A 72089-nucleotide genomic window follows, 5' to 3' on the forward strand; every position below is an offset into this window, starting at 1 on the left:
CAAACATGTGTTGTTCAAGATACTCTCTCTGATAAATATGTTTTTGAACTATCATCCCTAAAACATAACCAAAAAACTCCCTTGTGTCACAGTTGTAGTCAGAGAAATATAAAATTTTGCATCTACATAGATAAAATCAAAATGGTGACAACCTTTAAAGAGATTGAATTCTTTTTTTAGAAGTTTCCTTTATTTTGTTTTTTATTTTTTTAATTTTTTATGGCTGCACCCACGGCATATGGAAGTTCCCAGGCTAGGGGTCGAACTGGCGCTCAAGCTGCCAGCCCATGCCCCAGCAAAGTGAGATCCAAACCACGTCTGCAACCTACATGGAAGCTTGTGGCAATACCAAATCCTTAACCCACTGAGCAAGGCCTGGGATTGAACCTGCATCATCATGGACACTGGTCAGGTTCATTTTCACTGAGCCACAATGGGAACTCCAAGAGATTTAATTAATTCACCATTTAAATCTTACAAGTTAACCTAAAAAAACTCAAATGCAAATGAGTCACTCAACTGTTCATTTTGCGTAGTGCCAATACCTGAATACTGACTATTTTGAACAAAACCATGACTGTTTGGATTAGTACTGTTTGATGGTCCTGACTCATTTATCATACTGTTATCTGCACAATTAAAGTCAGATCCCTCAAATGCCTCTGACTGGGAAACAAAAGCAGTAGTACTGGAGCTGGTGACTGTTGACATACTGGAAGAGGACATCTGATGGAGCTGTCTCAAGTCTCTTGGGTCTAACACTGAATTACAGGAAGGGTTTTCAAGATTCACGCTCACAAGTCTCGGATTATCGGTCTCCCTCATGCTGTCGTTACTGGGCGTTATCATGTTCACAGGACAATGAGGCAGCATGCTGGCATCAGAAATACCATATAAGTCAGCTGGTGACACAGACGATGCTTCCATTCTGCCTATGTCATTTGTATTATTATAAATGCAAGCATTAGAAGTATTCAGATCATTCATAACAGGCATTTCCAGGAATGGCGTGATAACATGTGAATTAGAGGAAAGGGTCCCTGGTGAGAAACCACTCAGTGAATTTGTATTGACTGAGCGTGAGGTGGGGCGGGCCACTGACGACCAGCTTGAAGAAGGCTGAGGTACCATTGTGGGTATGGTTGAAGCAGGATGTGACAATGCACTTGAGATGGATGAGGAATAGTAGGATTCTGCTTGACTTGAAACTGGCCTGGATGTTTCAGTCAAAACTGCACCATGAGAAAACAAGTTTGATTCTGTGGGAGATGAAATGTATTTTTACAAAACTGAAATGAATGAAATTATTAAAAGTATTATTTCTAAATTAAAATTACATAAACACACTAAAAATTTTTCAAGGAAATTAATGTAACATTTCAAATAAAAATGGTAACTATTACAGGAGTCCAGAATTGACTTCTCTAATGCTTATTATTTCACAAATACCTATAAAATAATTTTGGTTATTTTGGCATAGAAAATTTCATTCCAGTTAATTGTGAAAATCTAATTTCCAAGGTCCTATAAAGGTATTTTGGGAGTTCCTGTCGTGGCGCATTGGAAACGAATCTGACTAGGAACCATGAGGTTGCAGGTTCGATCCCTGGCCTCTCTCAGTGCATTAAGGATCTGGCGCTGTCGTGAGCTGTGCTGTAGGTCACAGATGCGGCTCAGATCCTGTGTTGCTGCAGCTATGGTGTAGGCTGGCAGCTGTAGCTCCGATGAGACCCCTAGCCTGGAAACCTCCATATGCCACAAGTGTGGCCGTAAAAAGCAAAAAAAAAAAAAAAAAAAGGTATTTTTGAACTGTGAAAGATAAATATCAGAATTTCAGTTAATGGGTCTCCAAAGAGTCAAAGTCATTTCATATTCTCCAGTTTTAGGAGAAAAACTGAGGGATGGAGGAAACATTCATTATCGATGATTGAAAAATCCACATAAATTTCTAAGCTATAGTAAGATATAACTCACTCTAAGGCACTACAAAATTCCCAGACAGAAAAAAAATGAATTATCATTAACATTGTAAAACTATACTTTAATAAAACTTTAAATAAAAAATGGAGTCTGTATTTATTTACATGTTATATGACTGCTGTGCATATTAAACTAAGAAAAAGTACTGATTTAAGAATATAAAAAAGAAGAAAAGATTTCTAATTAACCCTAGCAGAATGATCTAAATCAGAAATTGGCAACCTGCTTTTGTGCAAAGGGCTGGATAGTAAATATTTTAGGCATGGTGGGCCATAGAGTCTCTGTGGAACTACTCAACTCTGCTGCTCTGGTATAAGAAAATCATCCATAGACGATATTCAATCAGATGGACTGTGTTATAGTAAAACCTTACAAATAAATAAAGATAGGCACCTGGCAAGATCTAAACCATTTCTTCCATGACACACTGTAATTAGTAAAATCCCAAACAATAAATCCCCCAAATTTAATTGTAGTTGCCAACAGGACACTTTCAGAAGCTGAGATCTATTCAATCAATATTCTGAGCATGAAAAAAAAATACATGAGTAGATAGACTATATCAAAGAGGTGGTTTTCATTCTTAAGAATGAAATTCCAATATCCTGTGCAAAGCACTGATCTCAAGAAATTCTGTATAGGGAATAAATACCTTTTTTGATGAATCTTCCTTCTCCCATTGTTCCTAGGGGATTAGGTCTAGGTCTTTCAGGAAAATTAACTCCTGCAATAAAATTTTTCCATTATTATAAATGCAGTTTGGGAGTTCCCGTCATGGCTCAGTGGTTAACGAACCTGATGAGTATCCATGAGGATGAGGGTTCGATCCTTGACCTTGCTTAGTGGGTTAAGGATCCCGCATTGCTGGGAGCTATGGTGTGGGTCGCAGCTGTGGCTCAGATGTGGCATTGCTGTGGCTGTGGTGTAGGCTGGTGGCTACAGCTCCAATTAGACCCTTAGCCTGGGAACTTCCTTATGCCGCTTGTGCAGCCCTAAAGAGCAAAAAAATTACAAATGCAGTTTGAAAAATAATAGTTATCAGTTAAAATATGAAAAACTACATAAAGAAAAAGAAACCCCAAAAAACAAACAAACAAAAACCCTCCTCAAACTTATTTAAATACAAATCAATCCAAAATGTTCTTACCACAATCCTGCCACAGTTTCTGGAAAAGAAGAGTTGTTTTTTGTTTCTTTGCTTTATTGCCATATGTATCTGGTTAGAAAGAAACCAGGAAAGCATGTGAATCATTATGGGATTATGCTTCCTCTCTTTTAATAAATATATAGATGTTTTAGTTCTATATAGAAAGTACGTTAAATAAATGTTCATAAAATGGGTTTATAAGTGTCACAAAGTATGTCCCAAGTCAGTAATAAAGGATTTTTTCTCTTAGTAAAAAAACAGTCTAGGGGTTCCCATCATGGCTCAGTGGTAATGAACGTGACTAGTATCTATGAGGACGAGGGTTCAGTCCCTGGGCCCTCTCAGTGGGTTAAGGATCTGGTATTGCTGTGGGCTGTGGTCTAGGTCACAGATGTGGCTGAGATCCTGTGTCGCTGCAGCTGTGGCACAGGCCAGCGGATACAGTTCCTAGCCTGGGAACTTCCATATGCTGGGGGTGCAGCCCTAAAAAGACCAAAAAAAAAAGTCTGTAATAGTCATTTAATTTTCTTGTAACACCTATGAGTCACCAGTGTCAATTAAGGCAGTAAGAGCAGATAAGGACCAAAATGGAGACCACTTTTTTTCTGGCCACACCTGTGGCATGTGGAAGTTCCCAGGCCAGGGATCTAACCTGATAACACTGGATCCTTGACCCAATGTGCCACCAGGGAATTCCAGAGACCACTTTCTGAGTGACAAGTTTGCCATCTATCCAGAGGACACAGTAAGGACCAAAATAGAATCTCAAATATAAAATAAATTTTGATAAACAGTTTAGATACTTTGAAATTATTCCAGGTTCCTTTTCTAAGAAAGAGGTTCACAGAGCAAAAAAAGAACAGTCAAAAATCAACCAAAAACTTTCAGGAAAAGAACCATAAATTATGAATAAGCATAACTGTATTCAAATATATCTTACAAGAAAATGTTATTAGTAGGACTAACTTTAAGAAATACATAAAACAGGAATTTCCGTCGTGCTCAGCGGAAATGAATCTGACTATCATCCATGAGGATGAGGGTTCGATCCCTGGCCTCAGTCAGTGGGTTAAGGATCTGGCGCTGCTGTGAGCTGTGGTGTAGGTCGCAGATGTGGCTTGGATCTGGAGTTGCTGTGGCTGCAGTGTAGGCTGGCAGCTACAGCTTCAATTTCACCCCTAGCCTGGGAACCTCCATATGCCATGGGTGCCACCCTGAAAAGACAAAGGGAAAAAAAAAAAAAAAAAGACAAGACATATATAAAACCTTAACATAAAAAAGCCATACCTTTTTCATCTGGCAGATATCTAAAATCCATAGATTCACTAACTTCCTGGTCAGAAGGTCTCCGTAACTGCATTTTTACTGTTACTGGTTCTATTATAGCTTTGCAATATGGTGGAGTCTTGAAAACGATGGCTACTTGGCGGTGTACATCGGCTTGTGAAAAGATACCTTTTGCCTCCCAATCATTCAACACAAACCGAACTTCTATGTCATCTAGGGAATATAAAAGCAAATAACAATGGGAAAACAAGGTAAAATCTATTAATCTAAAATATATTCCGAATTTAATGAAACAAAAAAGAAACAACAAAAAAAATACCTTTCTGTACTTTGTCACAGAGTAGAAATATTTCATCTCCTCCTCTGACACTTCCACAGTTCTTATTTACACGACAAATCCTTAATTCCGCAGTATTTGGAGCACCTACATATAAAGGTTTTTTTTTTTTTTAATGGGTTGCCATGTTAGTAGTATGTTTTATTCCTTTTTGATGGACAGTTTTAGGAAAAAAATTTATAGGATAGACAAATGCATTAGTGTATAAATAAAGGACACTAAATACCTTTATCATCCACATCTACTTCTTTCTTTTCCTAAGGGCATTGCCCAAACTACTTTAGAGCCTTATGACTTCATTTCTAGGCAATGACATGTCCTCTAATTAAATCTCTGTGCTTCCAGGAGTTCCCTTGTGGCCCAGTGTGTTAAGGGGCCAATGCTGTCACTGCTGTGGCATGGGTGTGATCCCTGACCCAGGAACTTCTGTATGCTATAGATGCAACCAAAAAAAAAAAAAAAATCTGCTTGCTTCTAAATCCTGATTCTTCCTATCCATCCTATACGCAGTCACCAGATTAATTTTTTAAAATTATGACCACAACCCTATGGAAATGCAACTCTCATGCTTCCTATAATCTGGTCAATATTTTTCCAAAAACTTTCTGGCATTCAAAGCGCTCCGTGATGAAGATACTCTGATCTACCTATACAGCCCTCTGTCCTGGACACTATCCTTCTAACATGCAAAACAGGTGAAGTTATACATCATTGGTGGGTGCATATATAAGAGTATACACACAGACACAAAGATAAAACATTTGAGGGCAATTTCATAATCTTTTAAAACTTTAAATATCCATATCCTTTGATTTAGCCTTCGCCAACATTTCTACTTCTGCAAATTGATGCTAGAGAGATTTGCACAAGATATGCACATATAGGATATTTATTGCAATACATTTTTTTTTTGTCTTTTGTTGTTGTTGTTATTGTTGTTGCTATTTCTTGGGCCGCTCCCGCGGCATATGGAGGTTCCCAGGCTAGGGGTTGAATCAGAGGTGTAGCCACCGGCCTACGCCAGAGCCACAGCAACGCGGGCTCCGAGCTGCGTCTGCAACCTACACCACAGCTCACGGCAACGCCGGATCGTTAACCCACTGAGCAAGGGCAGGGACCGAACCCGCAACCTCGTGGTTCCTAGTTGGATTCGTTAACCACTGCGCCACGACGGGAACTCCGCAATACAATTTTTTAAAGCAAAAAGAAGAAAGTGAGAAGGAAACAACCCAAATGTCTTGTAATAGGGTCATGATTTAGTAAAATTATGATACAGCCATATAAGGAAATATGTAGCTACTGAAAAGAATAAGATACCTCAAAGGAAAGGAAGTTCAAGATATGTTGCTAAGAGGAAAAAAAAAAAAGTAAAAAAAAATCAATGACGATTTTTCAAAAAGTTGCCAAAAACATACTGCTTGTATGATGATGATCACAAGGTATTTGCATATGCATGATGAAGAAAGTGGTAAAACATCTTGGAGGATGAGATTATAGGAGATTTACTCTCCTTGTTATCAAAATCAGTAATGTTTGAACTTCTCCTATAATGAATACATTATTTTTCTAATTACCAAAATACTTTAAAAATCATTTTTAAAAAGCTAAGGCTGCATATACAAAAAAATAAATTACTTACGGTTATCATAAATTGGATTAGAGACAACAGGAGGTAGAGCACTTGTCAAATTACCATGTTCATCAGGGAGGAAAACTTGAAAACATAATCTCACCACATTGAGGTCGCAGTCTTCAATATCAAGCAGCTGTTGTTCAGGAACTGAATAGTACATTAAAAAAAAAAAATACAGAATAGTCACACAGAACTAAAATCCTGCTAAGCCCCTCTCCCTGCCCAATACAGGCAATAACCCTGAGCAGCATCTGAATCTGTACTAATGAAAATAGAAAGGTACGCTATTGCCTTTTATCTTTTTCATTATGTGGTCACTACTAAACATAGTTAAGTTACAGCCATGGTCAGGAAGTCACCTGGAATTTAGTGCAGAATCTAAAATTGACATAAATCAAATTTTTACAAAATGGTTGCCAGTTACATACAACAGAGAGTAGGCATTCATTCATTAATTTAACAAATATGTATTTAGTTAACTCACATGTTAAAGACTCTGTAAATTATCTCAAAAATCTGCATAAAAATTACTCTATTTTCCAGATGAGGAACTGATTTTAAAGAAATTAAATTACTTGTCCAAAGTGTCATACCTAAGAAGTGTTATAGCAGGAATTCAAATTCAGGCCATTGAATTGAGAACCTTTGCTCTTAAAAATTTATTAGAAAATATTACATAAATTTTGCATAAAAATGACATATACAGGAAAATCTAAATAAAATTTAGATCAATATTTTAGGGATTAAATACTAACAGGGATACTAGGTGAGGTAAGGCAGATAGTTTCCTTAAGAAATTTTATGGGCAAACTAGGTTTACTTATTTAAAAAAAACCAAAAACCTATAGTAGGGAAATTTTACAGTTTTGAAAACTTTTTTAAAAAACATTTTTTTTTTTTTTTAATGTGTGGAAGTTGCCAGGCCAGGGATCTAACCCGTGCCACAGCAGTGACCCAGGCCACAGCAGTGATAACACTGGATCCTTAACCTGCTGAGCCACCAGAGAACTCCCTAAAAACATTCTTTATAACAGAATATAATATAATGACAGTTAGATAAATTGCTATTTAAAAGAAATCTAGGAGTGTCTGTCACGGCTCTGCAGAAACAAATCTGACTAGTATCCACGAGGACTCAGGTCCTATCCCTGGCCTTGCTCAGTGGGTTAAGGACCTGGCGTTGCCATGAGCTGTGGTCTAGGTCGCAGACGTGGCTTGGATCTGGCACTGCTGTGGCGTAGACAGGGCGGCTATAACTCTGATTTGACCCCCAGCCTGGGAACTTCCATATACCGCTGGTGCAGCCCTAAAAAGACAAAAAAAATAAAAAAGAAAGAAATAAACTAGTTTCAAAGGAAAATATTACTGGCTTTTCAAAAAATGTAATTCTTTCAATCAACCATAACTAACATAGCCATATTTTTAAAAACATGAAATACACACATTAAATTATATGAAAATTTTTATTTTTCAGAAAGTATTGAAATTTGAAATACTAAATTTAAAACAGATAAAACTTAAATTCTTTAGTTTTATATTTAGCAATAAGTAATAAAAAATAACAATATAATTTTGATTATTTTTATTTAAACTACACTCAGTAGCTATCACAACATAAAGAATTATCCCATTATCATCATTCTTAAGCCTAGCACTTGAAAGAGCCTACAAAAACATATTTGTACAAAAGGTCAACTGTCATGAAACAAACACCTGTACCACAGCAGAATCCTCTACTGGCACAAGGAGGTAGGCAATGAGAGATCTACCTCTTCAAAATCATTTTTTTAAACAGCAATATAAATTACTATAAATTTATATCATTTATAAATTTATAATTTATAACTACATAAATTTTATATAAATGTATATAAATTTCAAGACAGTCATGTTTCTCAATTCCAAAGATGAGTAATCAATACGCACAAAAATAAATTAGTTAAGTGCTCTGACAAGTTTAAAAACAGACCTATGTGAATGGATAAACGAATTGTGACAGATATACAATAAAAAAGAACTGTGGATATGAACACAAATGTGCATGTATATCAAAAATATTACGTGAGCAAAAGGAACCATACAGAAAATATATGCTTTATACTTTCATTTACATGAAATTCTAGAAAAGACTGATTGATGGCAACAGAAAGCAAACAGCTGCCTGAGGCCAGAGCAAGGAGAGGGAATTGACTGGAAAGTGGACCAAGGAAATTTTCTAAGTAGTAGTGGTGGTAGTGGAAATATTCCTTATCTGACTGCGGTCATGTTACATTTATCTGGGTGGATCCTACTATATAATCAAGTCTTTAAGAAAAATTTATTTAAAACCTTTTAAACAGCACATAAAAGAAGAATAAACTGGTTAATAAACCAGGAATGGGAATGGAGATATTTTTATAAATCGCAGTATCACAGAAACCCAGAGAGGTTAAGTTCAGAATAAGCAGCTTCTTTTTTCCAGATAGAGCTTGTCAATTTTGTGAGAAGTGGCTAAGAGGACGAGGACATGAACTCTCAAAAGACAAGAGACAAAAAACAAAGCAGTTCAGGGTCTGCCAAGGATGGGGGATCTGATAAATGCTCAGTGCTGTGGTTGGAGCTGTACCCTAGAAGTAAGGGTGAACTAGATGGAAAGATGCCAGACCTCATAAGGATGAAAGCCAAGCTTCAAATACCCTAAATTATTTACTAATAAATGATCTGGGACTGCTAGTGTAACTAGCCACCTACTACAAGAAAGTCTTCCAAAGGGAGGTAACACCCTCTACCTAAACAACCTTTCATATAGCATGACTGGTACTCTATTTTAAATAAGCAGGTATAGAGTAGACAAAGTAACTTTTTTTAAAAAAGGAAAAACAACAGACTATGGAAACAGACCACAAAGGCTCCAAATAATTAAGTTCCCAGATACATGATTTAAAATAACTATACTTAAGGAGTTAAAAGATAATATTGAGAGTTTAGTGGAATAATTGAAACTATTAGGAAAGGAACTAAACAAAATTCTAGAACTGAATAATACAATAAACTGAAATTTAAAATACCAAATTTATCAACTGTTTTAGGAAAATACTTTGTGTCTTGTCTTTCTATAGCCAAAGACTAAAATCTATTTACCAATTTTTTTATGGCATGTGCAAGTTCCTGGGCCAGGGGTTGAACCACTGCAGTGACAATGCCAGATCCTTAACCCACTGTACCACAGTGGGAACTCCCTATTTACCAATATTTTATACTGAAAGTTTTTGAAGTGTTGATTTATATTAAATCCATTTGAAATGTGATTTTTTTAATATGGCAAGAGGTAGGAAATTCAACTTAAATAACCATTTTTTCCAGCTTTATTTCCTCTCTTTCTCTTGATCTGACATGCTACCACTGTCATATACTTAACTCTCATGCTGTCTTAGATCCATTTCTGGGCTCTCAATTTTACTCCATTGATCAGTCTATTTATTGTTACCCCAACACTACTTAATTAGTACTTCTTCATAATAAACCCTAATATCTTGTAAGTATCTCGTCACAATAAATCTTAATATCGGATAAGGTCAGCTTTTCATCATTTTTCCTCTTCTATAAAGTATCCTTTTCCTGCTTAGCATCATCTATCATGTTTACCGAAAAATCTTGTGAGGAGTTTGTGTAGAATTTCACTGAATGTCAATTTAGGAAAACATGTTATCTTTATTTTTCAAATTATTTTTTATTCAAGTATGGTTGCTTTACAACGTTGTGTTAGTTTCAGGTATACAGCAAAGTGATTCAGTTATATATATATATATCTACTCTTTTTCAAATTATTTTCCCATATAGGCTTTCACATAATATTGAGTTGAACTTTACTGAACACATATACCTATCTATTTAGGTATTCTCTATTATCTCATAACAAAATAATTTTATCGTTTCCCCTAAAGAAATCTTGATAGTTTCTTAGATCTGTTGCTATGTATTTTATATTTTCTGACAATATTTCCTTTAATTATTTGCTATTGATGTACAGAAATACAATTGACTTTTGTGTGTCAATTTTTAAGTTTTCACTATAATAGCTTCCAATAATTAGTTTTATTTCCTCATTTTACATCAGGTCTCTGTGCACTGGCTACAGTCTCCACTACAATGCTGAATAGAAATGGCAAGAGTGCACATCTGTTTCTCATTCTTAATACTAATGAGTGCTAAAGATGTATCCTCCACTTAGGGTAATGCTTGCTGTAGGCTACTTAATATATACATATCGTTCTATATCACGAAATGCCGTATTTTATTGTGCAATGTGAGAAAATGATAGGTGCAGAATCTAGCCAGAAAACATGTGAGACAAACCTAATTCTCTTAAATTTCTCTTAAACTAGTTTAAAATTTCCCTTTATACTTGATCAAAAGGATTCACACAAGGTAACAATTATTCTCCTTAATCTATCTTTAGAAATAAATGTCACTTCTTAGCCCTAAGAACAATGTATATGTAGTAAAAATTTCATTTTTATCAAAAAGATATTGTCATGATTTATTTCTTTTGGAAGTAGAAATTAAAATTTTAAAATCAATTATAGCACCTACTAGCTCTGGGATGTGCGACTTTTCCAAAATTCTAATTACTGTCAAATATCACTGAAATTTAAAAAGTAATTAAGAGAGCAAAAATATACAGTATATGGGTTAACAATTTTAAGAGCTATGTCTCATTTAAGAAAAAAAGGTTTAGAAGTTCCCATTGTGGCACAGCAGGACCGAATCTCACTAGGAACCAGGAGGTTGTGGGTTTGATCCCTGGCCTCACTCAGTGGGTTAAGGATCCGGCGTTGCCGTGAGCTGTGGTGTAGTTTCCAGACGCGGCTCAGATCCCAAGTTGCTGTGGCTGTGGCATAGGCTGGCACCTGTAGCTCCGATTCGACCCCTAGCCTGGGAACCTCCATATACCGCGGGTGCGGCCCTCAAAAAACAAAAAACAAAAAACAAAAAACAAAAGAAAAAAGTTTAGTTATATTTATGTTACTTAAAATGCAAAATTATAATAAAAGCTAACATTTAAGCACTTGTGTACCAGGCAAAAGGTAAATGGTCACAGAGGTCTATAATTAATTTACTCATTCTTTTGGCATATTTATTGAGCTTCTAATATGTGCTACACATTAAAACAAATGCCAGATAGAGTTATGAAAAGGCAGTGCTGGCTCTTAGTGAGATTAAAGTCTGGATGAGAAACAGATACATCAACTAAAATTATATCATGTAACATGAAAAATGTTGTAATGGGAGTATGTTCAAAGAATACTGAAGGCACAAAAGAAGGGCCCCAAGTTCTGCAAAGGGTAATAAAGAAGGCTTTCTAAAACGACTGCAATGAAGTCATGCTTTTTTAAGCTTTAAGTTGTGAGGGAAGGCTCTTATTTTCTTTTTCTTTTTTCTTCCTTTCTTTTTTTTCTTTTTAGGGCCGAATCCAAGGCCTATGGAAGTTCCCAGGCTAGGGATTGAATCAGAGCTACAGCTGCTGGCATACACCACAGCTATAGCAATGTGAGATCCAAGCTGCATCTGTGAACTACACCACAGCTCACGGCAATGCCAGATCCTTAACCCAGTAATCAAGACCAGGGATTGAACCGCATCCTCATGGATCCTAGTCAGGTGTGTTAATCACTGAGCCACGAAGAGAACTCTGAAAGGCTCTTATTTTCTTGTATTAAATCAGACTTTAGAGAGAAGAACCTATTAGAGACTACTTGTCTTTTTAAACTGTATTGCCTTTTAGACCACCAACATAAAGTAATTCCCCCAAACTCAACTGCGAAACAGTCTTTATGCTCTCATAGCAACTCAATGCCCTCTGTACATGGAAAAATAGTAAAGTGACTAATAAAACAGAATTTCAAATTCCTTATAAAAATCTTATGAATTTTAATCACTGAATATTAGAATTCCTTATATATCACTAGACACATAGCTAGAAAATAATTTAAAAATTTCCCCTGCTTTTGAAGAGTCCCCGGTGAAGTCTAACTGCCATTTTTTTTGGTGCCAGCTAAATGGACACTGTTAAAATTTGATATTGGAGTCCTTAATTAAATTCCTCAATTTAGACTGTAGCATATATTAGGTGATTTGAACATGTATTTTACATGAAGCCTCAAGTTTAATACTAGACTGCTGTATGTCTATGCTTGCAAGAGACAGTTCCTGTTTTAAAGAACTAATGGCAAGAAATATAAGGACTTACCTTATAACGTACTAGATACGTGCAAAGTAAAAAAAAATTTTTTTTTTTTATGGCCACACCTGAGGCACATGGAAGTTTCTGGGCTAGGGGTCGAATTGGAGCTGCAGCTGTCAGCCTACACCACAGCAATGGCAACACCAGATCTGAGCCACATCTGAGACCTACGCTGCAGCTTTCGGCAATGCCAGATCCTTAACCCACTGAGTGAGGCCAGCGATTGAACCCGCATCCTCACAGACAGCATCCTCACAGACACTATGTTAGGTTCTTAACCCACTGAGCCACAACAGGAACTCCTAAAAATAACTTTTAATAGTCTTTATACTTTCATACATTTGACTTTAGAGAACACTGTCGTAACAAGATAAACAGATTCTAAAGACTAGAATTTGTAGATCTTACTCTGCTAAACATTTCCAATTCCACTGTTTCTAATATAAGTATATAACATATACTATATAATACAAAAACAAATTGAGCTAGTCCCTTTTAATTCTTTACCAGTAGAATTCTATGTTAAGTGATACATCTATTTAAAAAGTATTGGTTCAACTCTGACAAATATCTAAGTGGTAGAATTTATTAGTATTCTGAAAATAATATAAACAACGTAGAAAGAACAATTCTATAGTTGAGATCAGATTATTTTAATTAGTTTTTAGAGTTTAGAGGTTTGTTTTTTTTCCAGGGGAATTGATGTTATATGTTTTGCTTAGTATTAGAAATGCACATTTTAGGTTTTATTTCAATATTCTAGGAAAACAATAAAACATAATTATTCTACTATGAAAACCATATCAGAATAGAAAATGAGGCCTACTTTAACCATCCTATTTAAGTTTATAACCTGTCCCCTAACTACAGATTCCTGGCTCATTATTACATTGCTGTTTTTTTCCCTTGGCACTTTTCGTTGTCTAATAAATTATACACCAGTCTGGTTAACTGTTGGTCTCTTTCCACTAGAATACTAGCTCTTTAAAGGCAGGAATTTCTGTCTTTTCTCTCCACTGACTTATCCTGAGCACCTAGAACAACCTAGGACTACCGGTATAAAATAAGGTAAAAATCTGTCGAAGGAATGAATTCATACATATTTAAGATGGGTAAACTACTGTATACAGGTAGAAAACACATTACCTCAAGGTACTTAGTTGTGAAGATTGGTATATAACAGTAATACGAATACACTCTTTAGGTGTCAAAGTGAAATATAAACAAGTTCCATCAGAGACCATGTCTACAATAAACATGAAATTCATCTCAGGAAACAACTGCTGAAGAATTAAATTACCTAATAGTTGTCACACAGCTTTTAATGATCAATAGCTGAGTGAATGATATAATTAGGATACAACTTTGGGCTTGAGAGAACTGAAAAGGCTTTCAGGGCATTTCAGGTAGGAGAGGAACTTGAATATTTTCGGTAAACAAGTACAAACAAGGCATGATCATTCATTTGCTCATTTATTTTTTTTCAACAAATTTTAATTAAGCCTCTTCAATGTATGTGACACTGGTCCAGGTGCCAGAGATGCACAGAAGACAGTCTCTACTTTTCAGTCTTGCAATTTAGTGAGAGAGAAACATGTAAATAAATTTATACCAAACCACATTAGCGTATGTACAGAACTTGGGGAAAACAGATTAAATACTTCACTCTGAGATGGTCACAGAAAGCTTGAAAGAAGTGCTCCTTAAACTTGAGGGATGAGCAAAAAGAATTCACCAGGCAGACTAAGGCATTCCATGCAAGAAGCTACGTATATAAAGGCATAGTAGCAAGAAAAAATATGGCTAATAATTCAGAATGGCAACAAGTTCAGATGGCATGTGTGTTTGAGGGAGGAAGAACAGGAATTTGAGGCAGCAGATGATAGCTAGATATGGCGCTGGAATGGAAAATAAGGATCAGATTAGGAAGGGCTTTAAAAATGCCATGTTTGAGAAGCTGAATCTAGTAACTATATCAGAGTTTCTCAAAGTGTTGTCAATGGATCTGCTGCATTAGAAATATCTAGAGTAGACATTTTCAAATTGTAGTTTGGGACCTACTGTCATAAAATTAATTTGTGGGCTGCATAAAGCATTTTCTTTTTCTTTCTTTCTTTTTTTTTTTTGTCTTTTTGCCTTTTCTAGGGCCGCTCCTGTGGCATATGGAGTTCCCAGGCTAGGGGTCTAATCGGAGCTGTAGCCACCAGCCTACGCCAGAGCCACAGCAATGCGGGATCCGAGCCGCGTCTGCAACCTACACCACAGCTCACGGCAACGCCGGATCCTTAACCCACTGAGCAAGGCCAGGGACCAAACCCACAACCTCATGGTTCCTAGTCGGATTCGCTAATCACTGCGCCACGACGGGAACTCCAGCATTTTCTAAAAAAGAAAGGAAGGAAGGAAGAAAAAAGGAATAGAGTGGAGAGCGTATTGCACATACTAAGAGTTTAGGACCCACTGTCATAAAATTAATTGACTGGGTTGGACATGCATCTTCTTTAAAAAAAAAAAAAAAAAAAAAACAGAAAGGAATGGAATAGAGAGTATGTTACATGTTAAAAAAAACAAAACTAAATAAAACACAAATACTGCGAAAGGCCAACAGGAAGGATTGGTCTTTCCCCAGACCTGTATTCAACCAGGCAGCATGGCTGAGATAAGACCATGTGCCTGAGAGCCCCAGGCTACCTGTGTTCAAATCCTAGTGCCACCAAGTATTATTTCCTTAGGACAATTTCCAAAAGTGGAAAATTTCTGGATCAAGAGTAAGGTCATTTAAAACTTTTGATTCATTACTAAAGTAAAAGGCCAACTTTTTTTGGGGGGGGGGCAGTACCTGCAGCATATGGAAGTTCCCAGGCTAGGGTTGAATCACAGCTACAGCTGCCAGCCTACACCACAACCACAGCAATGCGGGATCCAAGCCGAGTCTGTGACCTACACCCAGCTGACGGCAATGCCATATCCTTAACCCACTAAGCAAGGCCAGGGATCGAACCTGCAACCTCATGGATCCTAGTCGAGTTTGTTAACTGCTGAGCCATGAACGGAACTCCCAGAAGGCCAACTTTTAATTAGACCATCAAGTCTAGATGTAATATGAAACAGGGATAAAGTGGTATAAAACAAGACTGTAAATAATAGCTACCACTTATTAAGAATTTTTTGTATGTCAAGGAGTAAATATTGAGCACTTTATGTACACTATCTTATTTAATCATCCAACAACACTGCTTTACAGAAGAGATAAACCAAAGCTTTGGTAACATAACTTTGCCAGTCATGTAGCATATACAAATGGCAGAGCTGAAATTCAAATCTACATCTCCTAACTCTGGTTCCAAGCATTAAAAAGGAGGAGGCAGGAGTAAGAAGGCAGATGGGCCATCTGTGGAAGTTCGGGGCTTTAGCGGTTTTCATTTTTACCAATCCAGAATGAGGCATGAGGTTAATAACATACACTCATACAGCACTTTGAATAGTTCCTAGTGCATAAGTGCTTTACATATTTTACTTCACTTAATTCTTATAACCTATGAAGTAGGTACTATTATTAGCTCTGTTTTATAAATAAGGAACTGAAGGCAGAGAAAATTTAAGGAAATTATCATATTAAGAGCTCAAAGTATCTATTCAATGGAGTTTCCCCCTCCCCACGGAGTTTTTTTAGTAAACTGAAAATAACTTAAATGTTTATTAATAGATGATTAGATAAACAAATTACAGTCTATCCAAACCATAGAGTACCATTAAAAAGTAAGCCAGAAATATAAGAACTAACATGGAAAGATGTTTAAGATATATTCCTGAGTGAAAAGAAAGGAGCAGTAGATTAGGAAGTAAAACATGTTTCCAATTGTATAAAGAAGCATGTATACATATGACACATGTATAAAGGAAATTCTAGAAAATTTTACATCAAATTTAAGAGTAGACTTTTATGGTAAGACTAAAGGAATAGAAAGGGACTTTTGCTTTTAGTATGATACTAAATATGAAAAATAAAGACCTAGTGAAAAGAGATGCAGATCTGATAATTCATAAAAACAGTACTTGTCTGCGAGCATATTAAACTATCACCATATCCCTTAAATTATCTTCATACATCCAGGAAAAACACAAACCAACAATGTAAGACTCTCTTACATATGACAAAGAAATCTATTCTTTGGAAATTGTATAACTGTTCAGTACTTGAATTATGCATATTTAAGAAGCTACAGATGACTTTACAACGGCGACTACTGTAGAACAGGATGTTAGCATATTGCTTGGGAGTCATTTTTCTATTCAAAAAATATAGCCCTCACCTATTCTGCAGCCACTGTGGCACAATTACCAAGTGCTACACCAGATAGTGCCTCCCCAACAAAATCCAATGAACAATAGATATTTAGCTGTGTACACAAATACACCACGAAAATATATCATATAGCTTCTACTATATATTTCACACTGGGATTAATTTAGGTTACACTGTTGAATATGCCCTTGAGATAAATGTACTCCAATACCTTATAACCACAGTGCCTACTCAACATTCAGAGAGGGGAGTGTATATTGTCTGTGGAGTGGTGAAAAGATGGCCACATTCACAAAGAATCAGAATATTTTTGAGACGGTTTTCTCATAAAAAAAATGACACTCTTCACTGATAGTAGAAAGCTCTGTCTGAATGAGAATTTTTTTAAAACTGAAACATTTTAAATACACTTCATTCCTCTGACACAAGACACGTATGTAAGTGAACAGAGAACTTAAGACAGCTTTTAAAACACAGGTTCAATGGCACATTGTCAATCAACTATACTTTAATTTAAATATGTAATAAAAAAAACCCCACAGGTTCAAGATACAAATAGAAATCACTTAATACAAATAAGTCAATACCCAAATAATAGAAACAATTGTATCAAACATACTTACCATTGAAAGGATTGATTCCTGCCCGTATTCTTGAAATAATAGCTTCTTTTACTTCTTTTTTTTTTACACATCGAATACCCAAATTTTGAAAACTAGAAAGAAAACACAACTTTCAAATTGCTGTACAGCTAAACACAAGGACACATAAATGAGGTTTTACTAAAGAATACTGCCTAAAACAAGCATAGATCCAACACTGAAGAGTCACTGTACTGTTAGATGGGGTATTAAAAGCATGAAATACATTTCCAATTGCTATGGTAAAGATGTGAGGATAAAAAATGGGGTTATATTTCTAAGGGAACTGTTAAAAGAAAATTAGCATATACTGTATCACTTTATTTATTTATTTGTCTTTTTGCATTTTCTAGGGCTGCTTCCTGTGGCATATGGAGGTTCCTAGGCTAGGGGTCAAATCGGAGCTGTAGCCACCAGCCTATGCCAGAGCCACAGCAACGTGCGATCCGAGCCGTGTCTACAACCTACACCACAGCTCACGGCAACACCGGATCCTTAACCCACTGAGCAAGGGCAGGGACCAAACCTGCAACCTCATGGTTCCTAGTTGGATTTGTTAACCACTGCGCCACAATGGGAACTCCAGCCAATACTGTATCACTTTTACATATAGTGTTTTTACAGTTATATCTTACTAACATGCCTAATCTAACATAGCAAAGCAGACAAAGATTAATAGGAAATAATAGGAAAGTGACACCAAAAAGCTAAAATTCACCTCCCAAATTCAAAATCAAATCAATAAAATCTGTACATTTGGTAATGTAAAGCAAAAGTTGTGAAAAAAAAATTGCCCACAGGCTGACACCTACAGGTATAGTTTTGCTGAACTCATAAAAGTATTGACTACACTTTTAAAAAATGTTCATAGACTACCAACATTTAAAAATCAGCTAACTGTATATAAACATCTGGACTTCCAGCTTCTCTTGGACATTTTAAAGGTCTGGCAACAATAAACTGGCACAGAAGCACCTGGCTGGAGCTGAGCACCTGCAGCCCTGTTTACACAGGGCTTTCCAGTTTACCAGTCGTTGCTAGTCCCCTTACACTTAAGTCTTTCCACTCCACGGACATCTGGCTTTTGACTTCACATGACTTCACTGCTAGTAGCACAGGCATATGTCTTAAGCCATACCACATGAAGTTATAATAATCATCATAAGAAAGCATCTAAATATATATTTTTTCATTAGAGAGATATTTAATACTAACAATAATATTTAACAACATTTTCAAAATGTCATTATGGAAAATTTCTCAACAGCTACAAATATTACTAATTTGCATCTATGCAGTATAGATGATGGTGGTGGGAACTCCCCTACCACCACCAGTCATACTTGTTCCCACATGGAAAAACCATGACATCATTAAAGTTGGGTGGGTGTGAATAAGGAAGCAAAACTTGATTATAATAACATTACTATTTGTTCAAACCTCACATGGCCCTTTGCAACAGGAGGCCGCTTGCCCTGTGTGCCCCTTCCATGCTTTGGTGTCTTATGTTTATGATCTTCATATTCACCACTCCTGATTTTGTTAGCACCTAAAATACCTTCAACATTTCCTCCTCCTGCCTCTAATAATTAAAAAATAGGAGAGTTCCTGTTGTGGTGCAGTGGTTAAGGAATCTGACTAGGAAGCATGAGGTTGCAGGTTCGATCCCTGGCCTTGCTCAGTGGGTTAAGGATCTGACGTTGCTGTGGCTGTGGTATAGGCCGGAGGCTACAGCTCTGATTAGACCGCTAGCCTGGGAACCTCCACGTGTCATGGGTTCTGCCCTAAGAAGACAAAAGACAAAAAAAAAAAAAATTAGACAAAGATCTCCCTTCTGGCCAGATGCAGCCCTAGAAAAGATGAGAAAAAAAAAAAAATCTTGAACACATAATCTTTTTTGAAATCCTGAAACCATAATTCTCTTTCTCAAAAGTATTCTATTCTTTTGAAAGATTTTTCAAGTGGTTCTCACTTTTTTTTTTGACAAAAGATTTTACCTTAAAGAACTCTTCGTTTTAATATATTTATACAATAATTGATCGCTTCACCTGAATAATCATATTTGACTGCGATTCATACACTGAAATTGTGACATGAGGAAACCAAGGATCACAGAGATTAGAGATTATGTGAATCAATTTTTCATTCATTCAGACTCACTCCACAAATTCTGGGGTTCCTACTATGCACGAACAGCTCTGGTAAGTAATGGGAATATACACTCCCTCTTCTTATGGAACTTACAGTCTAGAGCAGTGGTTGGCAAACTATAGCCCACAGACTAAATCTTGACCACCACCTGTTTTGTAAATAAAGTTTTACTGGAACACAAACTCTTTTGTTTGCATGTTGTCTATGGGTGCTTTCATGCCACAACAGCAGAGTTCACTGGTTGAAACAGAGACCACAGGGCCTACAAAGCCTAAAATATTTACTATCTGGACTTTTATAGAAAAAGTTTATGTTGCTCTCTAATTAAGGGATAACAGTTGTTAAGTAATCACACACAAAAATGCTAAACCAAAGCCCTGACAGGTGTTATAAAGGAGATACACATGATGTCACAGAAGCCTAGGATGGGAGAGCTGATCAACTATGTGACAGTTACAAAGGTCACTGAGAGAAGTGAAGAGATTCAAGACCTATTTAGGAGGTACGTGTTAGTGAATTCTATGTGTGCATGTCTGTGAGGGGGTTGTCAAGGATGACACCTATGTTTGGGACATTTATAGCAACCAGTAAAATAAGGTACATTGGAAGACCAATTTGGAGATGAAAGAGGTTATGATCAGGGTAACATCATGGTTTGGGGGGATATTCTATTTGAGGTGCTTTTGAGATATTTAAGTATGTCAAAAAAGGGGAGTTGCAGAGTACCCCTTGTGACTCAGCAGAAATGAATGTGACTAGCATCCATGGGGACACAGGTTCAATCCGGGCCTTGCTCAGTGGGTTAGGGATCTGGCACTGCCATGAGCTGTGGTGTAGGTCACAGATGTGGCTTGGATCCAGTGTTGCTGTGGCTCTGGCTTAGGCCAGCAGATACAGCTCTGATTTGATCCCTAGCCTGGGAACCTCCATATGGCACTGGTGAGGGCTTAAAAAAGACCAAAGTGGGGGGGGGGGGCAGTTCCCTTGGTGGCTTAGTGAGTTAAGGATCTGGAGTTGTCACTGCTGTGGCCTGGGTTTGATCCCTGGCCTGGGAACTTCTGCATGCTGTGGGTGCAAGATAAAAAAACAAAAAAAAAAACAAAAAAAAACAAAAAAATCAAACTTATTACCATTTCTCACTGAAAGGAACCACCAGAGATCCTTAAAACACACACACACAAAACAACTGATTTCAAGGCTGGGGCAAGAAAAGTACACTTCAGTCTTAAACACTGCTGTGTCAGAAAGTAAAGAACTGCTCAAAGAAAGAGGGGAAATGTCAAAAGGAGAGAGCAGGGAGTTCCCGTCGTGGCGCAGTGGTTAACGAATCCGACTGGGAACCATGAGGTTGCGGGTTCGGTCCCTGCCCTTGCTCAGTGGGTTAACGATCCGGCGTTGCCATGAGCTGTGGTGTAGGTTGCAGACGCAGCTCGGATCCTGCGTTGCTGTGGCTCTGGCGTAGGCTGGTGGCTACAGCTCCGATTCGACCCCTAGCCTGGGAACCTCCATATGCCTCGGGAGCGGCCCAAGAATTAGCAAAAAAAAAAAAAAAGACAAAAAAAAAGGAGAGAGCAAACAGTTTAAAGGTGCTTGCATTGGTCAAATTTGGGTCAATTTGAAAATCTAAATAATAATGCTAATAATGAAGTAGCATTCAATCACAATAAATTGAATATAAGAATCCATGAGTCTAGAACAGTACTTTTCTAATGAGGTAGGAGAAGATGGGAAAGTTTTTCTTTTACAACAAAATGCCAATTAATATCACCAATGGAAAAACACTGATAATCACACCTTCTGAAACATTATTTTGAGAATAACACAGCATCACCTCTGTAGATTTCTTGTCCAAAATTAAATTTCAGGTTAACATGAAAATATTATTTATGGTAACACATTGAACAACACTCTTCAAAACAAATAACCTGAACTCTTCAAAAATGTTAATGTCATGAAAGACCAAAAAAGGTTTGGGAAACTGTTCTAAATTAAAAGGAGACTAAATATTAGAGTGTGCGATCCTTAATGGGATCCTGGATGGCAGGAAGAGGCAGGACAGCTCCAACAGGCATTGCTGGACATAATTACAGTAGTCCAAAAATTTAAAAGTTTGAGAAGGAAGAGCCAGACAAGTAAGAAGTAAAACAGGAGAGTTTGTTTTCATAAAATCAGAAATCAAAGAATAAAAATGTTTCAAGAGAGGAGTAATATACAATGTAAAATGCTATTGGGAGGTCAAATAATATAAACAGGAATTATTTCTTGCCAAGTTTGTGTAACTAAATATTTTATGTTTTGTGTTGTAAGTAAAAGAAGAATGTTTTTAAAGAATATTTTCTATGGAGTTCCTGTCATGGCTCAGCGATTAATGAACCCAACTAGCATCCATGAGGACGCAGGTTCGATCCCTGGCCTCACTAAGTGGGTTAAGGATCCTGTGTTGCCATGAGCTATGGTGTAGATCATAGACGTGGCTCAAATCCCACGTTGCTGTGCCTCTGGCATAGACCACTGGCTTCAGCTCCAATTGGACCCCTAGCTTGGGAACCTCCATATGCCACAGGAGTGGCCCTAAAAAACAAACAAAAAGAATATTTTCTAAAGGTTACTAAAATATTTTCTAAATAGAATTTAAGGAGGCTACTAATTTTTTCCTGTTGAAATGTGTTTCATTTTTCCTCCAAGGCAATACAAGTTCATTATAAAAAATGAATTATAAAATAAACACCAGTTAAGAGAACATAAAACCTCACAATTCTTCTACCCAGGGACCAACTATTATCGACATCTTAGTGTTTATACTACCATGAATACGTACACTTTTTTCCCAGGCTAGGGATCAAATCTGAGCTGCAGCTGCTGCCCACAGCCACAGCAACTCAGGATTCAAGCCACATCTGTGACCTACACCACAGCTCTCGGCAACACCGGATCCTTAACCCACTGAGCGAGGCCAGGGACCTAACCTGTGTCCTCATGTATACTGGTTGGGTTCGTTTCTGCTGCGCCACAACGGGAACTCTTGCAATATTATTTTTAAGGCTAAATAGGAATACACCGTATGGATGTGCCAGTTTTATTTAACCAATCCCTTTCTGTTTATTATTTGGCTTTCCTCTTTTTGCCATTACAAAGCCTCAATGAACATCATTATAGCTACATGTCTGAACATGCTTAATTAGAAATTATTTCCTCAGGGAGTTCCTGCTGTGGCTCAGCAGAAACACACCGACTAGTATCCATGAGGATGTGGGTTCCATTCCTGACCTTGCTCGTCAGGTTAACGATCCAGCATTTTGCTGTGATCTGTGGTGTAGGTCTCAAATGTGGCTTGGATCTGGCATTGCTCTGGCTGTGGCATAGGCCAGCAGCTGCAGTTCTGATTCAACCCCTAGCTTGAGAACTTCCATATGCCACACCTGCGGCCCTATTAAAAAAGAAAGAAAGAAAGAAAAAAGAAGTAATTAGTTCCTCAGGAAAAATTCCTAGAAGCAGAATTGCTAGTTCAAGACACTTTATATTTTTCAGGCTTTTGCTGTGTAATTGTTAAAATGCCTACCAGAAAGATTTTATTAATTTACATTCTCACCAATAGGATGAACAGACCCATCCAGCAGTCTCACCAACACAAAGTGTTATACAATTTTTAAAATCCTAGAACTGTTTTAATTTTATAAGTGCTCTTTTCAAATAATAATTACAGTTTTCCGGTTGATTTTCTCATATCTGGCAATTTCTCTCTCTCTCTCTCTCTTTTTTTTTTTTTTTTTTTTTAGGGCCACACCTGCAGCAACCAGGCTAGGGGATGAATCGGAGCTGTAGCTGTCAGCCTATGCCACAGCCACAGCAATGCTAGATCCAAGCTGTGTCTGCAACCTATACCACATCTTGTACCAACATGAGATCCTTAACCCACTGAGCAAGGGATCAAACTTGCCTCCTCAAGGATACTAGCTGGATTCTTAACCCAATGAACCACAATGGGAACGCTGTATCTGGCAATTTTTAAGTTAACTATTACTGAAAAGACATAGCAAAAATTTATAAAAGAATGTCTTTCATGGAGTTCCTGTCATGGCTGAGCAAAACGAATCTGACTAGCATCCATGAGGATGCAGGTTCGATCCCTGGCCCTGTTCAGTAGGTTAAGGATCCGGCGTTGCCATGAGCTGTGGTGTAGGTTGTAGATGTGGCTCAGATCCTTTGTTGCTGTGGCTGTGGTGTAAGGCCAGCGACTACAGCTCCAATTCGACCCCTAGCCTGGGAACCTCCATATGCTGCAGGTGCAGCCTTAAAAAGACTAAAATAAATAAATAAATAAAAAAGAGTATCTTTAATAAATTGCTCAGACTAAGAAAGAAAACTGCAGCATAAAATAAGTTTATGTTTGCTTTTAGTAACAATAAAGAAGTATACCTGCTACCATCATGGGCCACATCTACTAAAAAAGGAGGAAAGGGTAGTTCTTATAAATGATAAGAAAATTTAAATGTATACTATAGTAAATAGAAGGACAATGAGGAATCAGTTTATTCCGCTAGAAAATAACAGATGTACATGGATAGGAAACAAGAGCATCCTATGTTTATCCTATTCCTGAAAATGTTTGTGACTGTGTACTTACCACAAAGGTCTGCGTTCTTGTCCAAATTCTGCTTCATAGTAGCCATCTCTGCAGTCTTTTCCTACTAAATCATGAGGATGTGGTTTATATGGGTCATTCTTTGTTACTAATGTAATTCTCACTTTTCCTTTTCCAAAATAGTTCTTAATCTGAAAAGGAGGGAAACCAGATATATGATCCATACATATATCTCATTAAGAACTGATCTACTAAATGAGGGTTCAATTTATATACATTAGTTAGCACTGGATAAATAAAAGTCCAAATGATTATCAAGTGCAGTTTGGAATAAACTTTGAGGAGAATACCAGTAGAGAAGAATTTACCACTCAGTTTCTTGGCATATTATTCTGTGTCCTAATTTTAATCGGTCATATCACCTTACTCTGCTTATTTTCCTTCTTTTGGGGGGGGGGTCTTTTTTAGGCCTGCATCCATGGCACATGAAGTTCCCAGGCTAGGGGGTCACATCATACCCATGGCCGCTGGCTTAGACCATAGCCACAGCAATGCCAGTCCGAGTCGTGTCTGCGACCTACACCACAGCTCAGGGCAATGCCGGATCCTTAACCCACTGAGCGAGGCCAGGGATTGAACCCGCAACCTCATGGTTCCTAGTCAGATTCGTTTCTGCTGCGTCACAACAGGAACTCCACTAGTCAGGTTCTTTATCTGCTGAGCTGCAATAGGAACTCCCTTATTTTCCTTTATTTTTTTTTATTTATTTATTTATTTATTTATTTATTTTGTCTTTTTGCTATTTCTTTGGGCCACTCCCGTGGCATATGGAGGTTCCCAGGCTAGGGGTCTCATTGAAGCTGTAGCCACCGGCCTATGCCAGAGCCACAGCAACGTGCGATCCGAGCTGTGTCTGCAACCTACACCACAGCTCACGGCAACGCCGGATCGTTAACCCACTGCGCAAGGGCAGGGATCGAACCTGCAACCTCATGGTTCCTAGTCGGATTCGTTAACCACTGCGCCACGACGGGAACTCCATTTTCCTTTTAAAACAAGTAAAATTATACCAAAATATTATCATGGAGCATGAGGAAATACTAAGATGTTGAGTCACTGAATGCAATGCTCTTATATTCACTGTCATACCATAAACATCCCTTGAATGTATATATTTAAGCCACAACGGAACACATTTAAGCCACCATTATGGTGAAGTGTGGTTTTTACTCAATACATGACATTTCATTTCACAAAAATATCTTTTTTTTTTTTTAATCAGAAAGTGTATCCCAAGTATTCACTGTACCATAGGCAACAAATTAGGCTGTTTTGCAAAATTAAGTTTTCACATAGTAAGTAGATCTATGACACTGAGAATGAAGAGTTAAACATGGGAAAGGAAGGAGGACTCTACACAATGTAGGGAGGAGTTTATCTTTATTCTGGAAGATGGAAAATTTGCAAGCACAAAGCAGGGAATATAAAAACCAGCAAACAAGGGAGCGAGGCAGCTGGGTAAGAATGGGTGGCTTCATAGATAAGTGGGCATTAAAATCTATAATTCTGAATTTAAACCTAATTTGAACAAGTAACCAGAAAGTATATATTGCCTTTCTGAATAAAAGACAAGGTAATGACTTAAAAGTGTAAGGTAGGCTCAAGTGGAACTCAAGCTGCAAAGTTGTTTAGAAACTACTGGAATGGTAAGGATAAAGATCTTAGAAATGTTTAAGAGAATGTATAGAATAAGCTGAATTATGGAGAAGAGTTAAAAATCACTCTTAAAGGAGTAGAAGATTAGCTTTTTTTTTTTTTTCCTAGAGCCACACATGAGGCATATGGAAGTTTCCAGGCTAGGGGTCTAATGAAATGTAGTATATAAACATAAAATATAAATGTAGTATTTCTATAAATATAGTACATTACCAAAGTCATTTTGGATCAAAAACTACTTTCAAAATTTATGTTAATATGAAAAAACTATATTTAAAAAGTGACAATATTTCAAATCAGTCAATGCAATCCAAAGTATCAGGGATAGGCAATAAACATAAAGAGGAAAAAAGGCAAAAATGCTCTTTTTTCCATAGCCCCTAGATTAGCCAAGTGATTGCAGGAAGAATTCCGAGTTTCCAAATACAGGTTTTTAATCTCCAGAACAATCTTGCTCACCACTGGAAGGAGAGAATGCTTTTTCCTCATTAGCTTTTTGTTCCACTAAAGGTGTTGTCATCCAAAAGTTGCCGATGTACTCTAAGCACTGGGAATCACTCTACACAGATTAACACTCAATATATAACAATCTGCAGGGATGAAGACTCTATACTGTATTTAAGAAATGTGCCTAGAGATCTATGCAGTATGGATCAATTACAAAGAAAAAAAGGAGGAAAAGCTGGTGACGATCACTGTGATGAAGCTGGGTCTTTAATGCAACTGCTGCAGCTAAAACATGATGCAGCTGAGACACACACACACACACACACACACAGGAGAACGATCTGTTACCTGGATAGACGGGTATGTTCGGCTGCTGTCTGTGCTGTGCTCCCCTGGAATGCTGCCTGCTGATCGCCCTTCACATTTGTATCTAAAACGCATTCCCCTCTGTCTGGGTTGTTCCGTAATCTCTATATATGGGTTATACCCACCTAAAAATTTTAAAAGGGAGGAGGGTGAGATTATGATAGAAATAATAATGGATCTTTAACCATCTTGTTTTTTCCAAAAGAGTAGGCTAAAAATTTTTCCCTCTCAATATTAAATGACAAAGTTGAAATGTAATTATTCAAGACTGGGTGGATAATTTATTTATTTGATTTTCTCTCTCATTCAAGTTCCCATACAGTGTAAACACAAGCCATTCAAATCATATTTACTGGTTAGCACATTATTGTTTAATATCTCTAACTAATGCCAGTGTGAAGTTCTGCGATAACCACTTCAAATATCCACTTCTCACCTGAGACCAAGCAGAAGGGTTTTCCCCAGAATTTTCCCAGAAGGGTCAAGAAGACAGTCTTCAGAAGTGCAATATTATACTCCAAAAACGACTTTGCCTGACTTTACATTAGATTTATCTTAACAGTGAACTAAAAGACTGTTCATTGAAAATGAAAATGTATTTACTTTCTTACAGAAGGAAATGTTATGTTTTTTATATCTCTATGTAAAGGACTTATACATAGTAAAACAAAACAAGTTCCAGAAGGAACTTTAGGCTCAAAAGAATTTTCAATCAGTCCCATCTAAAGAATAAGACACAACAGAGGAAAATAAAATTATTTACTTTCTATAACAAATACAATTCAAAATACGGCACCTTTAGAATGAACTAATGATACACACAACAACATGGATGAATCTCAAAATAAATATGCTGAATGAAAGAAGCCAGACCAAAAGAGCATATATTGGATGATTCCATTCACGTAAAACTCTAGAATATATAAACTAATCTGTAGTGAAGAAAACAGATGACTGGTTGCCTAAGAATAGGGGTCTGGAGTGATGAGGAACTTTGGAGGATGGTGAACGTATTAGTTATCTTGATTGTGGTGATAAGTATGTCAAAAGTTATCAAATTGCATACTTTTTTTTTTTTCCTTTTTCGGCTACACCTGTGGCATATGGAAGTTCCCAGGCCAGGGATCGAATCTGAGCCACAGCTGTGACCTAAGTATACCATACCACAGCTTCAGCAATATTAGATCCTTAACCCACTGTGCTGGGATGGGGATTGATCCTGCACCATTACAGAGAAAATCCTGGATCTTTAACACGCTGCACCAAAGCAGGAAATCCTCAAATTGCATACTTTAAACATATGCAATTTATTTTACATTACTTATATGTCAATAAAGCTGTCTAAAACATATGCACCTTTATCTCCCTTACTATCTAAATCATGGAAATTCCAGTTCAATAAAGACACTCAAGTGTGCTTACAAGAGGGGTACCTAGCAACGTGTCTTTATTTCAGGGCTGTAAAGATGTCTTCCACTAAAACCAAACAAAAAACCCTTCCTCGATCAATTTAGTGGTTTCTAAATTCCCACAATTAGATATGCACTTCTTTGACAAAAGGTTTATCCTTTGTTAGGATGCAAGCAAATCTTCAGAAAAGGTAACACAGTGGGTCTTATCAGTGCAGTAAGAGGAATAGGCCTTTTGAGTCCTACCCAGCCACATCTTAACATTGAAGACCCAGGAAGTATTATAGCTCTTAAGATTCCCACACTGTAAAATGGGGATAATAATACAATAGCACCTACCACACAAGGTTGTTGCAAAGATTGAAGATAACAAGTATTAAGTTCTTACCAGCTGCCAGGAATACAATGACTATTCAATAAATGGTCTACTATTATTTCAGATGCTTTCTTGAAAACAATGATTTATAGTAATGCTATGATTGTATAACAACAGTTATTTTCATGGATTTTATAGAACAATGAAGCAAATAACACAATTATTAGACTACATAGATGGAATAAAATGTTGTTTATGCTAACAAAATTCTGCATAAAATCACAGGAAGAGCAAAACAGGAATGCCTACCTACGTCAAAAGGAAAAGAAAAAGTTACTGAAGCAAAAGGGTGGGGAGAAAGGAGAGAAAAAGGAGAAAAACAGACATTCTAGGACAAGGGAAGAGTGCATCCAAAGGTGTCCTGGCACAGGAGAAGAGAGCTGAAGAATCACAACACAGCCCCGGGGGGGCTGTAAAGAAAGTGTGCAGTATACTTTTACCTTTCAAAAGAAAGTCACAAGTCAGAGAGTCTATTTGGGGATTTGGAGTTCATTTCTATGGCTGACAGGGAATCAATGACGGGTTTTATGCAGGCAAGTCACATGATCGGCTTGACAGCTTAGAGTAAGAATTCTGGTGGCAGTGGACAGATTAAAAATAAAAGAGAAAAGCAAGACGAACGGTTTAGAGGCTGTTACAGTAACAAGGATTAGGGTATGTCTGAAATTTGGTAATGATAACAGGAATGAAGGATTACTTAAAAGATAAAACTGACAGTCCTCAGTGACTGAATATTAGGGTTAAGCGAAAGTAAAGAATCATGGATAGTTCCATACTTTTTACTTTGGGTTAATAAGTATTATTGGTATCTTTAATTTTATTCTGTTTGGTTTAAACTCCTTGTGCTTGAATTTATTATCTATTTATCTGTGCATTTGAAAGACAAAAATGCAAGGGAAAAACTGACTTTACCCTAATCAAGTTCACAATGCTTATTTCAATTTTATTGAAAAATATAAGGCATGCAGATGAGTATCTCAATTTCACATCCTTATATATCCTTGTATATTTCAAATAATCAAATTCACTTTCAAATATTTCACATCCTTATATATCCTTGCAGGAATATTTAAAAGAAAGTACACAGGCCAGTGGATACAGCTCCAATTTGACCCCTAGCCTAGAACCTCTATATGCTGTGGGTACGGCCCTAAAGAGATTGAAAAAAGAAAGTACATTTTTCCTCTCCATATGAAGTTCAAAATACTCAACTGTATTTTTTTAAGTAATATCTTAAATCATTTACGTGGTTGAACTAAAGGTCAAATGAATCCCTGCCCACTGCTTCTTTAAAGGTGTCTTAGTGGGAAGTTGATATAGAATGACATCACTAATGGTAAGTGGCTAACTTTGGGGGGGAGGAGTGTGAATAAAAAAATGCTAGGCTCATAGTGAGCATTCAAATACTCATTAATTATACAACACTTCCTTAAATTAGGAAGCGAGTTTATGAAAAAAGTGTGTAGACAGGAGCACAGAAAAGCAACTGTTGAAAGACTAGATAAAACATTTTTAAAAGATTTTTAAATTCTAAAAATGACAAATATTATCATATAACATCAAGGCCTTTAAACACCCTTGAACTCTATTCGTCCTATTGCAGAAGCTCTTTATTGGTAAAAAGTCTAATCACCAACTAACAGGGGTTACTGTAATATTCTCCATTCCCCCAGCTGGAAATAATCTCTTCCTCCTCTAAACTACTGCAGTGTTTTGTTTATGGCAATTATTCTAAATAACTATAAGTTAGAGAAGACTCACTGTTTTATTTCTTCTTAAAAAAAAAAAAAAACCTGCTTGTTTTATTTCTTCAAACTACTGAAGGCAGGAATTGTGACTTAATCTACAGTGCCTTGCACAGATATTTAATCTGTGGAACGAATGACTGAAAATCTAAAGACCTTTTTCTTCATGTAAATATTAAACACTAAAGGACTAGATTAATAATTATTTGGATTTCTCCTAATTGGTTCTACTACGGAAAAAAAAGTGTTTTGAGGGCACTAAAATCGCTACACCTTCATACTTCTCATATCCAGTCATATTCTAATTTCTTTATCTGTATTTGTGATTTACAAAAACACTTCCTCACTATAAATCATTTATATCTTGCATCTGTAGAGTGTACCAGTCACTTCCTTCCTCAGTACTGTATTCTGAAGTGCCATCCTTCCTGAAGATCAAAGGTTGTGAAATGCTATCATCTATGGGGTGGAAGAAGGTGAAATACAAATCAGGGAACTGTAGAGAAAATGAGTACTCTTAGCTAAGACGATTTCCAATCACTACAGTTTTGAAAAATCATAAAAATGTCTTCAAAATCGGTTCTAAACGAGTTGATTACTGTACTTTTCTTCAACCAATATTATGCAAAGCCGGGATTGATCCCTAAAATTTTAACAGTACTATAAAATGCTAATACGGATCACAGTAATATTTGAAGTACAGCCAAAATGCCTGCAAGATATGTTTATGATTTTATTTGCACTCAGGCAAGAAAGAGTGCTGAGTTTTTAAGATTTAGAAAAGTACACTGAAAAAATGAGTGCATTGAAGCAAAAGTTAAAAATGGATTATCAACTGTCATCCATAGACACATTATTAACTAAAACCTTACAGCTAGGACTTGGAAGCAGCAACAATTGCACAATGAAAAAATATTAATTATAGTAATTACAACACTGTTTTAAAGCACTTTAATAAACATTTCTCATTTGATCTAAACTTTAATCTTCATAAAAAGAGGACAAGAATTATTATCCCATTTTACAGTTGATAAAACTAAAGTTCAAAATTATATGGAGTTATAAGAAAAAGAAATTATAAATGACATTAGCAAATACAACAGTTGGGATCCCATGGGGTCGGATTCAAAGAACAACAAGCATAAAAGCATCTGGGGATAAGGTCATAACAACTGATACGGCAAATAAGCTAAAATAAATGCAACTTAGCTTAAGATAAGGCATCTTGGCAGAAGCAAGTGAGTATTTAGAGTCAATGAAATTCCTGGAACAAAGTTCATACTGAGGGTATATATCAGAATCACCTAGGTGTTTTTTCAAAATCATACATGCCCTGATCCCACCTGAGATCTGAATAGAAATATAAATCCATCTAAAGCCCAGATGTGTTACTGAAAAACAAACAAAAAAACAAACCTTCCAAGCACTTCTAACACACCCCTGAATAAGAACTACTGCCTTAAAACATAAAGAAATGGAAATAACAGTGTTCATGTCTCAAGAATCAATCCAAAAATTAATGTACAAGGATGGGCCAGGTGATGGGTAAACTAGGCAGAGGAATTCTGACTACTGGTAACTCTTTCCCACTCTAAAAAGCTTAGCCAAATGCAAGCAAGAGAGAAAAGCATTATTATTGAGATAGCCTTCAACCATGCTGATTTCTTCAAAATAAATCTTTTACAAAATCAGTATTTTAGCTACTGTCAGTAACATTTCTTAGAAGACAGCATGTCAATGTGTCAACTCAGTAACTACCTGGAGACTGCATCTGCTTCACTGTAGTATTAGATAACAGACTGCCTGAGACCCAAAGGAGCAAACGGGACTGACAATATATGCTTTTCAAATATCACCTCTCACTCACTTTGGACAAAAAGAATATAAGATCTATTCTTCTTTCCTCAAACCAAGGAATCCACATGAATTATGTTGATGACCTTCTTTTCCTTATGACACAGGTGAGTTTTTCCATTTCTTCTCAATAATGATAAAAATTCAGCTACCATTTCCCACATGAACGGAACTGAATCCAATTAACAAAGGGGCAAAGAAAACTCAAGCCTGTTCCCATAAGGACAGAAAAAGACTAATACAGATGGTGTAAAAGAAATCAAATGAAGCATAAATTACATCAATCCAATTAGCAAAAGGACACATGGTTTATTACCAAGCAATTTTTATTTTACTTTTTTCTTCACAATGCTTACCATCATTTAAGTGGACGAAGGAGACTGCCTCCAAATATCACTGTGAAATTCTACTCTCCTAGTTTAAATATACACAAAACCATTTCAAATTGTTTAAAAGTTAACAGGTATTCTTATACCTTTTTGAAAGATCTATTTTCTATCTAGCATCTGGTCTTGTCTTTTTATAGGTTTTAAGGTTTCATAAAATTCTAGAATCATCAGGATACTTAAACAACATTAAGTGCCAAGGGTTTCTAATAGCTCCTGTTTCCTAGATGTCTGAGTTTCAAAACAGCTCCAGTAGAGAAGAAAATTAACATTAATGGGCATGCATTACCTTATTTGCTCCTAACAAGATTGTGAAGTAGTTATACCCATTTTTATACCCATTTTTAAATCACAGAGTGATAGAACTGGAAAAACAAAAAACCAAAAACAACCCAATCCAGGTCCATCATGAACTAAAGTCCAGGTTTACTCCAATACTTCAGGCTGACTCTCTCAACTGGGTCTTAAGAATCCAAGTAAGGGATTCTGCAGATGAGTATTTAATTGATGTATGTACCACAAGATAAATAAAGGATGTAAGAAATTTCAACGAAGAGATTCTACTGCCTTTGGTATATAGGGTAGGGGAATATAAATCTTGAATATGAGTGAAAAAAGTAGAGAAAACTATGAAAAAAGTAGAGAAACTATAGTAAAAATAGATGGCAGGGCCAAATCATCTGTTTTAATACTACCAGATTTAAAAATCAAATATACAGGATGCCCATTTAAATACGAATTAAATAATTTTTTTGTGTAAGTATGTCCCATGAAATTATTTGGGTCATATGCCTACAAACACAATCATCTGTAGAAAACACAGATGAGAGAAAGATGGGACAAAAGGAAATTCTGAGTCCCTCAAATTATATTTGAGAAAGATACTACACAAACCTCAGATGTTCCCAATTATGACTCATCATCTGATTCCTCCCTAGTCATTTCACTCACTCATTCCCTTCACTGGCTATCATATATCACTTTAATTCTTTTATACCACGGTTATCTCTACATTTTCATGTGTTGCACTTCTGAAGGAGCCTTCATGTTTATTTTGTCTAGTTTTTTACTTAAAATAAAAATCATTTGCTTTACCTACCAATTCCTGCTTCCAATTCTATCATTAAAGATTAAGTTGTAACATATAGTGATTTTTCTCCCCCCTTACTCAAGAGAAAACATTCTCTTAAAATTTACACTGCAAAGTTGGTTAAGTGGTGGGTTTATAATTTCTTCATGTACTTCCTATTATGCGGCATCGCAGAACCATACTAAAGAAAACTAAATCTAAAATAGATAAGCAACAAGAATGTACTGCATAGCACAGGGAATTACAACCAAAATCTTGTAATAACCTATAATGGAATATAATCTGCAAAAACCAGAATCACTATGCAATTCGTGTGAAACTAACACAATAAGGTAAATCAGCTATACTTCAACAAAAAAATGTTTTTAATACTAAATAAAAGTAAATTCTCTCTACCTTAAAACATGTTTTACTAAAGATAGTACTATTTATTAGTAAACAGAGCTGTGCACACACAAGAACACTTGCACTTTCTACTGGAACAATGAGAAGGTTTAAATTCAGAACAAATAATGGCTAATTTTATTTACATTCAAAAGAACAGAATCATAAATATACAAAAGTAATGACTGTCTATCCATACCTTGGATGAGACTGGGAACATTTTTCTTATAGCCTATCCTAAATTAATTGTGTCAGAAGACTGGAATAAGCAATAAAGACAGCTTAACAGAACCTGAGCTATGAACTCCTAAATAATCTGATAATTTAGCTGAACAAAATTTAGAATGAAACATTCAAAGTCCCAGTTATTTATGGTACTTTTATAATTTTGCTTATGAGATTATGATCTGCTACTTTCACGTTAGAGATCACATATTCAACTACACACACCTATTTACATATGACATCCGGTGAGAAATGAAGAAATGGTCTTAAATGCTTGGTAATCAATAAAAATACTTTTTGAGGTTTTATACTACTTCAATTCACACTCTCAACTAGACAAGGATGAACTAAGCAAAAGGTTTTCTTGGTACTCTTTTAGTTAAATTACTGTTTAAAAACAGGGATGGTTGTTTATAACCTTTTTCTGTAAGGTCTTTACAAGTGATTAAGGAAAGTACACTCAGACTCCTTTAAAAAAATTTTTGTTTTGCGGTTTTCAAATAATTGAATTACAATTTCAATAACTTCTTACGTTGTGAACAGTGCATTTTGATGCAAGCCCAGTAAAGAAAGAAAAAGATAATTACCCTACAGCTCTCCTTTTCTTTTAATTTCTTCCCCTTCGATTTAGAGAATCAGTACGCACAACAGGACAAAACAGTGTCATGAAACAAGTTTAAACGGTATCACATTTCTGAATGATGTAGGTTTTACAATACTCTATGTGAGTGGCTAATTCTTTCCTTTCTTTTGAAATAATTATTACATTCATGCCATATATCATAAAGTTTGGTTAAATTGCCGGAAGCCCGGGGTGTTTTTTGTTTGTTTGTTTTATACCTATAACGCTGGCCATTCTTTAACTTTCATACAAAATCTTTCTGATGATAAATTAACCAAATATTTTCTGTCATCTTTGCACTTTAAATCTAAACATGCTTTGAATTTATGAATTTACAAGATTATCTGAAAGTCTGGGGTCACTGAAGTAGATGAAGAGAAAGTTGAAATATTTTAAACTACATTTGTATTCTCACATGAAAACCACAGACAAACTGAAATCAAATGTCATGTGAACCACCCCAATTTCCTTTTCAGCCTACAGCAGCAGCTATGGGTTTGTTCTGCTCAACCCTTTAAAAAAAAGTCCTTTATGCTCTCTACTTCCTCTTCTCTTCTAGTCATCAGCCCTCCGAGGGTCACTGAACCAGGCAGTTGGGAGGATGTGGGTCAAGCATAAACAAGTCTCCCTCTTCAGCCTCCCGGCACCGTGTTAACGCACTTTTAGGCTTCTGAGACTTTGCTCTCGCTGCTCCCTCTGGCGGGAAAGCGCCCACCCCGTCCCCCCGCCCGAACCTTGCCCAGACTCCAATAAAAGTCCCACTCGAATTCAGTCTACTTGATTTGCTTGCCTTAGGTTACAAGCCGACCTAAACCATGGCTGGATCTGAGGGGCCCTCCCTCACCCTTGAAGCAGTTTCTTGGTAAACTCGGTTCCCCAAAGAAAGAGATTCACATTAAGTATTGACTATAAATAAATATTTGCTAGTTTATAAGTGATAGAAAGTTCTTTTCATGCTTCATCATATTTTAAAGCACAGAGATGATAAAACAAAACAAAACAAAAAACCGTCTTTCCCCCTTCTTTTCAAAAAGGAAAACAAAACTCGACTTCTGTTTTACAAGTTAGTAGGCACTTCACAGTAAAAATGATCCACTTGGTTGAAGCAACTTTTCCACCTACTACCTATTAAAATACCACTGGTAATTTTTAAAGCCTCACCGCATTTTGTCCAGCTGTCAGCAACAACAGCAATCACCTCTCAGCAACTGATGAGATTAAACTAAAAAGAGCTCTCCTGAGGTCGGAAGGATCCTCCTTCCTGTTCTAAAACGTAAAACCTCCAATTCAATAATAAATCAATTTTTAAATATGAGGATTTCGTCTTCCTTCATTTCAGATTCTTCTAACTTCCCTAATCCAAGACTCAAGTCTTTGGGAAGTTCTAAGGTTCCGACGACTACAATGGCATCAAATTACAGAGCGTGACTCTGATTTCACACGCAAACCCCGAACTCTGTCACTTTTTCAAAAGCTTGACAGTTTGCCAGCGTCGAGTTTAAAGACAGAAAGAGCCACAACCAAAACTGACCCCCCGAAACCCTGAGCAGCAAGACCCTCGGACCCGCTCCTGCCCTCCCGCTGTTAGAGGTAGCCCGCGCGGGAACACACTCACCCGAGGCCATGGCTCTGCTCACCGCGCCGCCCTGCTCCGAGCGTCCGAACCGGAGGCCGCCGCAGTCAGTCAGTCCGGCGGCCGAGGGACCTCTGCCAGCGGGATCCCCAATCCCCCTGACCACCCCCAGGATCTCCTCCTCCTTCCCGCCCTCCTCTGGGTTTGCGGCTCACACCTTCCCACCCGCTTAATTCTCGCGCTCGGGTCACCCGGCGTCGCCAGTCCAGGCTGCGGGAGCCAGGGGCAGGGGGCGGAGCGCAGCAGCAGCAGCAGCCGAGCTCTGGCCGGCCCGAGAGGAAGGCTGCCCGGCGGGAGGGGAATTTCCCCCAGCTGACGTAGGCCCCCCCACACCGCCGCCTTCCCCCGGGAGGGGGCGGGACGCCTTGAGACTAGCGCGCGTGCGTCGGCGCTGGGCTGCCCCGTGCCCCGCCCCCTCCCCGGAGCCCCCAAGGGCTTGGGATCTAGTTTGGGAAGCGGGAACGGGGGACCTTCGGGAGCGCAGGGAACGCTGGGACCCAGGAGGTGACTTCCCCCAGCGTGCGAAAGCTGTTGGCTCCTGAGAAATCCCCCTCCTCCAGGATGTTCTTGGGCGCTTGGCTTAAAGTTCAGGAGCAGGTGGGAGGGTGCGGTGACGTCAGGAGGGCCGACCGCCGGCAAGCACTTGGGGGTGGGCCGGGCGCGAAGTGGGGCCGGCCCTCCCGGGCTTGGCGGGGGGGGTTTCGATGGGTGGTTCCCCTTCTTGCACACGCAAATCTCCGCCCCCGCGCGGGCTGGTGGCGCAGCGCTGATGTACCCGAGCGCCCTCGAAGGGAAGTGCGGAAGCCGCGGTAGCCAGTGCGCGGTCGTAATTCATATATTTGCATACGGAGACCCCCGATCTTCTTCCTTTGCCTGTCTAAATTGCGAGGGCTGTGTTAACGTACTTTACAAACTAAAACTTTTTAAGCTCTTAGGGTCCGCAATGTGAGTTCGTTGCCTGATGTTCAGTGTGCTCAAGATTAATGTTGTGGACACTACCTCGGGACTGGACAGAAATAGCCCTAGGAAAGAGGGAATGTAACGTTTAGTATACTAAAGGAATCTAAGTTTACTTTGTTTCCTTACTGTGTAAAGGACCTAAGTGTCAGTTTAGTTGCCTCGTTTGTAATGTATTATTATCCTAATTTGATAGGTGAGGCAATCAGGGTTCAGAGAAGTAACTTGTCCTTATTTTAGAATGCTAGTAAAACGAAAAGCACAATTTAAATTCAGGGTTGTCTGACTCCAAAGCTCCAGGCTCTTTCCACTATCCTTTGCTGCCTAAAATAAATATGGAGGAGTAATGGAAAATAGCCTGCCATACAGGTGCCAAAACCGGGGGACCGGTTGGGGAAATAATTAAAATCTCCTGCCACTCCCAAAATATCCTCTTCACGAAATAAAGTAGAAAAGAATGAAAGTTTTATTATTGAATAAACATTAAACCATACTGTGATGCGTTAAGACGATTGCAAAGACAAAAAAGAAATCTCACTTTATATAATCAGACAGGTACAATCAATTACAAACTTGTCTTTATCCCAAGGAAAAATAATAGGAAGTTACATCTTGGAGCCAAAAGCCAGGGTTTAAACTTCCACAGAAACAGGGAGATGGGGTAACATCCTCCTTGATGTTCACATTTCCAAGAGATAGCTCCAAGGCCCCAAGAAAGATCTTAAAGGGGCACAAAGCTGTAAGAGGCTTGTTTAGCTTGCTTGCTTGCTTGCTTTTTTAGGGTCGAACCCACAGCATATGGAAGTTTCCAGGCTAGGGGTCAAATTGGAGCTGCAGCTGCCAGCCTACTCCGCAGCCGCTCAAGGTACCAGATCCTTAACCCACTGAGGGAGGCCAGGGATCAAACCTGAGTCTCATGGATACTAGTCTGATTCATTATCGCTGAGCCACAAAGGGACAAAGGGAACTCCTTGTTTAGCTTTTTGAAAGTTGTACACACATCTTAGAGAGAAAGGCTGTAGCCAATTAAAAAAAGAGAAATCATTTACAGTTTCTGCTTTGCTAAATGAGAAAGTAGGGGTAATGTTCTCTGTTCTTTTTGGCACCAGGCACATTTTTCAGTTTAATTTTTTCAGGTTTGTTTTTACCCATACAGTTTCAAATGTCAAAGCTATATGAATGAACTGAACACAAATGCTTAAAAATCCATTATGAGGATGAGAAACAAATAGGAATGGACAATATTTTGCATATATTTGTTTATATTTCACCTCCAGAAACTGATTTGGTTTAGGTGCTTCTTAACTTAATAGGAGATAATAAAATTTGCTTACAAAGAGTTCTGAGCCAAACAGAATCTGTTCTAGTTGAAGGACCCCACACTAGTCCTAAAACTACTCCAATCTATGAAGTCACAAGTTGGATCTTATGAGATTTAGTAACACTACAGAATTTGAATTAGTTTGATTTTTTTCAAAGTCTATCACTTATTTAAACCTCCTTACTAATAGGATGACATATTTGTATTTATCTCAAGGGCTATTTTTATTTGTCACACAAATAGGCTATGGACTTATATTATCTCACCTTTTTTAAAGCTTTTAAAAACTACCTTTACTATTTTTAAAACTAGCTGAACCCTTTTTTCAAAGATCTGGTCCACATCTGAAAAGTGAATATATTTTACTTGTGCAGGATAAACTTACTAGGAAAAAAGGAAGAATGCAAGACAAGATGATGGATGGACTAAAAACAACAACAAATGTGAGTAGTGGTTTTTATTTTTTTTAGGACTTATGCTGCAAAAAAAAGTTTATTATTGTAAAGATGACTGGCAGCTAGTTGTTAGGGATTATACTGAGTAGCACTTGGTATTTTTCCTCAAGGGTTTGCAGTTGTGGATACTGTTCATTCAGTCCAACAAATAGCTACTCTGTTGCAGGTGCTCTTTAGATTGCAGCACAGACAGTAACAAGACAGTCAACTATTCCTCAAAAAACAAACAAACAAACAAAAATCTCTGCCTTAATGCAGATCTTTCTTACAGGAAAGACATCAAGGGTGTTAGCAAATAAGATCATTTACTCTTGTTGGCGTTCCCGTCATGGCTCCGAGGTTAACAACTAGCATCCCAACTAGCATCCATGAGATTCAAACCTTGGGCTTGCTCAGTGGGTTAAGGATCTGGTGTTGCCATGAGGTGTGGTGTAGGTCGCAGAAGCGGATCAGATCCCGAGTTGTGGCTGTGGGTGGTGTAGGCTGGCAGCTACAGTTCCGATTCTGAGAACTTCCATATGCCAAGGGTGTGGCCCTAAAAAGACCAAAAAAAAAAAAAAAAGATCATTTACTCTTATTAAAATATTTTGTTTCTTTATTGCTGTAAAAAAAATAGGATAATGAGATAGAAAGGGGCTGAGGGAGAGAAGTGCTCTGAAGAGGAGTCCTGAGAGGTAAGAGACATCCAGAGAATGATTCGGAGAGCGAACATTCCAGTCGGAGGAACACCAAGCACCATGTCCTTGAGACGGAAGGAGCTTATTTGAGGGATGGAAAGGCCAGTAGGACTATATCAAACTGAATGAGGTTGAAGAGATAAGCAGAGGCCAGATCATGTAGAGCTTTGTCGTCATGGTGAGGAGGATGGATTTTATTCCAGTTGCACACTGGAAGCTATGGGAGAGTCTTAAGCATGTCTTAAGATTTATAATTACATTCCAGATGGCTTTTTTTTCTAACTGATGTGTTAAACTGTTAGGGGCACTCTCCACTAAGGAGGGGCAAGAGTGAGGGCAGAGCAGCGAGAGGCTGTGGCAGTCACCTAAGGGAGAAGCAAATGTGACTTGAACCAGTGTTTTAACAGAGAAGATGGTGAGAAAAGGTCATGCTCTATAAAATTTGGGTGACAGAGCTAGCTGATGGATTGGATGCAGGTGGGAGGGGGAAAAAAGGAATCTGGGATAACTCACAGTTTTGGTCCCAGCAGCCAGGTGAAAAAGAAGGCTGGTGAGAGAAAGGTCTGAGACGGAAAACCCGGAGTTGTTTTTTATATATATTAAGTTACAGATGCCTGTTAGACATCTGAGTAGGTAGGGTAAATATACAGAACTAAGCTAAGGGGAGAGGTCAAAGGTAGAAATAAAGATGCAAGATACAGCATTTCATTAAAAAAAAATACAGATAGAGAAAAAAAAAAAAAAAAAGAGCCCTAGAAAGGTTGTAGAAAAGTATCTGTCAGTGAAACAGGAGGAAAACCAAGAGACTGTGGTGTACCAGAGAGTGTTTCAAAAAAGACTGGAAGTTGTCAGCTGTGTTAAGTGATGCTGAGAGACTGCAAAAGATGAGAAAGAAATGACCTTGCCTATGGCAAGATGAAGGTCATTAGTGACCTTGATAAAAGCCTTGCCAGTGGAATAATGGGAACAAAAGCTGAACTGGAGGATGTTGAGAAGAGAACGGTAAAAATGAGTATGGACAATTCTTTGAAGACTCTTAAAGGAAATAGTTAATGGGTAAATAGCTGGAGTAGGATGTGGAATTTTTTAGGCTAAGGGCTGTCCCTGCAACCTCATTCTCAACAGGTTAACTCAGTTAAAGTTTATTTATCACCTAAGTCACAGTCCAGTATGAGTTGAGTATCTTTCTTCCAAAAGTAATCCAGGGACCTAGAAGCCTTCTATCTTGTAGCACCAACATGTGACCTTCAGAGTCACCTTGGAAAAGGAAAGAGAGTAGAAGATCATAAATGGAGATTTTTATGCACCAGACTTGAAAGTAGAATACATTTCTTCTGCTTACAATCTACTTTTCATGTGGCCTCCACAAGGGGGCTGAGAAATATAATTTGAGAAATGTAATTTAGTTACATGCCCTGGAAGTAGAGAAGAAATTGGGTATGAGTAAGCACTAGCAGTCTCTGGTACTGAAGTTTTGTTTTGTTTATAGAGGGTGAGATTAAGGTATGTTTTTCAAAGATGAGACTGACTCCCTAGTGAAGGAGAAATTGGTGATGATAGAGAGGAAGGGAGTAATGAGTAAGGGAGAAAGGATGAAATCTAGAGCAATGTTTATAGGGTTGGCCATAGATTGGAATGGGGACATTTCCTCTGTGGTAACAAGAAGGAAGGCAGAACCTGGTAGACCTGATAGTATAGAGATGAGGTAGTCAGTCAAATTGCCTTTTTTTTTTTTTTTTAAGTGAAGTATGTCGTATGAGGTAATGTTCAGCTGAGAGTGGAAGGCAATGAGAAAGAGTAGCTGAAGATGTGGTCTGTGAAACTGGAACTTTAGAAGATGTGTCTGGCTATACTGTATGACCATTTGAAATTTGTGGTCATAAATATGTCAGGCCATACATGGTTTTTAGCCCATTGATATCCCCTAAACATAGTGGTTTATAATCCAGGGGTTATCAGTAGTTTTATTTATGAAAAAGAAGACAAAGAACTAGGAAAAATTAGGTCTGAATGGGAATAAGAGGAAGGGATGCCAGATACCTTTCGGCTCACCCATGGGTGATAGCCCCCATTCCCATGATTTTACCTGTGGTCTCAGGACCATTTATCTAGCCCGGATCTATCCTTGGGCTTCAGACCTATATATCTAGTTGTTTGCTAGGCACCTCTACTGGGAGACCCTTAGAGATCCCAAACTCAACCAACACAACATCTTCTCTTCCAAGTTTACTCTTACCTCATATTCCTTGTACCACCATCTACCCAGACACAAGTTGGGAGCTATCTTTGACTCTCTCTCTAACCATCCTGCACCTAACCCACACCATCCAGACATCAAGTCCTGCTGATTTTCCAACCCAATGTGAATCCATTTCTTTTCCATCTTAACTGCCATTGTCCTTGTTCGAATCTTCATCACATCTCACCTGAACTTCTGGAATGGACTTCTAACTATTACGCCTGTCTATACTTTTGTCCCCTTTGAAAGCCATTCAAACCTATTCAAACCCCATTGCTGCCTGAGTCCTTTTTTTTCCTTTTCTTTCTTTCTTTCTTTCTTTCTTTCTTTCTTTCTTTCTTTCTTTCTTTCTTTCTTTCTTTCTTTCTTTCTTTCTTTTCTTTCTTTCTTTCTTTCTTTCTTTCTTTCTTTCTTTCTTTCTTTCTTTCTTTCTTTCTTTCTTTCTTTCTTTCTTTCTTTCTTTCTTTCTTTCTTTCTTTCTTTCTTTCTTTCTTTCTTTCTTTCTTTCTTTCTTTTGGGCTCCACTTGCAGCATATGAAGTTTCTAGGCTAGGGGGTCGAATTGGAGCTGCAGCTGCTGGCCACTGCCACAGCCACAACAACATAGGATCCATGCCATGTCTGTGACTTACACCACAGCTCACGGCAATGCCAGATCCTTAACTCACTAAGTTGGGCCAGGGATCTAACCCACATCCTCATGGATACTGGTCAGATTCATTACTGTTGCACCACAACGGGAATTCCATTCACTTCTGTGATTTAAAGCCCTCCATTTGTCTTAGATACAAACTCTTGGATGTGGCTGACAAATTCCTCCATAATCTGGCCTCTGACCCTTTCCTCATCCTTATCTTCTGTACTCCGTGCCTTGCACTTCACACCTCTTCAACCTGCTTTGTAGCTTCTCATATTCCATAATCCATGCTGTTTCTTGTCATCCTGCCCTTGTTCATGCTTTTCCCTTTGTCTGAAATGCTTCTGCCCACAGACATGCCATGTTCATAGATTGACTCAATGTTGTTTAAATGTCAGTTCTCCCCAAGTTAATCTGTAGATTTAATGGATTCTAATTGAAACCCCAGCATATTTTTTGTGGGAATTGACAAGGTGATTTTTAAATGTATGTAGAAATACCAAAGTCCTAGAATAGCCAAGCCAACATTGAAGAATAAAGCTGGAGAACAGACATTACTATATATCTCAATTTATCATAGAACTACAGAAATTAAGAGTGTGATATTAGCACTTTTTTTTTTTGGCTTTTTGGGGCCGCACATGCAGCATATGGAGGTTTCCAGGCTAGGGGTCAAATTGGAGCTACAGCTGCTGGCCTACACCACAGCCACAGCAATGAAAGATCCGAGCCATGTTTGTGACCTACACACAGCTCACGGCAACACCAGATCCTTAACCCACTGAGTGAGGCCAGAGATCAAACCCCCAACCTCATCGTTCCTAGTTGGATTTGCTTCTACTGTGCCACAACGGGAACTCCTGCTGTTAGCATAAATTTAGACAAATATAACAAAGCGCTGGATTAGAAAATACAGAAAGAGTCCCCTTTGTGGCTCAGTGGGTTAAGAACTCAACAGAGTATCAGTGAGGATGTAGGTTCCATCCCTGACCTCTCTCAGGTTAAGGATCTGGCATTGCTGTGAACTGTGGCATAGGTCACAGATGCAACTTGGATCTGACATTGCTATGGCTATGTCATAGACCTCAACTGCAGTTCTGAAGCAGCCCCTAGCTTGGGAACTTCCATATGCTGTAGATGCAGCCCTTAAAAAAAAAAAAAAAAAAAAAGCCAAATCCAGAAGCAGACCAATACATATACAGTCACGTGTTGCAACAGTCCTCACTGCAGTTTTGTGGAGGAAAAGGGGGTCTTTTTGTTAACTGGTGCTGGTACAAATTTGTTGTCTATATGGAAAAAAATGAAATCTGACCTCAAACTTATACTATACCTAAAATATTATTTTAAATGGACCATAGACCTACATGTGAAAAGTAAAATAATAAAACTTCTAGAAGAAAGCATAAAGGAATACCTTTATAACCTTAGGATAAACAAAGACTTGTTGAACATTACGCAAAAAGTACTAACTAGCAAAGAAAAGATAGATAAATCAGACTTAACTAAAAAAAAAATGCCTCTAAGATAATGAAAAGGCAAGCCATATACTGAAAATGCTTGCAATACATGCATCCGATAAAGAGCTCTATGGCGTCCACGAAGGTACAAAGTTCAGAGCTCCCTTTTAGAGAGGCTCCACCTCAGCTCTCCAGCCAGGGACACACATTTCATTGGAAGCTCCTGGCCAGTTAGAGGCACAGTGGTGGTACAAAGGCTTGCTGTCTCTGGCCAGCACAGGAGTTCCCTATGGGCAGCCTTGCTGTCAGAGCTCCCCATGGGGCTTGCTGAGACTTTCTCAGAGATGTACCCCAATATAATTCTGTTCCCATCCACTTCTTCTTCCTTCCCCCTTTCTTTTCAGTGTCAGACTGCACCTGATCTCTCCCTATGTAGTCCTTCTTTCTCTCCTCTTTGTCTTTCATGGGTGTTACCACCTCTCCCTCGCCCGCCCCAGTAAATCTCTTGCATTGCTCTTTTCATTTTGGCATCTGCTTCCCAGAGCATATGCTCATATCCATTTTACAAATCAATTAGGAAAAAAAGAGCCCCATTTTTTTCAAGTTGGGCAAAAAACTCAAACAGTCACTTTATGAAGGGGGATCGCCAGTTGACGTATAAGCGTATAAAAAACATCACTAGTCATCAGGGAAATGTGTATAAAAAAACACCATGAAATATTGCTATACTTCATCAGAATAACTAAAAAGGACAATATCAGGTGAGTGAGGATATAGAACAAATGGAATTCTCTTAAATTTTTTTTGTGGGGATATAAATTGGTACAACAATCTTGGAAAACTGCCAGTATTTACTAAACTTAAAATATAAATACCCAATGATCTAGCAGTACTACTCTTGGGTATATTCCAAACAGAAATAAGTGCTTGTATCTACTAAAAGACAGACAGGAATATTTAAGGCCCCTTTATTTGTATTACCCAACAATAGGAAAACAAATACTCATCATCAGAATGGGTAAATAAAAGGCAGCATATTCATAACATCGGTCTCTCCCTAATTATGAAAAAGAACATACTATTGCCATACAACAATATGAGTGAGTCTTACAAACACAACTGAAAAAAATCATAGAGTAGGTACAAATCCATCTATGTCATGTTCAGAAACAGATAACACTAATTATTGTGTTGGAAGGCAACACATTGGATACATTTAAGGGTGGAAATTGAGAAGAAGTGGCCCTGAGGGACCCTTTTAGCTTGCTCGAAATGTTCCATATCTCGATCTGGGTGGTGAATGACAGGCTCTCTCCTTGACCAAACTCACCTCGGGTTCCTCCGAGCCCTCTTCTCAACTCAGCCTCACCCTTGGCCTGTAACACTGAAGACTCTCGGCACAGGTGACTTTGCCAACCCTCTCCTGCTAAGAGACTTGAATAAATACAAGCCACGTTTCTAATAGCTTAAGGTCACATCCCTAGGATAACAGCCTTGGCCCCCTTAGGTCTTCCTTGAGAAAACTCAAGGTCACCAAAAGAATTACTCTTTATTCCAGCCAGCACCCAAAGACAGGGCCCCTGTCTCCCAGTCTCTGTGGGAGGGTAGGAGCCAGTTAACAAATCTGGATGGCCTAAGTACGCTGGCCAGCTCCCCTTCCCCCTTTTGTAAATGTCCTCTTCTCTGACACTGCTCATTCCCCTTCTTATCCCCTCCTTCTCCCTTGAAAGTGCCCAGTTGCTGCTGCACAAATGAAAGGTAAGGTCAGTTTATCCTGGGCTATCTTCCTTATTTCATTAGTTACTGAGTAGAATCTGACTTTATCACTCCAATTAGTATCTGGCTTTGTTTATTTTTGACATGGGTTACACAGATTGAAAAGTTAATTGAGCTATGTAAGAATATAAAGATTTGTGGAGTTCCCATCGTGGTTCAGTGGAAACGAATCTGACTAGTATCCATGAGGACACAGGTTCATATCTCTGCCCTCGCTCAGTGGGTTAGGGATCCAGCATTGTGGTAAGCTGTGGTGTAGGTCACAGATGTGGCTCAGATCTGGCATTGCTATGGCTGTGGCTGTGGCTGTGGCGTAGACCAGCAGCTCTGATTCGACCCCTAACCAGGGAATCTTCATATGCTGTGTGTGCAGCCCTAAGAAGAAAAAAAAAAAGAAAAAAGTAAAAATAAAAAAATAAAGATTTGTCCAGGGCCTAGCAGGACAAGTGCTCTCTGATGGCCTATCAGGTTAAGCGCTCACATGCTCTGGTTGCTGCTGTGTGAGGCAGGTTTGGTTCCTGGTCCAGGAATTTCCACATACTGGCAAAAAAGAAAAAAAATACAAAAAGAAAGAAAGAAAAAAGGAAAAAAAAACAACAAAAAAACCCAAGAGAGAACCTGAAATACACATTGCAACTCTCATTAAAAAAAGAAAGAAAGAAAGAAAAATGATTTGTCCACTTTATGTATACCTCAATTTTTTTTCAGTATTTGAAAAGATTTTTGCATCTTTTCCCTAGCGGGGCTATAAAACCACCACAGCTCTACCTTAAGGCCTTGCTCACCACCTCACGCCTCTCCACATCTTAACACACAGTTCTTCTCTTTGTTCATTCCTCCTCATCCTTTAAGACTTAGCTCACAGGAAGCCTTTACAGATTCCCCTGGCCAGATAAGCTGTTTCTTTTCTGCAGTGTAATAACTAGTATACTACCTATCAGTCTGTTTACTGAATTACAATTATGTGCTCATGGGCCTGGCTCTCTTACTAAAATATAAAATCTTTGAAAGCAGAGACTCTTATTCCAGGTGGCTGGCCCATAAAGGATGGTTTTGTTGAATGAATCATCATGTCTAGAGATCAGTAACTTTGTTTCTCAGGCCTGGTTGGGTTTTGAATGTCCTGTCAGTGTCTGGTCTTCAGTGTGTGGTATATCATACACCTTGCATTTCAATAGCTCTTCTGAGTCCACAATTTATTTTGTTCTAAAACTTTGTTGTAATTATAGTTATTCAGTTTGATGACATGTATCTTCTTTATTCTTTCAACAAGATTTAAGATGTCGAGGCATGCTGTTTAGCATCAAGTGGAATGATTCTCTGCCTCACCAGATCAATGTCCACTTCTTTTTTTTTTCTTTTTTTTCTTTTTAGGGCTGTACTTGCGGCATATGGAGGTTCCCAGGCTAGGGGTCAAATTGTAGCTGTAGCTGCCAGCCTACGCCACAGCCACAGCAACTTGGGATCTGAGCTGCATCTGTGAACTATGACCTGTGACCTCCCACAGCTCATGGCAGTTCTGGATCCTTAACTCACTGAGTGAGGCCAAAGACCGAACCGACATCCTCATGGATCCTAGTCAGGTTCATTAACTGCTGAGCCATGACAGGAACTCCTGTCCAGTGTTTTATAACAGATATTTATAACATCCCCTTTACTATCCTGAGGTGAAAGTCATATATATAATCTACTTTTTAAAAAAATTTGGCCATGTCCATGACTTGTGGAAGTTCCCAGGCCAGGAACTGCTGCTGCTATGGTGTGGGTTTGACAGGGGTCAAACTAATGCCACAGCAGCGACTTGAGTCACTGCAGTGACAACACCAGATCCTTAACCTACTGTGCTCCCTAATGCACCTTATATGTATGTTTTCAAACAAAAATAATGTCATAATAGAAATATCAAGAAGAAATAAAAAGAAAGCCATTTATAAAAATTGATATTGCCTTTGATATATAAATGCTTGGACATGACTGCATTACAAAACAAAATGTAGTGTTTTATTTTTTTTTTGTCTTTTTGCCTTTTCTTGGACCACTCCTATGGCATATGGAGGTTTCCAGGCTAGGGGTCCAATTGGAGCTGTAGCCACCAGCTTACGCCAGAGCCACAGCAATGTGGGATCCGAGCCACGTCTGCGACCTACAACACAGCTCGCGGCAATGCCGGATCCTTAACCCACTGAGTGAGGCCAGGGATTGAACCCGCAACGTCATGTTTCCTAGTCGGATTTGTTAACCACTGCACCATGACGGGAACTCCAAGTTTTTTAATATTTTTACTTATGCATAGAATCACAGGCCACTTGATATTGATATGTGTTGTCTTGGTAAATTGTCATAGTTGTGATTTTTCAACTTTCAGTTTTCTGATAAAACAATCTTCTCCTGATTTATACAGTACAGTCAGCCCTCTGTATCTACAGGTTCTGTGTCTATAGATTCAACCAACTGCACATTGAGAATATTTGGGGGAAAAAATTCCAGGAAGTTCCAAAAAGTAAAACTTGAATTTGCTGTGCACTGGCAACTATTTACATAGCCTTTACAGTGTATTTTTAGCTATTTCCATAGCATTTATGTTGGATTAGGTGTTATAAATAATCTAGAGATGATTTAAAGTGTACAGGGGTGGATTTCCCTTGTGTTGCAGCAGGTTAAGAGTTTGGCGTTGTTACTGAAGCGGCTCGGGTCTTCCACATGCCATGGGCATGACCAAAAGGAAAAAAAAAAGCATACAGGGAGGATGTGCTGTAGGTTATCTATAAATACTATGCCATTTTATATGAGACTTGATCATCAGAGGATTTTCACTATCTGTGGGGGTCCTAGAATCGATCCCTTTTGGATACTGAGGGATGACTATAGTCTCATTACTGGGACACTTGTTTTATGTTAAAACCATGCAAAATGAATTTTGTGTTTCTATGTAAAATGGAGTTGTGTTCTAGGCTTATATTATTCTAATAGACTTTTCATCTATGAAATGTGAATTTCTGGTGGTCATGAGGCTGGAGGACAATTCTTGACCATGCTGGACTGTCCTCTGCGGGGCATCTCGCATTCCTGACCACCCTGCAGTAAATGCCAGTGGTGCTTGGACATTATTGTGATAACCAACAATTTGGCCACAGATCTGCAAAACACCCCCAATGGTTTGGGAAAGTGGTTCTTGAGTTTTGGTAGTCAGAAGAATCACTGGGGGAGCTTGTTGGGAATATAGATTCTTTGGCCCCAGTCTCAGAAATTCTGATGCAGTCGGGTAGGAGAAGGGCCCTGCAATCTACATTTTGTATTGACTACCCCAAGAGTGAAACAGTCTTGAATCATATTTAATGGATGCTGTGAGAAAAGTCAGTTGAATTATTCCTGTCCTGCACATAACTTTGGAAACAACACAGACTTTGGGTTTGAATTGGAGATAATGGTGCACTTCTCTCTCAATACTTCAACATAAGCAGCTTTTTTTTTCCTGTCTTTTTTAGGGCCACACCTGCAGCATATGGAGGTTCCCAGGCTAGGGGTCCCAGCCATGCAGGATTCGAGCTGCATCCGCAACTTACACCATAGCTCATGGCAATGCCAGATCCTTAACCCACTGAGCAAGGCCAGGAATTGAACCCATATCTTCATGGATACTAGTCAGATTTGTTTCTGCTGAGCCATGACGGGAACTGCATAAGCAGCTATTTTTATACTTCTGTAATAACAAGAATGATTCTGTTTATCAGATTCAATGTGTCTCTCCCTTAGAGAATTTTAGAAGGACATTACCACGTTGTTTCTCTTGGATACCTCTTTTATCTATGTGGCCTTCCCTCTGTTACACAGTTTACAAAGATATCAATCATTTTAGGCCACAAGATTATTTCATAAGAAATTAAGCCTTATCGAGACCACATGCTAGTCCCAGTTTGACATGCTAATCCCAGTTCAAGCACTACCAGTCAGGACAAATAGTTGCAATAGCCAGATTCAGTAGGAGTGGCTACTCTCCTGTTTACTTAATTGGGTGGAGGTTGAGACCTCTGGAATCCACCTCTATGAATTTAAGATGTTGTAAAAGACAAAAGGAAGGGGAAAAACATCCTCGTAAAGAATGAGGATGTTCCAGGAAGTTCCCTGGTGGCTCAGCAAGTTAAGGATCCTGCATTCTCACTGCTCTGTTGTGGTTTGGGTCAGTGCTGTGGTGCAGGTTCGATGATCCCTGGCCTGGGAACTTCTGCATGTGGTAGGCGTGGCCAAAAAAACAGAAGGATAAGGATCTATAGATCAGTTTTGAGGAGTCCTAGAGCCATTTCCACTTTCTGCAGCATACTGAAGCATTTTTTGAACATGACTGCAGTACTGACAGGAGGCGGTAATACTTAAACAGAGTGGATGTCGTTTGGGTAAGTGGAGAGAAGGGAAGGAGAGGAGGGAAGGAGAGAAGGAAAGGAAAGCGGCATGTTGGAAAGGCCAGGACAATTGGAGCAGAGAGTGTGTGGCAGATAGTGCTGGCTGATTTCTTTTTCTTGTTAATTGTAGCTTGATTTATGGTTGCTCAACTGTATCTCCCATCTTCCCTTGAGTAGAGTTATATGCCTGCCCATTCCCAGGCAGAGCCTTTCAGATGGCTGTCTCTCAGCCACGCTTGTTTCTTTTTTTTTGCCTTCCTTCATGCTAATGAGAAGATGTCCTGTCTTCCAGATTCAATTCTAATATCGAGGATGACGTTAGAGGTTAGGATGGAAAAACAAGATCAAAGAACCTATATGATTGGTTGCATGGAGCAGCCTGGAAGTCAGACATTGAGTTGGGAAATGAATTTCTCTTTTTTTGTCATCCGTTGCCTTTGGATGTCTTTGTCAGAGCAGCTAGCATTACGGTAACTAATATGAGTTATCAGGAAACAGAAAGAAATAAATTTAAAATCTGGTAAAGGAGGGTTGGAATGTCAAGAGGAGTAGTTTAGTTTTTGTCTCATAGGCAAAGGAGAAATATTACAAGTTCTTAAACTAGAGGGTGCTGTGACGGGGGCAGTGTTTCAGGAAAATCAGACTGGTAGCATATAAAGCCTCCATTAAGAGGTTATTCCAGGAGTTCCCGTTGTGGCGCAGCAGAAATGAATCTGACTGGGAACCACAAGGTTTCGGGTTCGATCCCTGGCCTCACTGGGTTAAGGATCCAGCGTTGCTGTGAGCTGTGGTGTAGGTCACAGTTGTGGCTCGGATCTGGCATTGCTGTGGCTCCGGCGTAGGCCAGTGGCTACAGCTCCGATTAGGCCCTTAGCCTAGGAACCTCCATATGCCATGAGTACAGCTCTAAAAAGACACACACACACACACACACACACACACACACACACACACACACACACACACACACAAAGAGGTTATTCCAGTGAAACAAATATGAGCCTGAAACAGACCAGGATATTGAGTGTGGAAATGATGTATAAAAGAAGAGGAAGGAAAACAAGAGATACTACAAAGAGAAGTGTTAGGCCTTGGTGACCAACTGGATATAGGGAATTAAGGAGAACCAGGAATCAAAGCCCAGGGTTCTAACCTGGAAAACTGCTGGTATGGAGAAAATTTCTGTCAAGAAAGTGGAACTATATAGATAAACTTCAAAAATTCATAAATCGTTTGGATCCTGCCATCATCATTTTTGCCCCTTCTCCTGCTATCCAACAAGTAAGAACCTGTAGGTCAGAGGAAACCTATACCACTCACCTATTTTTATTTAAGGAACTGAAACATGACGTTTGTGAACACCCAGAGAAATGAAATCTTAGTACATGAAAGCAGTCATAAAACATTCATTTTCAAAATACTTCTCTTTAATCTTTGTCTTGTGCAGGCCCTATAGTACTATATATGTTACTTTGTATGTATTACACATCCAGCACTGCTTGGAAATATGACGCAGTGACTAACTTGGTTTCTGTAATGGTAGTAATAATAGCCGATGTTTCACAGACCTGTGATCCAATAAGTACTTGCACAGATTTAGAATTAGCATTTTTCAGACCTGGTAATAAAGTCATCATTGCCTTAAAGTCATATGATATTTCTGATATGTCTCAACAGAGGGTAGTTAAATTTTAAGGTTGGAAGGAACCTTGTAGAACTCTTAGTCCGTGCTCTCATTTTACACATGAAAAAACCAAGGCACATGAAATTTTAGTACTATGCCCACGTCATTCAGCTACTTAGTTGCTGAGTTGAAACTTGAAACTAGACCTCTGAACTCATGGTTTGGATCTTCTCCCCATATGTCACATTGCATTTCCAGATATGATCTAAGACATAAAGTGATATAAACTATGTTAGCTAACTAGCAGCCATACTATTACTAATAAAAATGCTAACATATGGAATGCTTAGCATTTATAGGCTCTCTGTCTTTCAAGAGACTCATTATATACTTTTGTACATCAATTGTACCTCAATTAAAAAAAAAAAAAAAGACTCTCATGCTCTTTTCCCATAAGTCCTTAGTTCGACTCTGTGGGAAAAGTAAAAATCAGTCCTTAAAGTTTTAAAATTAAAGGCATTGACTGTCACATTAATTGTTTATTCCCTACAGCAATCAGTACAGTGCCCTCATTATCATGATGCTCAGTAAATATCTAATGAAATATAAATTGTGATATGTTGCATCACTCCATTATTGCTATGAGTAACAATATATCATCACTGGGCATTAGATACTATTAAAAAAGAGAGAGAGACACACACACAAGGCTATACTCTCCCTTTCCCAAAGATGTAAGTAATCCTGCCTGCAGAGAGGCATAATTGTGATTATATTAAGACAAATACCAACATCATTGATTAAATATCAGAGGCAGGTTGAGCCAACCAGTTAGCAGTTTCTTCAATAACATACAAAGTGCTTAAATTTTTGCTAAAATTTTTATTTAAAAATTACATCAAAAATATATATATAAAACATCAAATATTGGAGAAAAGAAGAAAAATAGCCTATAATTCTGCCTCCCTAATATGATATCACCTGTGTGCGTCTGTGTTTCCTTATAGAGCTTTTTCATATGCAGGGTTTGATTTAAATCTGGTAGCCTTTTCTTTCACTTGGTATTTATAATACATTTTTTCATGTTGCCACACAGTTTTTATTGAGCTCTTTAAGGAAGGAAGTTGACTAGAGAATGGATGTCCTAGCAAATTGGGAATAGTTCCAAGGTTTTTAGGTCTTACTGAGGTTAAAAAAAAGATTTGTGTGACCATGGAGTGGGAAAGTTGGAAAAATAGGAAATTATGAGCAGAAGGTTGGACTTTCTAAATTTTGCCTAAGAAGGAAAAGCTTGTATTTTGTTATCCTAAACTGAGACTGAAGATGAGCATAACTTTCATCCAGTAATAATCTAATTATTCAAAATATTTCATCTAATATTTACAGCAAACTATCAAAAACTCTAATGAGGTTCAAACTATGTTAAACTGAATTTTGGATATTTCAGGTAGAATCTTTCCATTTTCATAGAAAACATATATACATTTTTATTTAGTACTTACTAAATGTGATAGATCATTATTATAAATCATAAAGTTATACTTCACATTCCTGGGGATATTTTGAATACTTTTTTTTTTTTTGTCTTTTTGCCATTTTCTTGGGCCACTCTCGCGGCATATGGAGGTTCCCAGGCTAGGGGTTGAATCGGAGCTGTAGCCACCAGCCTACGCCAGAGCCATAGCAACGCGGGATCCGAGCTGCGTCTGCAACCTACACCACAGCTGAAGGCAACGCCGGATCATTAACCCACTGAGCAAGGTCAGGGATTGAACCCACAACCTCATGGTTCCTAGTCAGATTTGTTAACCACTGCGCCACAACGGGAACTCCTTGAATACATTTTTTGCCTTAGACTTTTTTTAGTAGATGGAAACTGTTACATTTAGAATGAATAAGCACGAGGTCCTACTGTATAGGACAGGGAACTATATTCAATCTCTTGTGATAGAACGTGATGGAAGATAATGTATATATAGGTATGACTGGGTCACTTTGCTGTACAGCAGAAATGGACACAGTGTTGTAAATCAACTGTACTTTAAAAATAAATAAAATTTTTTGGAAGTTTTATTGAAGTATAGTTGATTTACCATGTTGTGGTAACTTCTGCTGTATTGCTTTAGACTTTTGATATGATCCTGGTATATCACTGAAATAGGAGGACAGAATACATGAAATATTCTTCTCTGCTTTGCTGAGCTCAGAATGCTTTCCCTTCGGTCCAATATTATATCATACTTTGTCACCTTGGCCTCATAAAGGATCGCTTTTATCTCAAGTCTCACAGAATCTGTGATAAATGCAGTATCTTTATCTTCTGGTTCTAACCCCTTCCCCTACCATGACTCCAAGCAACAAATGATAGCAACAAATGCCTTCCCATCTCCTCAGTTGCTTTCCCAGCTGTCTCGTGAACACCCTTGTACCAGAACTTTTTCATACTTCTGCAGCTACAAAATATATTTCACCAACTCATGTTGGAGGAAGTGGATAGTGAAAGTGGCATCTAACTTCATTTTTAACACTTGAGCTTCAGTGAGAAGACCCTGATAATCCACAAGAGAAAGCTCATCCTCTCACCAATGTGGCTGAGGAAAGTGGAAGGATTGGGAAACGTGGAAGGCTAGAGGCAGGTGACCAGTAGGGAAAATAATTGTAACAGTGGAGTGGAGAGAAGATAAGTGCTTGGATTAAGGCAATGGCTTTGGAAACTAGATCATTGGGAGACATAGGTAAAGGGAACTGCTAGTTTTCTGCTTGGAGCAACTGTATCAATCGTGGTGATATTCACTGATCTAGGAATTCCATGGGAGGGGAATTTCTCCCTTTGTATTACATTAAATCCAAATACTTAAAAGATGCCTCATCTATCATTCTTTTTTGTCTTCTTCCTTTTTAGTACAACCTTGATTTTGTTTGGGTAATTTGCTAAAATGCCAAGTGGATCTTTAATTCAATCCTGGTAATCCCATTCTTAAGCCAGAGAGTGGTTTAGGAATGGACAGATGATACATTTCTGGGCAATATAACAGGATGGGAAATTTGCTAGGGAGATTCTGGAATAATTTTTTTTGTTCGTAATAAAAAGAGACACCCAGGAATGCACTGGATTTTGCTGTGTCTGCGAGTGACAAGTGAACTATAGAAGCCATTTGAAGAACATGAGTTAATAATAAAGCTGACATGCTCAAGATGTTATGGCAGAAAGATTTAGAGGGAATCTGAGTTTTTGATGACATGGTTAGCTGCTGAATTGGAACCATTCTGCCTTAGACACCTTGTTATAATAAATATTCCCTTATTGGTTGATCCAGTTAAGTTGAGTTTCCTCTTGTTTGCAGCCCAAAACAATTTAAGAGCTGTAGAATTGTCCCTAAAAGAAAAAAATCTAGCTAGGCTTGTAATCACTTAGAAATGAGGTCTTTGGGGCTGAATCCTCAATGGTTAAATTAATGACTCAGAGCAGTTCACCCCAAAGAAGATGAACTGACTCTTTGAAGTCTGAGATCTTAGAAAAAGGTCTCCACTAAAAATGTATTTCCTTAAAGTGGGTATTTGATTCTATCAATATTAAGACATAGTATTTTAATTTTCACTTTCTGTATTATGCTTACAGTTAATGTATGCATACTCTTGCTCAAGACAACTGGCAGATTCAAAAATAGAACACAGTGCCTAGGCCAAAATGGAAGTTTACAATTTTGACAAAGCCCTTGACAGAGAGTGCAGGAAATAAAAGTCAACCAAACAGGAAGTAGGCAGAGTAGAACAGAACAGCCGGAAATATTTGGGCTTAGTGCAAGAACTAATCTATCTGCAGAACACAAAAATACCAAACAAAATATGTAGAGCTGAAATCTTTAATTTGTAGACATCATAAGGGGATCATGAAAGGAGGAAAAAAATATAAGGAAGTAAAAGGAAGAGAGAAATAATATCTTTCACTGGAGTAATTATTGCAAAAACCAAAAAACGGGGAGTTCCCACATGGCTCAGTGGAAAAGAATCTGACTAGCATTCATGAGGATGCAGGTTTGATCCCTGGCCTCTATCATTGAATTAAGGATCTGGCATTGCTGTGAGCTGTGGTGTAGGTCACAGATGTGGCTTGGTTCTCATGTTGCTGTGGCTGTGGTATAGGCCGGCATCTATAGCTCTGATTCGACCCCTAGCCTTGGAACCTCCATATGCCAAGGGTGTGGCCCTAAAAAGACCAAGAAAAAAAGAAGAAGAAAAAAAAAGGCCTTGTGTGGATAATGATAGTTTTAAAATCTTTCTGCAAATTCTTTGACCCTTTTCCCATAAAAAGATGAGTTCCGTGGCCTCTCTCTTTGAATCTGGGTCAAACCTTAGTGACAGGTTGACCAGTAAACTGTGGCAGAAGTGATAGTATGTGACCTAGGGCGCGTCATAAAAGGTGGTGCAGAGTCTATTTACCTGATGTGCTGGGCCTTCATTCAAACTACAAACTACCGTGTAAGAAGCATTAACACCCTGAGACCACCCTGCTACGAGAAAGTGCACGCTAACCCATGCAGACAGACCACAGAGAGAGGCCTTCTGACATGGAGAGGGAAATGCCCCGCCATCCCAAGCTCTCTCCCAGTGTCCACTCTTCCAGCTCTTGCCACTGGATGACATCACATGCATGAGAGATCCAAAGGCAGAACAACCCAGTGGAGCTCTTCCTGAATTCTTGACAACACAGAAACCATGAGAGATAATAAAATGATTGTTGTCATTGTAAGCCAGTGAGCTTTCGGGTAGTTTATTATGCAGCAATAGATAGGTAGAACAATAGATGAAATGACTTAAATGCTACAGCTCTTTAGTAAGTAAGGAAAGAACCTTAGGACCATTAGAAGTCATTATAGCTAATTACTGCCAACAAGCAAGGTGAAGTGGTGATTTCTAGTCAGAGGATCTGTTTCCAATAATTAAAGCAAATAATTAATTGGTGGGGCCAAGTAGTATTTTTTTTTAAATTGACTCTGAAAGAACTTCATTTCAGTTAATATGAAATATTCAAACATTATGCCAAATTTCTCAAGGGGAACTTATGTAAGTAATTTCCTTTTTTATCACTTTTCCTTCCTATTTTAGAAATTCGTTATCACCAACAAACTATGACAGATATTTGGGGTGATTCCTGGCATGTCACAATTTAGCAGCTCATGAAGGTACAAGTCGGGAGGTTTAGGATTTCTGGCACTGGGTTCCAGTTTCCCGACCTCAGGATATTCTCGCTGTGTAATGTTTGCGTAAGGGAAAGCCCAGGCCATTTTCGGTCTACACAAGACGTGTAGCTGGTGGGGCTGTATGTGTGAGCTCAGTATCGGTGTGGGAAAGATAGATGTCAGAGAAGTAAAAAGCTTTTTATGGCTCACATTTCTGGTCTTAATTGTTCTTGTTCATGGTTTAAGGTATTGAAAGAAAGTGGGTATAAAATAAGATCAACCAAAGCTAATGTAGAAAGTAACATGGAAAATGTGTATGAAATGTCCAGAAGAGACAAATCCATAGAGACAGTGTATTAATGGTTGTCTAGGGCTGGAGGGTGTGGGGCCAGAAGGACATGTGGACTAATTGTTAATGGGTACAATGAATATGAAATTTCTATACAGGGTCCTGAATATATTCTAAAATTGTGGTGATTGCAAAACTGTGAATATACTGAAAGCCATTGAATTTAACACTTTAAGTGGGTGAATTGCATGGTGTGTGAATTATATCTCAAAGCTGTAATAAAAAATAACAAGGGGAAAAGGTTTGCATAAAATGAAAACAGTTAAAAAGCAAGCCTCTTTATAAATAATTAAAATGTTTTCACCGATACTTAGAAATTTCCTTAATTAAATGAGAAAATGACCCTGAGCCTCCTCATGGGCAGAGTTTAGCAAACTTTTTCTGTAAAAGCCCCGATAGAAAATATTTTAGGCTTTGCAGGCCAAGAGGCACAATTATGAATATTCTATAGATATTCTTATAATAGAAAACAAATTTCTGCACATTTCAGAATGATGAAATTTAAAATATAGTAATAATTGAGTATTATTTTTTGTAATGCAGGTCTACTCATGAGAAAAATGGAATTCTTTTTTGAGAGACAGCACTTCACTTAATTGAGGTTCAGAGTTCATATTTCTTATCCTCAAATCAATTGCAAATATTCTTCTGAAAAAAAAAAAAAGTTCTTACCTCTTGAGCCAATGGACCAACTTCCTAAAGGCTAATTAATTATTAGTTTCCTAGGTCTTCTGTAACAAAGCACCACAAATCAGGTAACTTAAAACAGTAGAACTTATTATCTCACAGTTCTTCAGGCCAGAAATCTGAAATCAACATGTGTAGGGCCATGCTCCCTCTGAGGGTTTTGGGGGAGGATACCTTCTTGCCCATTCTAGCTTCTGATCACCCTCTGTACTCCTTGACCTATGGCAGCATAACTCCAAACTCTCTCATTATCATTATATAGCTGTCTTCCCTTTGTATCTGGTTTTGGGTTTCCTGTCATAAGGACACCCATCCTACCCTAATTGAGTATGACCTCATCTTGGGGAAATACATTTGTGGTGACCTTATTTCAAGGTAAGATCACCTTCAATGGTTCTGTGGGTTAGGACTTGAACATATCTTTGGGGGGAGGGGTACACAATTCAATGCACAGCAGCAGTGGACTTGGGCAGAGAGCCCTGGAGGATCTTTGGATCAAAAGTATCCTCCTTATCATGTACTTCTTAGAACTGTGATGCTACTGATGAACACCAGATCTGGCTCAGGTCTCATTCTTGGGAACATTTACAAACGTGGAGCAAATAGAGAGCACCACTCTTCAAGGTTCTCACAGCTCCAAACCCTTGGACATTTATTTCTTCCTTGTTTTAAGGCCCCTAGATATTAGTCACTTTCATTTAAAAATATGTCACTTACTATTAGAAAAGAGAGCTAGAATTCATTTGGTACTAGAATGAATGGTTCTTACCTATTTTGGACTTCCTGGAAGGTACAGGATACATCTGAAACTTTAGCAAATGGGCAAATTTTTGTCTCTTTAGTTTGTTTCCCCCTTAAAACTTTAAAAAATCTATACCATGGCCTAGATAAGAATTAATGGTGGCTTGTACCAAGGTTGTAGCAGTGATGACAGAGAGAGTTGGATGGATTCATGATCTATTCATAGACAGGCTTGACAGTATTTGAAAATTCACGTATATAAGAGTGAAAGGAAAGTGTCAGGAATGACATTCAGATTTCTAGCATTAGCAACTGGGTGGAGAGTGGTACAGTGGCATGAAATAGGGAACACTGGGAAAAGCTTGTGGTAGAGAGAGGAAGAGCATGAATTTGGTGTGGCCATGATCGCTCTAAGCAGCTTATGAGATGGCAGGAGAACTGTCCGCTTGGGTCTGAAACTGGAGATGCACATTTGAGAGTGGTTGCTGTGATTTAAGGGGACCAATGAATACTGCTCTCTACCTTCTGAGTTCAGAAGCAACTGAGAAGTAGCCCTCAGGGAACAAACCCCCCCCCCTTTTTTTTCTTTTCATGGCTGCATGCACGGCATATGGAAGTTCCCAGGCTAGGGGTTGAATTGGAGCTGCAGCTGAGGCCTACATCACAACCACACTGGATCTGAACTGCATCTGTGACCTACACCACAGCTTGAGGCAACACCAGATCCTTAACCCGCTGAGCGAGACCAAGGATAGAATCCACATCTTCATGAATGCTGTGTTGGGTTCTTAACCCACTGAGCCATGACGGGAATCCCCGGGAACAAAATCTTAACCTTTTTTTTATAGATTAAACTGGATTGAAAGGTACAGCTTTGATCTGTAAATAAAACTGAGTTTTTAATATCTTCCTTCTGAATTTAACCTGTTGTCTCCCACTGCTTATGTCCTTATTTGAGAAACAGAGCCTGTCTCAGTAAGATTGTATCACGTAGGAGAGAGGACTTGGGTACCTGCTGCAGAGGGCACAGGCATGCATCCAGAGAGAAAGAGAGGAGAGGAGAAAGAAGCCTCCTCAGCTGTCAGTGAGTCATCTCCCTGGGGGAAGGACTGAATGTTCCAGCAGGAAACAAATGGTGTACTTAAAGAGGTGATTGAAGGGAATATAGCAAAGGGAATTTTTACAGATATGTGGGTGAGGTTTAGGATACCAAGGGAATGTAGAAGCATCCAGGATCTACATACAAGGAGGTTCTATCTCTAGGGACAAAAGCCATAAGCTCTTATGGGAATCAAGAAGGGCTGGAGCAGAGGCAGAGGCACTGCGCAAGAGGAATGTGGCAGAGGAAAGGAGCCAGTGACAAAACTGTGCCCTTGACCACCCAGGGGGAGGAGCGGAGAGAAATATTCCTGCTGACCATCTAAACTCCCTCCCACTGATCAAACCCACAGGAAACCAGAGGTTTATAATGACTGAGGGATGTAGTCTATTAATCAGTTCACCTGCCCAGGTATACCCTAGAACAGCAAAGGGTGGGAATGTGGACAATCAGAAAATAACTCTTGGGGTTCCCGTCATGGCTTAAGTGGTTAACGAATCCGACTAGGAACCATGAGGTTGTGGGTTCAATCCCTGGCCTCGCTCAGTGGGTTAAGGATCCAGCATTGCCGTGAGCTGTGGTGCAGGTCACAAACGTGGCTCGGATCCCACTTTGCTGTGGCTCTGGTATAGGCCAACAGCTACAGCTCTGATTAGACTCCTAGCTTGGGAACCTCCATATGCCATGTGAGCGGCCCTAGAAATGGCAAAAAGACAAAAAGACAAAAAAAAAAGGAAAAAAAGAAAATAACTCGTACATGCTTGTTCGGGCTAGAGAGAGGGCACGAAGTGTCACTGTGCTGTCCCGGCAGAGAACTTCACTCAGGTGAGAACTGGAGACCTGGTGTCCCGCTCCTACCTCCAGAAGACTAACTTCCACACCTTGCCCCCTCCCATCCACTGCTCCTTGAAGTCCCTCCTTCAACCACTGATGGGTAGTTTAGTCTTTGCTCTAGAAGGACAGCTCTCCCATTTCAATAAAATTCTCAATGTCTACTGCACCCCAGGGTGAAAACTCATCACCATCCTCTTTCCTGTCTCACATTTGCTCAGCTATATTGTCCAGAAGGTTTACCAGAAGTTATGCAATGGGATCAAATGACAATATAAACACATGACAATATGATGTTTGACAATGATGCCACACCAATAAAATGGAAGTATCCCAAATAACCTCTTTCATTACAGCATCTCATTGTCTCTAGGATGTGAATTTTCCCCCATGTTTTAACTCTCTACAATTAGGGGTGATATTACAATCTCATCAGCCAGGCAGCTGTTACGACGGAGGTGTCCTTGCCTGCCACGTGGATCCAAACTGGCAGAATGGGTGTTGGTAGCTTGGAAGAAAACCCAGCAGACAGAATAGAGTGTTGTTAGTAAATACTTCAACACCAGTGCTCTTGATGATACAGAGGGTGATACCATCTGAGATTAGACAGGGTTACTCCAGGTTAAAAAGTGGTTGGACCACAGAGAGAGAAGGTAGATTGGTGGTTATAGGGGCTACTGGAGAGTGGGAGAAGTGGAGTGGGGAGAGACTGCTAATGGATACAGAGTTTCTTTTTGGGGTGATGGGAATCTTCTGGAATAGGTAGTGGTGATGGTTGCACAACTTTGTGAATATGCTAAAAACCATTGAGTTGTGTCCTTTTCAGGGGTTAATTTTATGGTATGTAAATGTTATATATCTTTAAACATCTGTATTCTGAGTTTGTTTATAGACTTGTGTGAACTATCTCTTGGGGAAAAGGCTAAACTGATATTCAGTAAAATCTCTTTTCCAACTTTGAAAGCAAACATGAATCAGGATATTTAGGTTTTGTGTGCATTGGTGGTATAGTGGTGAGCATAGCTGCCTTACAGAATATTTGGGTTCTGAATATAAAAAAAAACTTCTAAGAATACTTATTTTGCTCATATTTTCCTTTTTGATATATGCATGAGAACAACATATGATAAAGATCTATGTCTAAGTAAGTCTAAAAGAGCTTGCTAAGTACAAGATAAACATTTTAAGTGACAAGTATTGTGTCAAACTTTAGTTGGCATTTTCTCCCCCATCTTGGTAGTTTGTTAGACATTATGAAATACAGCATTACATCCCCAAGGAGGAATAAAAGCTCCCCAATCCAGTCTCTTACTCTTGTAAGGTAAAGGCCCAGACCTTCAGGTCCACAGTTATCTTCTACACAGACTCTCATCCTGTTTGACCTCAGCCCAGGGGCCTCATTCAGTGCCTGGAAAGAGTGATGTCCCCTCAGCATTGTGGGCAAAGTCTCTTACATGCTCCACTTTTAGAGTCCAAAAGATTAACAGAACATAGATTGTCCTAGCACCAGCACCCCCGCCCAGAAACTTCGAAAACATGAGCAAATCTGCTGGCTCCGTTGTATCAGGCCTGATTCTAGGTTGTGAGCTGCAGAAACCAACTCAGCCTGATTTAAGCAAAGAAGGACTGTATTGGTAGTTCTTTGGGCAGTTGGGGGAAATCACATGGAAGCCTGGAAAACCTGGTGTGACCTATGAACTGATCCTGAGAAGACACTGGTGTCAGCGGCTGAGCTGTGGACCCAGTCTTGGGGGATTCTCTGCTGGGTCTGCATCTATGTGTCACTGGCTCCTGATTCCAAGTTCAGGGTCGGTGGGTCTCACAGAATAAGCCTTGATCACGTGGCTGCAAGGAAGCTGGGAAAGTAAGTGGCATTTTTTGTTTCTGTAAAAGGAGATAGACTCCTTGCTCCCCCCAAGACTCTTGAGGGAGAAGAAGTTCAGACGATGGGGCATTTAAAAATCAAGATGAATGTCTACTTCAGTCAAAATAAAGTTCTTGGCACCCCAGAACACACACATAGTAGTGGCACCAGCAAGAGCCCCAGGCAGAGGTCTAGAATATCTGAGAGAAGGAAGGAAGAATGAGATAACATGATAGAAAAAATCTTACTGATGTTAGCCTTGTCTGAATGCCTCTCAGTCATCTTTTCTGTAGTTCTTGACCTGTGAACTCTATATGGTATTGGGAGAAGTCGTTCACCAAGTGGCTAATTATGGCCTAGACTTACCACATCATATCTGGAAATTGAAAACTTCCCAGACTCTTGCAAAATTTAGAAATTTTTAATGATGCTCCAGGATTTATTGGAGGTGCCTTTCTTCCCCATTTAAAACCCCTTAATTTCGATTTCCCCTGTGTCCCTGTCAAGCCAAGAACACTACCACATGTCCTCTTGTGAGCAGTCATTGCAATGGTGTTCTGGTAAACTGGTTCTCTGGGGGTGGGGTGGGAAAAGAGCCCTGATTGATAGCACTTGTCAATTTCCTTGGTGTAAATACTCCCACTGTGGAAAGTTTCCAGCTACCAAATTTGGGGCTTGCAAAATCCTTGAATATTTTACCCTCAGCTTTTATGAGCCCTTATAAGCCATGGCCTCTTGCCTGGAATTTCTCAGACCTGTAACATCTGCCTCCTAAGGATTGTCCTGGAAGATCACTCATAGTGGATTCCTTGACCAAAGCTGCTATTGAATATCCATGAGGGTGGAGGTCTTTGTTTACTCCTGTACTCCCAGAGCCTAGAGCTGTACCTGGCACACAGAGGGTTCTCAGTACACATTTGTTTGTGGTGATGGTTCTGAGGCTCTTCTCTGGGGCTGCTGAGGACAACCACCTCTGCCAGGTGCTCGGCCACAGAGCACTGCCTTTCTCTTGGGTCAAAGGCAGCAGAGACTTCTGAGTCCTCTTTTTCTGAGGGGTGGCTTATGCCTCTGATCATCTGTTTTGCCTCTCGTTCCTCTTCTCTTTTCAGGAAGACTCAAGCCACATTTTTAATACTTTAGCTTACTTCTTGAATCAGTCATTTCCTTCTTCATCACATCAACCAGCACCTTCTTTATCACATCAGCCAGCACCATTTGCTATACTGATTAGTGTTTTCCTCTTTATTTCTCTATGCTTTTGAGTTAAGACATTTGCTTTTCTGATACAGTGCTTGGATCTATCTTGTGGGGTCCACTCCAGTGAGCCACCTGAAGTCAGGAAGTCTGAAGTCTGCCAGAAATGGCTATTGACCCAGATCTTGTCCTCCTTGACCTGTCTTCCTGAGGGGTGGTCCTTCAGGAAGGGTGGTGTCCGACTGGACAATGTCTAACCCAGGTCTGGACTCTCGTCTACCACTGTCCTGTGTGGCTCACCTGCAGCTCATTTCACCTTCCTGTGCCTTCCCTGAGAGGAACTCCCCACCCCCTTCAAAAGTTTCCTGGGTACATTCCCTCCAGGCACACACCATGCCTGCATTCTCTTCTACAATGATTGAGCCACCTCGAAACTCACTGTTAATGCTAGTGGCATTCTATGCTCATCCTCCTAGACCTCCCCATTCAGATCTGGCCACAGTTGCATGACTACCTGGTGTAACTGTTGCAGTCTTTAAAGGGTGATTCCCCAGTTAAACTTATCATTGACTCCATATCTGACCTTTTAAGATTCAAGAACTTCCTGGAACTACAAGGTATGGGGTGGCAGGTACCGTTTATTCCATTCTGTCCTCTGAAATCTCACCTCCCTCTGTTAGAGTTCTTTGGATCCCAGTAACCCTTTCTGGTCTAGTAATAACCAAAACAAACAAACAGAAGGGTGATTAAGCCTTCCCTGAGAGCATTTAAGTCCAGGCATATCTCCTTTAGCCGTATATATTGGACTAGCCTGGCCGTCACCATCAAAACCTATCTCTGAAGGAAATGCTTCTCTCTACATGGCCGTGGTGGTAAGACCCAGTGCTGGCCAGTTAGACTAGACACTGACTGCAAACAACTAAGGTGTGTTTCTGGCTGATCCAGCGTGGCTCCTTTATTTATCTTTCTTCAGCCAACTGTTTTCACTCTGATTTAAAGATCAAAGTTTTGTTAGAGAAAAAATGACTCATGACTCCTGTTAAAGAATAGTCAGGTAGACTTTATTCAGGACCGTTGTAGTAGGTGTAGGGACCAGTGGGGTTTTTTAGTAGGGGAGAGAGTGGGCTCAACTTCAGATACAACATGGAAAAGTGGGAATTCATGGCCAAGGAGCAGGGAAGAGGAGTCAGTGGATGGAAAATTACTGAAACATCAGGGTAAGGGGAAATTTGGGCTAAACCACCCTAATAGGATTCTTGTTGAAGCCAGGTCAATGTAATCAGATACCACCTGGAGGATGAAAGAGGCTGAGGAACCTGATCAGATAGCACAGGTGAGGGACATCCTGCTGTGGCTCAATGTAATGAATCTGGCTAGTATACATGAGGTGTGGGTTCAATCCCTGGCTCCGCTTAGTGGGTTGGAGATCCAGTGTCACTGTGAGCTATGGTGCAGGTCACAGAAGTGGCTCTGATTCAACCCCTAGCCTGGGAACTTCCATATGCCATGGATTTGGCTCTAAAAATAAAAAAAGATATCACAGGTGATCAGATATTGAGGGTGGGGGCTAAGCTGATTTATTAGGGTTATTGCTAATGTTGGACAAAGCAGAGATGAAAATGGGAGCTTAAAAGTCAGGGCCTACGTGAGAAGAGAGTTCAGAATAGTCTGATTGGAGTTTGGCCAAGGAGAGAATCTTTGTTAGTTTCTAAACCAGTTCTGTTCCTCCTTGATTCCTGGAGACAGTATGTTCCTGTCATTAGACCTTCTACTATTTCTTCCTAGTCTTTGGTTTACTAATGTTTTCATCAATGTGCAAAATGATGGCCTGACACCTATAAAATTAGGGCCCCTTTTCCTCTATCTGTCCATTGATGAGAAGACACCACCCTCTGTGGCTGAACATCTTAATCTGCGTCTTTGATCAAAGCTAGAGCCAGGCTTAAATAATAAACCTAAAGAGGACTTTGATCCATGTGATGGAGTTTGAGAGATTCCAGGAGTCTGTAGGTAAAGACATAAAGAATCAGAAGATTAATTCCACTGTAGTTTGCCCCTTGGCCCTAAAACTGGGTTCAGTTCAACGTCACATAAAGAGGAAGAGAATTTGAGGCAGATGACTTAATGAATCTAAAGCTAGAAACACACAACCACTAGCCCAGGCATCAGGTGGTCCTCAGACCAGCAGCATCACCTGGGAACTTGATAGAAAATGCAAATATATAGGGTTTACCCCAGACCTACTGAATCAGATGGTTGGAGCCCAGGAAGCTATTTTAATAAGTTCGCTAGATGATTCTTAACGAATGTTAGTGTTGGAGAGCCACAGCTCTTGCCCACGTGGAGCTTAGCTCCCTTTACAGGAAGTTTCAGGTGAAACTTAGCTTCCTTTGGGCTGTTCTTGCCTGAGAAAGATAGTAGGAGCAGCAGGAAATTTCCCCAACCACTAACACCTAAAGAATTTGTTCACTGAAGCGCTACAAGTCTCCACTGACAGAGAGACTCATGTAATGCCCATGCTGGGCGTATATGCTTAGATCTCTGAGTTGTCAAAGCCTGCACAGGCTGTGTCAGTTGCCAAGGCCTGGGTTTGCCGAGGTCCTGTGACACCAGTCTTAGTAAACTGCTGTATCTTCAAGGGTCGAGGACCCGGAAAACCTGTGCTTACTAAAGTCTTGACACCTCCTTTCCCTGCCACACCTGAAGCCTACCTCTCTCTGGAGATACTTTTTTTTTTTTTTTGGTCTTTTAAGGCCACACCCACAGCATGTGGAGGTTCCCAGGCTAGGGGTCATTTTGGAGCTGTAACCACTGGCCTACACCACAGCCACAGCCATGCCAGATCTGAGCTGAGTCTGACCTACACCACAGCTCACGGCAACACTGAATCCTTAACCCACTTAGAGAGGCCAGGGATTGAACCCGCATTCTCATGGATGCTAGTCGGGTTCATTAATCGCTGAGCCACGATGGAAACTCCATTTTGTTATGTCCCTCCCCCCCCCCCCACCGCCGCCAACCGTGGAGATATCTTAAACCTCCAAAGCCTGGTCCTTAAGCTTTTCCTGGTTTCCTTAAGCCACCGCAGTTTGGAAGTGGGGAGGCAACAAACTCTCCTTACCTGAGTTCAGAACCAGCTGAGTAGAACAGGAGGCTGCTAGGGGTCAGTATATCAACTTTATTGCTGATAAAGTTGGATTGGAAAATGCAGCTGGGAGTCCATTGCCCCACTGGGTTTTTTTCACACCTCCCCTCTAAACTGACCCTCTCCACCCCTGCCGCGAGCCTCATGGTCCACTGGGGAGATCACCAGACCCAACTGTGTGGTCACTAGAGCTGGTGCAGCCTTTCCCCAACCTTCCCTGTCAGCTCGTTTCCTCGCTCTTTGGAGAAGAGCGGAAAGTTGTGGAGAGACAGGCAGGAGAGGGGCTCCCGTACCATCCCTTCTCAGGGAGGATGTGAGGATGGAGGAACAGGTTTTCCTTGGCAGTGGGAAGAGTATTTGAGGTCATTGGCACCAATGAGAGCCTAGAATGGGAAGAGGAGAAGGTTAGGGCTGAGGCTCATATTTAAGTGTGGTTTCAAGGAGAAAACCCCAGCCAAAGAAACTGAGAGGAGAGGCCAGAGAGGGTGAGAAAGAGGACTAGGAGCATGTGGGGCCACAGAGGCTGGGGAAAGAACATTTTCAGGGAACAGTGATCAGCAGGGTCCAAGCTCTTGAGGAGTCTGGTAAAATGAGGAACAAAAACTGTCACTTAGATTTAGGTACTTGGAACCCATTGGGGACCTTACCGAAGGGTGGGAAAGGGAACTAGCTTCGTGATGGTCACTGGAGAGTGTCCAGGAGAAGATTTTCCTAAGGGGGACAAAGGTGGTTTGAAAATTGATGGAGAAGGACAGCCATCTGTGCTTGTGAGGTTGTGGCAAGGTAAGTAGCCTGTGTACCGCCTTCCCGCCACTGCCAGGCCTGGGGTGCAGGGCTCTGTCTGTCTCTCTGGAGCAACTTTTCCTAATTTGAGCAAAGATGGAGTGTGAGCCAACAGCAGCCCTGGATCGGAGGATGCTTGTACCCGAGATGGGGAATAAAGGAAAGTATGTCACTTAGTCACCTGCAAAGCTGGGCCCAGAAGCTGAAAGCTTCTGGCTCCAAGTTCAGAGATAGCTCCAGACACCCCTTAGGGCAGAAACAACAAAGGCTCTTCTTTCCTTCCGGAGTTTGCCTTATTTTTGAACAGTCTGTAATTATTTTAGCATCAAGTATTTAAATCCTGATCTAGTGAGATGAGCTGGATTCAGTAGTCCTAACTGTCCCTTACCCTTTAGTTCCATACTTTAGAAAAATGGGAGGTCTGTAAAGGTAACAGACCAGCCTCTGATTCTCAGGATGTCAGGATGGGAGAGGGTCTTGCTAGACCAGTTGCGGTCTCTCTCCGCCATCTATGACTTGTCTCAGAGATCATGCTCTCTAAGAGCTGGTCTTTTGACACAGTTTTTACAACCATTATCTTAACGCTTACTTATAATACTTTTTTCAATTAAATTTCCAACTCTGATATCATAGAAATACTACCATCAGTGACTTAGTAATGATAAGCTTCCCCCACCAGTCTTCCACTTCCCTGAAGCATTTGTCATATGCCCACATATCTGGAAAACCAAAAATAAGTACATTTGGAAGAGTATATTAGGCCATTTGGCTAAAGATCTCATAGATCTCTTAGTATTTGTTTTCTTTTTTTCTTTTTAATATATTTTTTCTGTAATATTAATCAAGTTTCATAAATAAAAACACATTGCTAAGGTACCTTTAATATATATTAAGATTTAAATCTTCTATTGAAGAAAAATAGGATTGATGGTAAAATGTATTTTACATTTGCTCTAGATAATTTAGGTATATAAGTCACTTTTTTGGTTTTTATTGTTTTGTTTGCTTTTTTTTTTTTTTTTTTTGCCACACCACAGCATGCAGAAGTTCCTGGGCCAAGGATCAAACTCATGTTACTGCAGGAACCAGAGCCACTGCAATGACAATGCTGGACTCTTAACCCACTGTACCACAAAGGAACTCCTGTAAGTTACAAGTTACTTTTTAAATACCACCCCCCCCACGCAGACACACATCCCAATTCTATCAAACAACCATATCTCAAAACCTAAACTTTGGATAGTATATTTAGGAGTCAGTCAACAATTTCAAGTTAATGACAATCTACCCATGGTTTTGGCATTCAGAGTAAGTGAAATGACAATATAAAGACTTGTTAGGAGATGATCAGTTAGAGGAGGTAACTGGCCTATACAAGAGAAAGTATGATGAGCAAAAGTGTTATACATGTGGTCGCCAGAAACTTAGAACCGACTGTTTCCTGAGAATGAAGTAGTACAGAAACATTACTCTATCTACCGAATAACATTTATGCCAAACTCTTTGTTTAGCAGATAAAATATTATGCTAGGATATAATAGGCTTCAAAACCACATGGTAACAAGACAGTACAGCAGGGACTTATGAATATAACTTCTAATAAGATTTATGCCTTTGTATAGGGTCCAAGGTGGAGCAGTCTTTGCAAAAGTCAGTTCTAGGGTTAACAAGGTATTGTGGTTCTGTTCTTCTGAGATTTGGGAGGGAGCTGACTAAGTCCTATACTGGACCTGTAGGCCACAGGATCACTTCAAAGAGAAATAACAGGTCTGTGTAGAAGAAGGACACCCCACGCCTCCCCGCCCCTGGTTCAGGCATGGCTGAGACATGGGGTTCTTGTACCCAGAGATGAAGAGAGAGGAACCAGGATGGTCTCCTCTGCACAAAATACTCTGTAATATATTAGAATGTTTGTCAGCGGGGATGGGGGAGGGTAGAGGGGAAATGAAATGAAAAGGAAATACATTAATAAAGTAAGAGTGGCCTTTTACCACCCAGTGATGTATAATAATGATGACAATGTGCCATGAACTGAGGACTATTATTAATAGTTCAATAAAAATACACAAGGAATTCCCATTGTGGCTCAGGGGGTTAAGAACCCAAATAGTGTTCATGAGGTTGCGGGTTGGATCCCTGGCCTTGCTCAGTGAATTAAGGATCGGGCATGCTGTAAGCTGTGGTGTAGGTCACAGATGTGGCTCGGATCCCGCATTGCTGTGGCATAGGCTGGCAGCTATAGCTCCAATTCAGCTCCTAGCCAGGGAACTTCCATATGCCACAGGTGCGGCCCTAAAAAGAAAAAGAAAAAAATATATATACTTATATAAATAAAATATACCCAAGGATAGTTGTAAAGTAAGTTTCTCAGCTTGCTTCCTTCCTACATTCGTTCGTTCATTCGTTCGTTCCTTCCTTCCTTTTCCTCCACTCTTGAGCTGCCCCCTGGCTGTCCAAGGAGTCCTCACTGTGAGCCTCTCCCCTGGCAGCATCTCATGCTGGCCATGTCTTCCTCCCTCTTCCTTCTCTCAGTATGACTGTCCTCTGCTTCACTCGCTAGAACTGGGAAGCCCAGCCTTTAGACCCAAACAGGAGGGACCCCCGTGTTGGGCCCTGTACTTGAGAGGGCTGCTCCTGGAGAGCCCTTCTCCATGGGGGTGAAGAGTCCTTAGAGCCAAGGGGAGAGGCTCTCTTGTCCCATCTCCAAGTCCACCTCTCCTTCTAGAGCACATTCTAGGAACCTGAAACCCCAAGGACTCCAGCCATCTGCCAGGCCCATAGATGGTGTTGGTTCTTTTGAGGGCAGACTGTGGCCCTGCTGTGTGTCCTGCAAAGATCAAGGTGGCCAGTGGGCAGCTGTTCGTGGAGATCAACAGAGCCCCATAGAGCCTGGGGTGTCCACATGCATTTCCAGGAGGTCACTGTGGTGTGGGATGGAGCCCAGGTGGGAGGAGAAGGAGACTTGGGGCTAGGAGCTGGTGCTTCATGGGCCATCACTCCTGGCAAAGAATCTGAAGAAGTGGAGAATTCTAATTTTGAACCCAGCCTTCCAGGTCACTGTCAGGGGAGGAGGGTAGAACATACTCTTTCAGTTTATTGGCTTGATTTCTAGCTTTTAAATATTTAAACACACATCTTGCAGGCCTGCAGGTACACTCTCACCCTGGCACATATAAGCCACCATCTTGGATTGGGCTGTGCCTTCTGCTGGACATGGGGCCTTTGATAGGCAAGCCCTAGAGACCCAGGGAAGAGCTGTCCTAATCAGAGCAGGGCAAACACTGCAGCAGTGAGGGGCTGTTTCACCGGCCTGTGCCAGCTAGTTCTGCTGGGGAACCACGATTGTCCATTCTGTGGTCATTCAGGTGTGCAAATAAGGACAGCAAACTGTCCTCCCCTATCAAGCAGTGGGGCAGCAAGTGTCCCTCCTGCCTTCTCCCTGCTCTAAGAAGAGAATACACTGGCATTTACACTGGCCATAAATAGCTCTTTATTCTTTCTTAACACACGGTGTTGTATGATGAAAATTTTAAATAGAGGAGGCTGTGATACAACCTAAAAGAAGCTCCATTAGTGACGCGACCAGCCAGAGGAGCCTTGGTGAGGGGGAGTGATGAACCTGGGATGGATCAAAGATGAAACAAGGGTAGGAAACCTGCTTCAGGGCCTTGTGGAGGCAGAAAAGATGTAGGTCCAGTCCTGTTCCTGGGGGCCCGGCGTCTGAAGGAGCCCTCTGCCCTTCGTTTGGCTTCTTCTCTCCTCCCCTGTGCTCACCCTCCTCCAGGCCCCTTATTCCTTTCTTTTCTGTGTGTCATGAAGGCATGTTAGGAAAGGACTACAGGTGCGGGCATGGCTAGTCTTTGTTAAATAGAACTTTCAGAAATAAAGGGGAAAACCAAAACTATTTCCCCCTTCAAATAAGTTGTATTTCACTCAGGCCAAAGAACTCTTGGGGATTTCCCCCAGGATCTTTTTTACCAAGGCTGTTTGTTTTGTTTTTCATTTGTGAGTAGGGACTGTTTCATTCATTAAATCAATATTTACTGAGCTTGTGTTAGAAGCAAGCATTGCTCCAGAGGCTGGAGAAATTGGAGTAAACTGAAATGACAAAAATCCTGTCCCCGTGCCTCGAGCATC

At 39.5% G+C, this 72089-nt stretch overlaps 1 protein-coding gene across 3 annotated transcripts; it reads right to left on the bottom strand.

The window, feature by feature from the left end:
* Positions 1-333: 333 nt before the first annotated feature.
* Positions 334-37079, bottom strand: REL (REL proto-oncogene, NF-kB subunit). 3 transcript variants are annotated; one of them, XM_047782014.1, is made up of 10 exons: positions 36523-37078; positions 26799-26941; positions 24330-24478; positions 17537-17628; positions 6391-6531; positions 4734-4838; positions 4415-4627; positions 3128-3196; positions 2633-2704; positions 335-1232 (listed from the first exon to the last, which is right to left on the bottom strand). In XM_047782014.1, exons 1-10 carry the CDS (start codon positions 36530-36532, stop codon positions 487-489), a joined length of 1740 nt encoding a protein of 579 aa, XP_047637970.1. In that variant the 5' UTR covers positions 36533-37078; the 3' UTR covers positions 335-486. The 3 variants fall into 3 exon arrangements, with proteins under 3 accessions (XP_047637971.1, XP_047637970.1, XP_047637972.1); XM_047782016.1 differs by having other exon boundaries at positions 336-1259; positions 36523-36689; XM_047782015.1 differs by lacking the exon at positions 4734-4838 and having other exon boundaries at positions 334-1259; positions 36523-37079.
* Positions 37080-72089: the final 35010 nt, after the last annotated feature.

This window comes from Phacochoerus africanus, chromosome 5 (assembly GCF_016906955.1).
Source record: "Phacochoerus africanus isolate WHEZ1 chromosome 5, ROS_Pafr_v1, whole genome shotgun sequence".
NCBI lineage: Eukaryota > Metazoa > Chordata > Mammalia > Artiodactyla > Suidae > Phacochoerus > Phacochoerus africanus.

Coding starts and splice junctions, on each gene's coding strand:
- REL (XM_047782016.1), bottom strand. Junction 3,197..4,414: donor ATATCTGCCAGATGAAAAAG/GTATGGCTTTTT, acceptor CTTTCTAACCAG/ATACATATGGCAATAAAGCA. Junction 1,260..2,632: donor AGGAAGATTCATCAAAAAAG/GTATTTATTCCC, acceptor CATCTCCCACAG/AATCAAACTTGTTTTCTCAT.